At 47.7% G+C, this 72089-nt stretch overlaps 1 protein-coding gene and 1 pseudogene across 1 annotated transcript; one reads left to right on the top strand and one right to left on the bottom strand.

Moving 5' to 3' along the window:
* Nucleotides 1–34539: 34539 nt before the first annotated feature.
* Nucleotides 34540–39173, bottom strand: LOC147850649 (Ankyrin repeat family protein). The gene is made up of 5 exons (XM_087336785.1): nucleotides 38880–39173; nucleotides 38200–38335; nucleotides 35312–35436; nucleotides 35073–35219; nucleotides 34540–34985 (listed from the first exon to the last, which is right to left on the bottom strand). Exons 1-5 carry the CDS (start codon nucleotides 39099–39101, stop codon nucleotides 34851–34853), a joined length of 765 nt encoding a protein of 254 aa, XP_087192911.1. The 5' UTR covers nucleotides 39102–39173; the 3' UTR covers nucleotides 34540–34850.
* Nucleotides 39174–40876: 1703 nt separating this feature from the next.
* On the top strand, nucleotides 40877–41379 carry LOC147850648 (large ribosomal subunit protein eL21x/eL21w pseudogene; annotated as a pseudogene).
* The last annotated feature ends 30710 nt before the right edge of the window (nucleotides 41380–72089 follow it).

Genomic DNA, 72089 nt, shown 5'->3' with positions numbered 1-72089 from the left:
TCGGCCTAATCGATATCTGTATAGCTGATTAATTGTTTAACTACATCGGTCTGATACAACATCTCGCGATCCTTTGTGCCGCTAACGTAGTGCAATATCCGATGCGCACACAAGAGGTAATTAGATGTTGGCTGCGACATAAATTGACAAATCAGTTCAACCGGATAACTAAGATCTGGTTGGGTGATAGTCAAATATATGAGGTTTCTGACAATCTATCGGAACCGTGTCGCGTCGCAAGCCGGCCCTTCATATGTTGGACAAAATCTAAGTCCATACAGGCTCTCCTAATTAAGACTAAGTTTTCAAAAAATCCACCCAAATCCCCCACTTAAAACTAAGTTTTCAAACAATCCACCCATATCCCCCACTACAAACTAAATTTTCAATCAATCCACCCAAATCCCCCACTTAAGACTAAGCTTCAAAAAATCCACCCACATCCCCCACTTAATATTATACCGCCATCCAAAAACCCCTTTTTCATGACATTAAGAACTCCCCCCTCATCATCATCATTACACTCATTCTCCCTCTCTCACTCCCTATCACTTTCACACACACACACACACACACACACACACACACACACACACACACACATATATATCTCATCACCACATCCTATTCTATCTCATCTACTACACAAATCAAATCCTCCCCACTCCTTTTCTCTCACTCCCTCTTCCTCCCCACCCCTTTATTAATCACATTCTCTTGTTGTAATGGTCTTTGCACTGAAGAGCTCCATCATGGATCAAAACTAGTTTGTGTAAGACCACCACCCTCTTTTTAATAAAAACATATCTCTCTCTCTCTCTCACACACACACACACACATTAGTGTATGTTGCCTACTTTCTCTTGTTTAGCTTAACTACTCTCTAACCGTCGTGTGCCTATCCTTATGCACTCCTTGTTCTGACCATTTGGTCCTAGTAAGATATATCCGAAAACACCTTTTGTATTCTTCCTAAGTCTCATAGAGAGAGAGTTATAGAATAACGTGAACCTCCATTAAAGCCCTAACGTTTGTCGATTTACAATTTTCTTCTTGTGTTGCATATATGTGTAGTTTGTTGTTCATAAACAATCAGGTACTCACCCATTCTTCCGCGCATATCTGTTAACAACTGGTATCCGAGCGACCTATTGTTCAGTGGTGACGAATAGCAGAAAAGTCAAGAAGAGGAAACCCTACAGCTGAAAGAAAAGACCAAGTTAGTGAATAGAATTCAAAGAACATGACTACAACATCTGGAACGTGAGTTGAAATCTGAAAGTTCGTGTGGAAGGAGATGATGCAAGACATGTTGATCATTCGAAGACAAGTCGAAGCCATTCGACATAGTTCGACATAGTGAAAAACCTGCCTCAATGACAACCGAAGAGTGGAGATCAATATACGAAATTGCTCGCTCCACCATTCGAATGCACCTAGCTAAAAACATCTATTTCAGCATGACAAAAGAGGCGACAAACTTCTCACTAGCTACAAGCTATATACAAGAAGAAGTCCTTATCATCAAAACTGATATTGATCAAATAACTATTCAACATGAAGATGAGAGAGACTGATCCAGCAACCTCCCACATCAACACCTTCAGTCGCGTGTTGTTTGAACTCTCCTCACAAGGGATCAACTTCGAAGAAGAAGTGAAAGCCCATGCCCTCCTATTGAGCTTGCTGGTGAGTTAAGAGGTATTCTACACAACATTTGCCAATAGCTGACCAAATCTAAATCTAGAGGAAACGGTGGGCCAGTCCTGACAGAGGACATTCGGCGAAAATCGATGGAACTCACCATCGACGAGTCGGCAGAAGCCCACCACTCGACCAAGTCAATCAACTGATTCAATTGATCAAGAGAACAAGCCGACCGGTCGGAATACCAATCGGTCAAGAACGAGGGGGAACCAACAACAGTCGAAGTCTAAAACGAGTTGATCAGGCGAATTCTGCACCCATTGCAGAAAAGCCCATCATAATGTTTCTGACTGTTGGTCGATCAAGAGGAAAGAGAGTGGTCAGCGATCCGAGCGGAATCGAGGACGATCCGGCTCAAACCACTCTCCAGTCGGCAACCAAGTAAATGTTGCCGACACCCAATCCGGAGAAATTCTCTCCTTAGAGGATTCGATGATTGGAGAAGTCCTCTATAGTGCGCAAGATGCACTTACGTGGTTGCTAGATTCCGGTGCCACATTCCATGTGAACCCAAATATCAAATGGTTTTCAAACTATTCAGCCGAAGCCAATGGCGCAGTCCGACTAGGCAATGGGCAGGAGTGTAGAATTGCAGGATTTGGTGAAGTACTAATCTGATTGTCAAATGGCAACATGATCACCCTACACCAAGTTCGGCACATGCCCGCACTAAAAAGGACTCTAGTCTCCATCAGCATGTTAGCCGAAGACGAGTGCAAAACGACTCCCAATGAGTTGGCATGGATGATCAGCTAAGGAAATCTAAGAATCAGAAGCAAGCATAGTACAACAACTTGTACCCAATGATGGCGATCAATCCAGAAGGGGCCGTAAACGTAGCCGAAAAGACCGACCCAAACTTATGGTATGGCTAACTTGGCCATATGTCTCAAGCTGGACTCGATCAGCTGATGGCGGTTGGCTACATTCCGAAACTCCAAGCAAAGAAGGACTTCTGTGAGCATTGTCTCTACGGGAAACAGACCTAAAGTCCATACTCTTTCTACTATGAGATGGTACGACAACCCTTAGAGCTCGTGCACACAGATATATGCCGGCCTATGCCCGAAAGATCACTATGTGGCTCCCGGTACTTCATCACTTTTGTTGATGACTGTACACGAAAAGTCTGGGCCTACTCAATTAGGTCAAAAGACGAAGCGCTCAAGGTCTTCACTCGGTGGATAGCTCAAGTGGAGAACCGGTTGGGATATAGAGTGAAGACACTCTGATCCGACAACGGAGGTGAGTACAGCTCCCGAGCCTTCAAACAGTAACTATCCGACTAAGGGATCCGGCACCAAAAGACCGTTCCATAACACACCCTTGCAAAATGGAGTGGCTAAACGGATCAACTGAACGATCCAGGAAAGGGTGACGGCAATGCTCCAAAAAGCTGGAGTTTTGAGCCAAAGCATTGTAGACTACAATATATCTAATCAACCTGTCGTCGTCAAACGCAATTAGGCTTGAAGTGCCACATGCACTATGGTCAGGCAAAAAACCGACCTACGATAGGCTATGTATATTTGGATGCGAAGCCTACGCATTCATGCCCAGGGAGAAAAGGACCAAATTGGCATCCTATGAGATAAAATGCATATTTCTCGGTTATGGAACCGATGCGGACATTGGCTATCGACTATGGGACCTAGAGAACTGAAAGGAATACGGTTTCCTAAGCTATGCTCGGCTACAACCGAGACGTCGGATCAAGCACATAAAATAGGGATGTGGTGAGATGTATCTACACACGAAACAGTAAAGAAGAGAGTGCACTGGATGTTAACGTGGAAAACCCAAATCTGGGAAAAACCACGGCAACCCTCAGACTGCAAAATATCACTATATCAAGATTACAACAATGGGGCACAGAGGCGATGACCTCTTGCTCCCTCACTTCGCCACCAGGCGGTTACAACAGCGGCAACAACCTCTTCCTCTCTCTCTCTCTCTCTCTCTTCTCTGTACACAGTTACGCTCTGAATTATCGCCACAACGATAATAACATAACCAACTCTACATCATACACTATTAAGTTTGCCCTAGGTCATATTTATACTAATATGACTTTCGGGCTATTTACAAATATAGCCCCAGAGGGCTCTCTGGAACATATTTACATATATGTCCCTTCCATCCGATGAGAGGTTCTCATCGGGCCTGCAACATCCGATTCTCACCGGGTCTTCTTTTGCCGGGTCTCGTCATCCGGTTCTCACCGGGTCTTCCGTTGCCGGGTACTCGTCATCCGGTTCTCATCGGGTCTTCCATTGTTGGGTACTCGTCATCCGGATTCGGCCTTGGCCGAGTTGCTCATCAACACTGTTCTTCTCACTTCCCATCCGGAGGGACCTGTTTCCTAACAAGAACCGGAAATTGATACGGAGTAGTGATGTAGTCTTCAATGAAGACTCTATTCTCTCTAAGAGGAACCAATAGAAAATATTGGGCAAAAAGGTCTCTTTCGAAATCGATAGAGAAGTCGTAGAAAGACCAACCCACTCGGCCGAATCATAGATACGACAAAAAGTCGAACTCGACCGAGCCAACACCACCCTAGTCGACTCCTAATCGGCAAGAGGTCCACTAGTCGAAAATAGTTCGACGACGAGATTGACAAGAGCCAACAAAGACAATATGTCAAAGGCAAAAGTTGCCAAGTCAATCAATCCTGAAGAAGGGGGGGATGACGTGACATTGTCGAAATCCTACTACTAGGACGAGTCATCCAACAAGACTCTTGACTTAAGTGGTACTGTCACGGATAGATCATAAGCTCAAGAGATAAGAAGAAGATAGACAAATGGATGACTAGTATTAACGGAAAGATTCCATAACTGGTGTTGTTCACCTTGAATTCCTTCAAGGTGAATTCCTCTATTTATACTACATGGCATGCATACTTGTTGCACACATGTGAATCTACAATAGAGCATGTAGGTATGCATGCATGTGCCAAGTGTAAATACTACAAGGGAGCAACTATGCACATGATGCTAGCAAAACAATAAGGACCAATTACATACATAATTGTGTACTAGATATATTGGTTAACCCATGATACTATATTATAACATGGTCGTGTCAAGAGTTCGAATCTTGACAGGTTCAACACATGTCAATCGGCTAACAGAGCCAATCGAAGGATCCGAACAGACCAATATGGCAACCAGGAGATCTGGACGAGTTCGAAGGCCAACAGGGTTCTACCAATCATGCCTCAACTACATCAACTACATGAACGCAGGCAAATCAAGCACATATGAAAATGCTATAGCCGCACCAGAAGACGATACATGGCTACAAGTCCTGAGATTCGAGATGGACTCAATCCATCAAAACAATACAAGGGAGCTGATCGAACTACCAACCAGAAGGAAGTCGCTACCCTACAAATGGTCTTCAGATACAAATATGTATTTGACTGTGAGAAACCCAAATACAAAGCTCGGTTCGTCGTGAAGGGATTCAAACAGGAACATGGGGTCGACTACGATGAGATATTCTCACCAGTAGTTAAGATTATCACCCTTTGGCTCCTACTAGGGGTCGTGGTGATAGAAGACCGAGAGCTCGAGTAGATGGACATATGGATGACATTCCTACATAGAGATCTGGAAGAAGACATTTACATGTCTCAACTGGCAGGCTTCACGGTGACGGGGGAGGAAGCTCACCTCGTATGTCGATTGAAAAAAAACCTTTATGGCTTAAAACAAGTGTCGAGGATGTGGTACCAAAAGTTTGACTCCTACATCAGACAACTTGGATACTTCGACTTCGATCCATGTATGTATACTCGATGTTGAGAAACAAGCTCAAAATTTGGAGCGTAAACGGGTGCGTAACCCAGTGCGTAGACTGGGTGCGTAAAACCGTACACAAAAAATGGTCATAACGGTATGTAAACTGAGAGGCCGTTAGAATTCTATTCCTCGTAAGGAATAATTTTGGGGGTAAGTGTAGGATGCTCATTTATGAGCAGTCAGGTATTGTAAGTACTTGTGTTAGCCCGATAGTTAGGGCTTGTATAAAAGGTGCTCACTGAGCACCAAGTATGTACAGAGAACATACAAAGAATTATTTTGAATATAGTTACGTTTTCTGCTCTCTCTCTCTCCCTCTCCTTCTCTGTGATTTGTGTGTTTTATCAAACTGTCGTAATTCTGAACCGTGTACTCAGTGTCTTACGCATACGCTTCCGCACACGTATTCTTTTACATGGTATCAGAGCACGAGGGTTGAGACTCCTCTGCAACTGATAGATAAGCTTGCGATAAAGACAGAGTTAAGTTATTGTTTTTCGGAAAGGATAAGACAACAATATGGATAGAGGAATGGGAAGCTCGCTATCGACTGAGAAGCTTGACAGGAGCAACTACGCATCTTGGTCATACAAGATACACCAGTATTTGCTTGGTCATGGTTACTGGAGTTATGTTGAAGGAGCTAATGATGTAGCACCCGAATCGACACACAGAGATTTTTCGGCTTGGGAACATGCGGCAAGCAGAGTTCTTTACTGCTTTGCGTCCTGTGTGAGCAACCAACTTTTGAGCTACATTCGGGATGCTAAGACGCAAAAGGTTGCATGGGCGAATCCCAAGAGTATTTGCATGGTGAACGTTGAGGAGGACAAAATGGTGCAGGTTTGTCTTGGTGGGTTAGCATCAAAGTTTGGAGCGTTCTAGACAGTGGTCTGCACAAGGGAGATTACGCCTTTGTTCTTCGAGCTTCAATCGATGTTTCTCGTGGAGGAAAATCACGCGGGTGCGTCAACGAGTACACATACCGACAACAAGATGTTGTACACGAAGGAAGATAGGCCCCGTAGTCGTGGCAGACAACGCGGATCGGCACGCAATGGAGGCGGCTAAAAAGAGTAGAACGTGTGGCATAATTGAAATGCCGGAAGCAATTCTGAACCCTCCGGAAGCAGGGGGAGTCACAACGGCACCAAAAGCTGGCAAGAGAAGGCCGCAACGGAATGCTGGTACTGTGGCAAGAAAGGCCACAGGGAGAGTGAGTGTTGGAAGAAGAGAGTCGATTTGGACAAACCCGAATAGAGAAGAAGAGACGCAGGAAGGTGTCAGAAATCACACTACGTCGAAGGCTCTGAACAAGTCGTAAATGGATCAGGCCCAGCCTTCGTAATGAAGCACTAGGCCAATTCGATGGCCGTGAACACCTCGAAATCGAGCGAGATGTGGTATGTTGATTCCAAAGCGTCAAATCATATGATGAGTCATGAGGAATGGTTCTTGTATTTGGAGAAACCGGAAAAGCAAGGAGTGGTCGAAACGGGAGACGATACTCCGCATACCATCGAACATGTCGGAGAAGTTCCTCTCAGCCACGTCGAGTAGAAAGGGAAACTTATGAACATGTTGCTCATCCCAACAATAACCAAGAATTTGGTGTTAGTCAGTCAGATCGTCAACCAGGGGATGCAAGTTCGATTCACGCACCTCGGGTGCTACATCGAAGAGGAAGACCAAGTTATCGCACAAGGGTGTCATGAAGGGAGGATGTTTATCCTCGACACCAATCAAGCCGAAACCACGCTGTTCGCGAAAGGACAAAAGGTCGAGTCAGACATCGAACTGTGGCACAAATAGTTCGGCCACATTAACTTCCCATGGCTTCGTGAAATGCAAACGAAGAACATTGGTTTTGGCTTGCCGAAATTTTGGGGCCGTAATGGCCAAGTTTGCGAAGCCTGCCAACTCGGGAAGCATCACCGACTTCCATTCCCCAATGAGCGTAATCGTAGTCGAAATTTGTTGGATTTGATCCATTCGGATGTGTGGGGACCGACACAAAATGTGAGTCTCTATGGAAGTCGTTACTTCGTAACCTTCATCGATGACTTCATTCGGCATACTTGGGCGTGCTTGATTGCTAAAAAGAGCGAAGTCTTCGTGTGGTTCCTGAAGGTGAAAAACCTTGCGAAAAGGGAAATAGGGTGTAAGATCAAGAGCCTACGGTCTGATGGCGGGAAGGAGTACTTCTCCGACCAGTTCACGACTTATATACAGAAGGAGGGAATTCGACGTGAATTCTTGTGTAGATATACGCCGGAGCAGAACGGCGTAGCCGAGCGGAAAAATCGGACGATTGAAGAAACCGCCAGGGCAATGCTTGAAGAGAAGCATATGCAGAAGTTTTACTGGGCTGAAGCCGTAAGGACGATTGTTTATTTGCAGAATCGGACTTCTGCTAATGGAGGAGTGTCGCCACACGAGTTGTATTTCGGAATGAAGCCGAACTTGGCACACTTGAGGATTTTTGGCAGCATTGTGTATGTGCATGTGCCGAAGGAGAATAGGAGGAAGCTGGATGCCAAAGCCGAGAAGTGTATCTTGGTCAGCTATTCAGACGTGCAGAAGGGGTATAAGTTTGATAACCCTTGAACAAAGGAAGTTTGCATAAGCCGAGATGTCGTATTCGACGAGTCTGCTTCGTGGTACTTGCCTTCACCTCCAATACCTCATGATTCCATTTCAAATTCTGAAGAAGAGGTTAGTGAGGCTAAGATGCCTTTGCGTGATGCGGATATCGGAGCTCTGACAGAAAGTCCAATCTCATTTCGGCTAAGTGGGCCAAATGAGGGGTTGGGCCGAGATGGCCAACCAAATGAAGAGCCAATTAGTACTGGAGACTCGGCCGTTGTCGTGAAGAAAACCGGCCCTAAGAAGAATTGAAGAATTAAAGGCGTGAACCCGCCTTTGCACGAGTGTGCACGATTTGATACATTGTATATAACTAGGAATAGGACGGCTGATGTAACTTACTAGGTATTAGATATTAGGAAATCAATGCGTATCTCTGTCCAAAGGGATTGAGAATAAAGTTAACATATTTCGATGTAACGGCTCCTTGGGACCTATAAAGGAGAAGGGGGAAAGAAGAAGGGGATTACGTTTTTGGAGGGAAGGAGGAGGCGTTGTCAGACTGGGAACCGAGCTCTCTCTTCCTCTATCATCATCCTCTACAGGGTTGCAACCGTTGTAATTACCTCTGTTATTGTAATAGAATTTCTTGTTTCCGCCTATCTGTGTTGTCTGTGTTATCCATGTTATCTGTGTTCAGAGAGTCTCTTCTTTCATCTCTCCCGAGTATGCTCCTTGATTGAGTCGTTATACGCGTTGGTGGTTCAATCAGCCGGCAAGTGTCGCCGGTTGCTGATAGGTCTAGCAGACCTCACGCCGCCGCACTTCTGATGGAAAATTAATCGACACTTTCCAAACTTCACCTCTCGGCCACAACCGAGGAAACACACGAATCGTTGTTGCAGAGAAATGGGAAATGCAGAAGAAAATAAGTGGACACACGATTTAACGTGGAAAACCCTGTACGGGAAAAACCACGGGAGTACACGACTCCGAACCAAAACTATGCACAGAGAAGTATACAATGGCGAGCTGCAAGGCGACGACCTTGAGCTCGCTGTCCTCGCCACAGGCGGCGGAAATACACAGAGGCGTCGACCTCTTCTTCTCTCACGCTCTATCTCTCTCGCGGCTGCTCTCTCTTCACTCCTCTTGAGTGGAAAAACAGAAAAATGATCAGCAGCATTAAAACTGTTTGCCCTAAGTCATATTTATACACATATGACTTTGGGGCTATTTACAACTATAGCCTCAAGGGCCCTTGGCAAACATATTCACAGATATGTCCCCGCATCCGGATCTCTCTCCGGGTACATTCGTCATCCGGCTCCGAAGCCGGGGTCTTCATCATCCGGTTCCGAAACCGCAACCAGGCTTGTCGGCATTCATCTCCAACATCCGACCATCCCATCCGAAAGGGACCGTAATCCCAACAAACTCCCCCTTCACTTCGGCATGGGATGTCTCTCCAATCCGATCCTCTTCCGGCATGCTTCCAGCTTGTCGGGTGTGAGCACCTTGGTCAGCATATCCGACCCGTTCTCGTCCGTGTGGACCTTCGTCAGCACGAACTCCTTGTCTTCTATCCTTTCCCGGATCTAGTGATATCTTCGCTGGATGTGCTTCGTCCGGGAGTGATAGGCCGCGTTCTTCGCAAGGTGGATTGCACTCTGACTGTCGCAGTAGAGTCGGTACTCCTCCTGCCGGATACCGAGCTCTCTAATGAAGTCCTTCATCCATATTATTTCCTTGCCGGCTTCAACAGCCGCCATGTACTCCGCCTCCGTGGTTGACAACGCAACCGTCTTCTGCAGCCTCGACTGCCATGAAACCGCTCCCCTTGCATACGTCATCACATACCCTGATGTGGACCGGCTGGTATCTGCATCAGCCGACATATCCGAATCGGTGAAGCCGTCGAGTTCGGGCTTACCGGAGCCGAATCGGAGGCACACGTTTGCCGTGCCCTTCAGGTATCGGAGTATCCACTTGGCCGCGTTCCAATGCTCTTTGCCGGGATTGCTCATGTACCGGCTCACCACTCCGACTGCGTATCCGATGTCCGGTCTTGTACACACCATTGCGTACATCAAGCTTCCGACGGCAGAGGCATATGGCACTTTCATCATGTCCTCCTTCTCAGCCTTTGTCTTGGGGCTTTGCTTGCTGGACAGCTTGCAGTTTGCAGGGAGGGTCGATCCGACCGGTCTTGCTTCCGACATGTTGAACCGTTTAAGCACCTTTGTCACGTACTTCTCCTGTGACAGCCACAACTGCTTCTTGCTCCGGTCCCGGATGATGTGCATCCCTAGTATTTGTCTCGCCGGACCCAAGTCCTTCATTGAGAAGGTTCGGTGAAGAGCCTTCTTCAGCATCCGTATCTTGACCTGGTCCCGTTCGACGATCAACATGTCGTCCACGTACAGGAGGAGTATTAGAAAGTCTCCTCCTTCGAACTTCTTCACAAACACGCAGTGGTCGGACTGCGTTTTGAGGTACCCTTCGTCGGTCATGAAGGAGTCGAACTTCCGGTACCATTGCCGGGGAGCCTGCTTCAGTCCGTAAAGGCTCTTCTTCAACCGGCATACCAGGTGCTCCTTCCCTTTTTTCTCGAATCCTTCCGGTTGCTGCATGTAGATCTCTTCTTCGAGGTCACCGTGAAGGAATGCCGTCTTCACGTCCATCTGTTCTACCTCGAGGTCCATGCTTGCCGCTATGCTCAGCACCGTCCGGATGGAGGTCATCTTCACTACCGGGGCAAATATCTCGTCGAAGTCGACGCCCTTCTTCTGCTGAAACCCCTTCACCACGATCCTGGCTTTGTATCTCGGGGGGTTTCCGGCATCTCCCGGTTTCAGCTTGTACACCCACTTGTTTCGAAGTGCCCGCTTTCCTTTCGGCAACTCCACAAGTTCATATGTGTGGTTCTCATGCAGGGAATCCATCTCGTCCTGCATGGCACTCAACCACCTGCGGCTCTGGGTGTCATGCTTTGCTTCTTCAAAGCTCTCCGGCTCCCCCTCGTCGGTTAGCAGCACGTGCTCTGGTTCCGGAAATCTCCGGGGGGCCCTTCTCTCTCTTAGAGGATATCTCCGTTCCGGAGCTTCGGTAACCGGTTCTTCCGATTCTTCTTCATCCGAATCCATTTCGGGATCGGGACCGGTTCCGGTATCATTTTCATCTTCTTCGGCCGGTTCTGTTTCTTCACCGTCTTCGGCCGGATCCTCGAGTGCTAACCGGTCCCTTGCCGGTCGGGACTGCTCCTCGTAGAGTTGATCCTCACCGGTCGACTTGGAGCTCTTCATCTTCTTCTCCGACTCCCAGTCGGCGAGTGTCTTGTTCTCCATGAAGATGATATCACGACTCCGGAATATCTTCTTGTCGACCAGGTCCCATACTCGGTAGCCGAACTCGTCATCGCCGTAACCGAGGAATATGCATGGCCGGGTCTTTGGATCTAGCTTTCCTCTCCGGTCCTTTGCCACATGCACGTATGCGAGACACCCGAACACCTTCAGATGCCGGTAGGATACTTCCCTACCGGTCCACACTCTCTGCGGTGTGTCTCCGTCCAAAGGTACTGAGGGTGATCTGTTTATCACGTATGTCGCCGTCGACATCGCCTCAGCCCAAAACCCCTTGGGTAATTCCGCATGCGCCAGCATACTCCGGACCCTCTCCATTATGGTCCGGTTCATCCTCTCGGCCAGCCCGTTCAGTTCCGGCGTCTTCGGCACAGTAAACTCGAGCCGGATTCCCTTCGAGCGACAGTACTCCGCGAACTGCCCCCGGTATTCCCCTCCGTTATCCGCTCGTATCGCTTTCAGCTTCTTGCCGGATTCCCTTTCCACTCTCGCGTGGAGTTCTTTGAAGACGCACAACACTTGGTCCTTTGTCTTCAACGGTGCCGTCCACAGCTTCCGGCTGTGATCATCAATGAATGTTACGAAGTACTGGGCTCCGCCATGTGACTTCGTTTCTACCTGACACACATCAGTGTGTACCAACTCCAATGGTACACTACGTCTCGTCGGTGGCCTTGAGTGGAAGGAGGCTCGGTTCTGCTTACCGGCCAGGCAATCGGTGCACTTCTCCAGGTGCACGTGCTTCACTGGAATAAGGTTGTCTTCTGCAAGCCTCTTCATCCCCTTCTCACTCATGTGGCACAGTCTTTTGTGCCACAGCTCACCGGCAGTGTCGGCTGCCACATTCAGCTCTTCCGGACATAACCGGGCATTCATCAGGTACAGTGTGTTGTCTTTCCGGGCCCGAGCCACTATCAGGCTCCCCTTGCTGAACTTCATTACGCCGTTCCGGATGCTACCTGTGTAGCCTTCATCGTCTAGCCTCCCGGCCGAAATCAGGTTCAATCGAACCTCCGGAACGTGTCGGACATCCTTCAGCAGCATTTTGCATCCGGTCGGGGTTGTCAACCACACGTCTCCTATGCCGGCAATCCGGCACGTACCTTCATTTCCCATCCGAACACAGCCATGTTCACCGGCTGTGTAGGATGAGAAGTATCTTCTCTCCGGGGTCAGGTGGAACGATGCTCCGGAATCGACCACCCAGGTCGTCTCATCGCCGGCAATGTTTAGTTCACCTTCTTCGGTGATGAGCATGATTTCTTCCTCACTTGCCGCGAGTGCCGTCGTTCCTTTCCAGTCCTGCCCTCGCCGATCCGGACCTCTCCGGTCCGTGGCTCCCCGATATGCACCGTTTCTCTCCGGTGACTTCTTCGAATCGGTGTCGTCGGCTCCGTTGTCCTTTCGGTAATGCCGACAATTCTTCCGGAAGTGCCCCGGCTTCCCACAGTGAAAGCATGTGGGTCTTCCTCTTGACTGCGACCGGGTCCCCGACTTCTCCCGTCTTTGCGGACTCCGGTTCCATTGTCTTCCCCGTTCCGATTCGGTAAGCAGCGCCTTCGAGTCGGAGGCCGGTTCTTTATCTCTCCGACGCGCTTCTTCGTTCAAAATACTTGTCTTTACCGTTTGTAGGGACAAGTTATCTTCCGTGCAGGAGGTGCTGAGAGTCACCACCAAGTTCTCCCAGCTTTCCGGTAATGTACACATCAGGATGATGGCTTGCATTGCATCCTCCAACGGGAACTTGATCGCCGCAAGCTGGTTCACGAATCCCATGAACGTGCTTACGTGTTCCACCATACTCTCGCCGTCCCGGTACTTGAGGTTCACTATCTTCCTCATCAGGGAGGTCCGGTTCAACGCATTCTTCCTCTCGTAGAGGCCCGACAGCTTCCGCCACATCTCATATGCGTTGGTGTCGTTCGCCACATGTTGTAGAACGCTCACGTCGACGTATTGCCGAATGGTTGCAACGGCTTTCCGGTTCAGAAGCCTCCATTCCGACTCAAGTACCCCCTTCGGTATTTCCGACCTGTCAATCGGTTCGTACAGGTCCCGAACAATCAGAAGATCCTCCATCTTGATCTTCCAGTCGGCGTAATTCTGCGCATTCAGCACCATCATCCCCGGCTGCCCGCTGCCGCCGCCTTCCATTTTCTGCAGCAGCCTGCTCTGATACCAAATTGATGGAAAATTAATCGACACTTTCCAAACTTCACCTCTCGGCCACAACCGAGGAAACACACGAATCGTTGTTGCAGAGAAATGGGAAATGCAGAAGAAAATAAGTGGACACACGATTTAACGTGGAAAACCCTGTACGGGAAAAACCACGGGAGTACATGACTCCGAACCAAAACTATGCACAGAGAAGTATACAATGGCGAGCTGCAAGGCGACGACCTTGAGCTCGTTGTCCTCGCCACAGGCGGCGGAAATACACAGAGGCGTCGACCTCTTCTTCTCTCACGCTCTATCTCTCTCGCGGCTGCTCTCTCTTCACTCCTCTTGAGTGGAAAAACAGAAAAATGATCAGCAGCATTAAAACTGTTTGCCCTAAGTCATATTTATACACATATGACTTTGGGGCTATTTACAACTATAGCCTCAAGGGCCCTTGGCAAACATATTCACAGATATGTCCCTGCATCCGGATCTCTCTCCGGGTACATTCGTCATCCGGCTCCGAAGCCGGGGTCTTCATCATCCGGTTCCGAAACCGCAACCGGGCTTGTCGGCATTCATCTCCAACATCCGACCATCCCATCCGAAAGGGACTGTAATCCCAACAACTTCTCACTTCCTCTTGTCTCTCTTGCTCCTCGGTTCAGGGCCCCCGTGGTCCCGCCTTATTTCACAATGTGACACCGTGTTGTCCCCGCGTAAAGAACCGAGGAGACAGTTTACACGTAAAGAAAAAGGGAAGATTAAAAAATTGTCGGAATACGATTTCGGTAGTGCCGGGTTAGATCAGAGGGAATCTAACTTCGGGCCAATTGAAAAGGAATCTCCATAGAAGAAGTCGAAATCGACTGAAAAGGCCGTGAAATCGGGTAATCACGAATTACGCCGATCTACCTGCCTGAAGAACACTGTAAAGAGGTACGGGTATAATGAGTACATGGCACATCATTATGCATACATCATGCGAGTGGCGGAAGTGCGTGACCCGGAGAGCTACGTAGAAGCGACAGAAGACACAAATTGGCGTGCCGCGATGGAGGAAGAGATGTGCGAATTATCGGACAATGAGACTTGGGACCTGGTTGATGCACCTAAAGGTGTTAAGCCGATCAGATGCAGATGGGTGTTTAACGTGAAATACAACACCGAAGGCTCGGTCAATCGATGTAAGGCCTGTTTGGTTGCGAAAGGCTACACGCAGAAGCACGACATCGATTACGACGAGACCTTCGCGCCGGTCGCGAAGATGACTACCGTGCGAGTTCTGCTAGCCATAGTTGCAGTGAAGGGGTGGCAACTACATCAAATGGATGTAAAGAATGCGTTCCGGCAAGATGATCTTGAGGAACAAATGTACATGGTACAACCCCCCATATTTCTATCCAAATAGAACACTTCGGCAGTTTGCCGATTGAAGAAGGCGTTATACGGCCTTAAGCAAACCCCGCGAAGATTACGCAACGGTTGCGTAGAATGGGGTTTACAACGTCCAAATCGGACTCCTCGTTGTTCGTTTGGCAAGGTCGACGTGGACTGGTTTGTCTTTTACTTTATGTTGATGATTTAGTCATTGTTGGTGCTGACCTGGAAGAAATCAGTCGTGTAAAGTCTCAGCTTGCGGCATCGTTCGAAATGAAGGATCTTGACGATCTTCACTTCCTCGGGATCGAAGTGATTCGTTCCCTCGAAGGCATATTGATCAATCAACGTCAATACGCACTGAATATGCTCTTCAAGTTCGGGATGGCAGATTGTAAGCCCATCTCGACCACTCTAGATAGAAATGTTGTCGTAGTGTAATTTACACACTACGTGGAAATTGCATTTTGCCCATCTGTATAGAGAATGAAATACTCGGTGAAAACCGGACGAAGAGGAACCGGCAAGGAGGAATCGGCAAGGAAGAGCCGGATGAAGAAGGCGGGTGAGAGTCTCTTACGGGATGAAGAGACACAATTGTAAATAAAAGAAACATTAAAATTTTTGTTACATGCATAAGGCAAGATTCAAACCCTACACCTCCACACAGACAAACTCCAACCTTACCATTGTACTAACTTATTCTAAGTGTTTATAATATAGATTTAATACGTATAAAACCTTTATTTTTGCCTACCTTTATTAAAAGGTAAGTGATGCATTTTTAGAATGCGTGAAACTTTATTGATATGCACACTAATAAAATTGCGCATGCACATCTAGCGGGCATGAATGCTAAATTTAGGAAATCGTAGTGGGAAAAGTAAAGCATGCAAATTTAGAGAGCATGAACACTTTAGAAAAGCAAGAAGCTATGCTTAGCCTCTTCCGTCCTTATATAAGGAGGAGAGAAAGATGTATAAGGGTTGGTTATTTTTGGATTAAGTATTGATCAATATAAAAATTATTCGTGGGATTCACGATTTATGCATCTACTTCTTTCTTAACAACCTAAGTACCAATTAATATAGTATACTCGTGTGATTCACGAGTTTCTTATCTTTCTCTTTGATATCTACTCATAATTAATCTCTTTCTCACGATCTCCTTTCTCCTAGTCCAAAACCCCAACGGTTCCCACCCAACTCACGTAATGATCCGGCGTCGAGAGGCACGACACAAGTGGTGAACCCGACGTGAATACGGGTGGCAAGGAGATGGAGAATCAACAAGCTAACAATATGATGGCGATGTTCGAGCGGATGCTACAAGAACAACGCGTGATGTCGGAGATTTCAGCAGCAGTAGAGCGGCTCGTGCAACGCAACGGGCAATTCAACGGTAAGGATGTGTCGCGATATTTGCAGGACTATAAGGCAGAGATGCTCCGGTGCCGGATTTCGGAAGGACTACAAGTGACATCCTTCAACCGGGTGGTGACTGATGGGCTTCAAGGGAGTATCCACGGGTTACAACAGCAAAATCCAACATGGGAAGCATTTGAAGAAACGTTAAAGACCACGTTCGCTATCGAGGACTCCTCCAAGGCAACGTGGAGGGGATTCGAAGATTGGGTGGAAACGCCAGGTAAGGGGTTGAAGGTCCTCGAAGTGTTTTTGTCATTCGAAAGTCGGTTCGGGGGGTTGTCCGCGAGAGATCAAACTATTCTTGCACCGGACAAAGTCATCATGTTTTTGCGAGCTGTGGACGTCCGGGACCGGAAAGATCTCGGAGTGCTTCTGGAGGACACGAACACCGAAAGAGGCCTCACCGAAACGTGGGAAAGCGTGCAGGATATCGTCGCGCGATACGCGAAGAGGGGGCAATGGCTTGCTAATGAAGAGAAGAGGGTTTCGGAACCGATTCAGAAACCGAGATCCGGATTGGAGGACCATCAACTGCAGACTCGAGAGACTACGATCGAGAAGGGGATTGACGCAACCACGGTGGAGCAGTTGCTGAAAGATATGGAGAATCTGAAAATCGCGATGGTGAAGAAGTCGGGAGACCGTCCCACAAACTCCAAGTATATGGACCGTCGATGTATATGGTGTGATAGCACCTAACACGATTGGAGGGATTGCGACGAGCACAAGGAGGCGTTACGACGGGATCTTATCTACTACGAGGGAAATCGGATTCATTCGATGGACTCTCGGAAGCCACTCCGACCGAACTTCCGGAAAGGCGGCATGAAGAAGGTTCTAGAGGAGGAAATAGCGGAAAAAGGTAATTATGCGACAATCGTGGGAATAAGTGTGGGTGAGTCGTTAGGGAGCAAAGGCGTCTTTTTGGCCGGATATGCTAGAAAACCCCGAGAAAACCGACTCCAATGAGATCCGAAGCACCGCGGAAAGCATCCGTGAAGCTACAGGATGGGAATGCCCCGTGGATAAGAATAGTGTGTTTGCTTTATGCCAATTGCATGAAGTGTATTTAGATGAGAAGCGACGGCGCACGGATGAGGTGGCCGGCCCATCGAAGACACCGGAAAGTTGGAACTCCGGAGGTAAGGGAAAAGAAAAGATGATTCCGGCATTCAAGCTCGCCTCGGACATCGAACAACAAACATACTTGAAAAAGGTGTTCGAGGAGAGAATCCTCGATAGCCGAGTAGATTTTTCGCTTCGAGAATTACTCAGAATAGCAAAGAAGGAGTTCCACGATCTTCTTGTGGATCTCGTGAAGAGAAAAAGGCAAAGTACGGAGGAGAACACTCCAAGGGTGAATGCAAATACCGTTCTAATGAATGACATCGAATTGGAGGATGAAATACCGAATTCTCACTACACAAAGCCACACTGGGCACGCGCAACTACGGAGACTCCGGTCCGAATCGGTAACATCAAAGAGCCTGTGCTAGCATTGATTGATCATGGATCGGAGATCAACTTGATGTCCAAGGAGTTCTACCAGAAGGGTAAGTGGCCTATTAACACGAATCATGGGTGGAAGATCCGGGCAACCACTAAAGCAACGGAAGAGCTATTTGCGGCTTGTCCGGATGTGATGGTGAAGATCGGGGATGTGGAGATAGACCAAAATTTCTTCGTGCAAGATGAGGTCTCACACTTCGTGATCCTCGGGCAACCCTTTATCATGGCTTCACGGATGGAGACAAAGGTGCTCGATAGCGGTGCAGCTTTTGCACGAATTCGGAGCCAAAACGGAGCGAAATCCGTCCAATTCCTAACGGTGCCGGAAAATCATGAAAGGAACAAGAGAGAGCTCTTGTCCCAAACAAGAATGGATTTTTAGAGCAGACTGTTGCGGAGTGGGGAAGTGATAGTCTGAGAAGCCTTGATACCCCACACAGGAAGAAATCTCTCAGTGCAAAACAAGTATGAATCGGTCCGAATGGGGCATCCATGTACACGGCCGTAATCGGAGGAATGAAGAAAGAATACCGAAAAGTGGAGGATAAGTTACGGTCGGCATCAATAATAAAAGAAGGCGAAGAAATCGTGGGAATAGTCGAAGAAGTGTTCTATGGGAGCACACTACAACGGCTTGAAGAGCTCGCAGAAGATACAAGCTAGGGAAACCGGGTAATTCTAGTGGAGTCGGTCGAGATGTACGAGATCATTGTGAAAATGGGGCCGGATGCACTCCGCAAAGAAGAAGCAATGGTAAGTACGAAATACAAGACCGTGGAGAAGAAAGTGAAACCGGCCGCGGGACCGTTACCCGCAGATAGCGAACAAAAGAGGAAAGAAGTCTCGGGGGATCCGACACTTCAGAAGTCTGTGGATATCGGACATACCTTCTCGGATGAGACCCAGAAGAAACTTCGGATTGGTGGAGGTGGTTTCCTCTCACAAAAAGAAGAAGAACGATTTCGTGAGATGCTGGAACAACATGGAAAAGCATTTGCATTCACATCGAAGGAGATAGGGTGCGTTGATCCGAAGATAGTGGAGCCGATGGTGATCTTCATGATTGACCATGTGCCGTGGAGCCTGAAGCCGATTCCGGTGCCGTGGGCGCATATTCCGAAAGTCATCGACTTGCTCAAGGAGAAGGTGGCGATGGGGATTCTAGAGCCATCAAACGCTCCGTGCTCAAATTGATGGTTTACGGTTCCGAAGAAGAATGGATCACTCCAATTTATCCAAGACTTGCAACCGGTGAACAAGGTCACGATCCGGAATTCCGGAGTTGGTCCGATAGTGGACGAATTTGCGGAAGCATTTGCCGTTCGCGCGATATACTCCATCGGAGACCTATACTCTGGATATGACCAATTCCAACTAACCGTGGAGAGCCGAGACATCACTACCATGCAGACACCGATAGGATTAGTCCGGATGTGTACGCTACCACAAGGCGCGACAAACTCAGTCGCACATATGATGAATGCGATGAACAAGGTGCTAGGGGATTGCATACCGGAGATAACGATGCCGTTCCTAGATGACATTCCGATAAAAGGGTGTGCGGTGGAAGAAAAAGATGAAGCTATGGATGAACGGGGATGCCGGAGGTTCGTAGTCAACCATATCTGTGATTGTGGGAAAGTGTTACGGAAGTTAGAAGATGTGCATCTAACACTTTCTGGAGAGAAATCGGCATTCGGACAAGAAGAAATATTGGTAGTCGGACATCTATGTGGGCCCTACGGCCGAAGACCGTCACCAACCAAGATCAATGCGATTCAAGCTATGAAAGAAGTATGCAAGTCACAATCCGAAGTCCGAAGGTTTCTTGGAGCATGTGCATTCTATCACATATGGATTCCGCACTACGCACATATTGCGGACCCGCTCTATCACTTGTTGCGGAAGGGGAAGAAGTTCGAATGTAAACCGGAACACACCGAAGCCATGAGGAAGCTCAAGAAAACATTGCGGAGGGCTGAAGCTCTAAAGAAGCCGAACTATAACCGACCGGTTATAGTAATGGTTGATACAAGTCCAACCGGAATCGGATGGGTCATCAATCAACTCGACTCGGATGGTTCGCGATATCCGATCCGATTTGGAGCAAAGGTTCTCAACGAAAGGCAACACGGGTATGCGCAAGTCAAAAGAGAATTATGGGGAGTCGTGTCGGCAATCAAATCGGATCGAGATTATTTGATCGGAGCCGAAGTAGTGATCGAAACGGATTGTCTTCCGATACTCGGGATGATGCGGTGTTGTACTATACCGGATGTGGCTATGCTAAGGTGGATTGCATATGTTAAGTCACTTAATCCGGAGGTAAGACACATCTCCGGAAAAGACAACGCTATAGCAGATATGCTATCAAGGGCGCGGTTCGGAGATGACATAACCGAATCCGATAATGAAGAAGTTTCTGAAGACTACTTTGCTTCGGAGCACATATGCCGGGTGGACGTAATCCAAGAATTCCGGGAAGAAGAATACGAGGGAGAAAGCTTGTTGATCGGGAAAATGCTACGAGAAATCGAGGAATCATCAGACAATAAAGAGAAGAGAGCCGAGTTCCGAAGTAAGAAACGGCAAGTCCGAAAGTTCTTCTTGAAAAATGGATTTTTATGGAAGGAGCCGAAAACACCGGGTGGCATACCACTTCGAGTAGTCGAGACAAAAGAGCAACGAAACCAGGTAATGTTCGAATTTCACGAATCTGATTGGGCTGGACATCGGGGAACATGGGCAACATTTGGGAAGATCAAGCAAAGAGGGTGGAAGAATATGTACAAAGATGTCGCGGAGTTCACGGAAAGCTGCGAGAAGTGTCAAATCTACTCCGGAGTTCGACACCAAGATGAGTTACATCCGACATTCTCACCGACAATCAACTTCAAATGGATGGTCGACATTGTAGCCATGCCAACCGGGATCGGACAAAAGAAGTACTTGGTGTTAGCTCGGGAAGATCTCACAAATCAAGTAGAAGGTCAGGCGCTACGAAGAAAAACGTGTTCTGCGGTATGTCAATTTCTTTTGGAAGAAGTGTTTTGCAGGTACGGGTGCGTAGGACAAGTGATTGTGGATCAGGGAGAACTTGACTCTGATAAAGCTAAGGGATTCTTCGCCAAACATGGAGTTCGGTTAACACTAACAACGACATACAATCCGGAAGCCAACGGGAAGGTCAAGTGAGGACATAGTCCGATCGTCAAAGCACTTGCCAAAGCATGCGACGGAAGGGTGATGGATTGGCCGCAGATGCTCCCGTATGCACTATGGGTGGATCGGACGACGCATAGCTCTGTAACCGGTTATATGCCAGCAGAACTTATGACCGGACAAGCACCGGTAATGCCGATAGAAACCGCAATCGTGACATGGACAATGCTACCGTGGAAGGAAGAGATGAGCCGGGAAGAACTACTAGCGGTCTGGATATGACAACTGGAGGGAAGACTGGAAGATGTAGCGGAAGCGTCACGCCGACAACAAGAAGTGCGACTCCGGAACAAAAGCTGGTTCGACACCAAGCACCGACTACGACCACGGAAGATTGAAGAAGGAGATTGGGTGATTGTCTATGACAGTAGTTTGGATCATCAACATACAACTGTACGGAAGTTCGCAAAAAGGTGGTTCGGCCCATATGAGGTTCGGAAAGTTTTCGACAACGAAACTTACCGAGTAAGTGAGTTGGATGGAACGATACTATGAGTGCCTATAGCAGGAAAACGGGTGAAGATCTTCAAGAAGCGGACTAACAACGAATTTTATGTAGCCATAGACGAGACCGATGTCGTGCCTTTCGGCTCCGGATCGTTTGCGTGAGTCGGGTGGGAACCACTGGGGTTTTGGACTAGGAAGAAGAGAGTTTTAAGGCTAATAAGAATATAAATATGTTGTAAGAAAGAGTTATAGCAAACTCGTGAATCCCACGAGTGTATTGTATTAGATTAATCAATATGAATATAAGAATATAAACTTCGGTTGAAAGAGAATGATATAGAATTCTCGTGAATCCCACGAGTATAGTTTATTAATTGGTGTTTTTTATAAACATATCCAGTTTCCAAGTATTTCACACCCAATTACATTGTGCTTCCCATCCTTATGTAGTGATGAGGAAGTCTTAATAATCCATGCTTTTTCTCTAACTATAGACCCCATGCTTTTCCTATAGATAGACTATATGCTTTATCTAAAGTGATCATGCTTTTTTCTAACTTGTGCGTTTTTTATCATGCACGCTAGATGTGTATGTGTAGCTTTTTCTTTTGTTATGCGTTTTTCTAATGTTTATCCTAGCGTGAATTTACCTTTCTATGTGGGACATCTATGCTTTAACACTAATGAAATGCTAGTGTAATGGTAAGACATTACATTATTAACATGGAGGTGCAAGGTTCGAATCTTGCCCTATGCATGTTCCATTTATTTTGCTATTTTCTTCTATTTCTTCATTTTTTATTGAATCTAATACTATATACGTTTTTCACGTAGTGTACAAAATACACTACGACACTCGCCCCCTCCAAACCCGCACATCCTCCGGTATGTGCCGAAGTTGTTGGTGTTTGTTAGTCTCCTTCGTCCGGTCTCTACCCGATTGGTTTCGTTGCCGGCTCGTAGTACCCTCGACTTCTCTTGTTATGTTGACTTTGTCTCTCCATTTGGAGCACATCCATTCTTTCCACCCGAACCATTGTCGACATCCGATCCACCATAGTCTTCGTTCGCTTTTTGCATGGCCCGCTTGGTCCTTGTCATCCGCGGTAGTATCTTTTCTTGCCCTCTTTCTTTTCTTCATCAATCTCGACTTCTTTTCGGATTTTCGGTTTAGTCGGATTAGCTTACTTCCGATTCGGTCTCGTCGGATCGTCTTTCGTTTAGTTCGGCTTCCTTTCCGATTTGTATTCAGTCGATCCGGACTCGGTTGATCGGTTTTTACCGATTCAGTGCTCTTTCGGGTCGGTTTCTTTTCTTTTCTTTTCATCCGGATTTGCTTTCTTTTCTTCGTTTTCACCTGCCTTGTCCGGTTCGACTTTCGGCACTTCTTTCCGTTGTTCGCCACGTAGGTCCTCCGATATGTGCTCGTTGTTCGGTCCTCGTGTGGTTGTAATGCATGCTTCTTTTCTCGCCGTAGCGCGTGCTTCTTTATTCGCCATAACACGCGTTTCTTTATTCGCCGTAGAGCGTGCTCTGTATTACGCGCTTCTCCCGTCGTAGACCCGACCTCCGCATTGTCGCACTTTCTTTTAGATTGGAATTTCGGATGGATCATTTTCCATCCGAACCGACTTCCGACTTTACCTTCCTCGCCGCCATCTCCCGTCTCTCCGGTCTCACGTTGGTTCTCGGACACAACCGCCGAAGTCTCTAGATATTGTTGGCATGAATCCTCGGTATTACCTTCTTTCGTAGTTTCACCCTTAGCATTCTTCTCGGCTATCTCTTCATCGTATTCGTCGGCTTCGACATTCGTTTTCTCTCCGCCACCTTCCGTCTCTTCGGTCTCACGTTGCCTTTCGATCGCAACCGCCGGAGTCTCTGGAATCAGTGGTGGGGAAGTCTCGATATGGCAATCCGCCATTGATTCGTCCATAGCCACCTCCGATTCGATTTCGTCTTTTGTGGCTACCTCCTTAATCACATCCGCTTCACACTCTTTATCTGCATCAATTATGCAAACATCTATTATGCTTACCCCTTTTTGACCCGATGTCTCGGGCACTTGTATCCCGAAATTTCCTTCTACACTTGAATTATCGGCCTTATCCTTCGCCATCGTTCTTTCACAAGACGAGTGGGTGTCTTGTTCCACTCTTTCTCCCGTGGTACCATCATGTTGTATTTCGGCCTTCATATTGGCTTCATCGTTTTTCCTCAATCGACCATCCTTCATGGGCCATGTCGTTGTTGACGAGATTCTCAGCTTCCTTTCATTATGTCTTCGGCATACCCTTTCGACTTTAGCCCAATCCTCGGTAAGGCCGTTCGCACCGTCATCATCTTTGAGTTCGATCCCAATGTCCATCCTTTCTTTCCGATCGATCGATCTTACGAACATTAAGACTTTATCTCCTCCCACCAATCTTCGTTCCCGCTCCGAGAGTCGAGCAAAACGATGCTCGAACTCTAGGAACGCTTGCGTTGCACTTCGGTGAGTCTTCTCCGACGCCACCCATTCGTCGAATTCTCGTCGATCTCGTCCCGTCCATCTCTCATAGTCATATGCCTCCCGTAAAGCTTCTTCAAAGGACTCCCATGTCGAGTTTTGTTGTTGTATCTTGTGGATTCTCTCTTGTAGTTCGTCCGAGGCCACCCGACTAAAGGATATCACTTGCAATCCTTCCGGTATCCGATATTGCATCATCTCCGCCTTATATTCACGTAGGTAGCGTGACACACCCTTACCGTTGAATTCCCCGTTTCGTCGCACGAGCCGCTTTACTGCCCCCGTGATCTCCGACATCGCACGTTGTTCTTGTTGCATCCGCTCAAACATTATCATCATCATGTTCATCGCCTCTTGTTGATTCTCCATCTCCTTGCCACCCGCCTTCACGTCGGGTTCACCAACTGTGTCGTGCCTTTCGGCTCCGGATCGTTTGCGTGAGTCGGGTGGGAACCACTGGGGTTTTGGACTAGGAAGAAGAGAGTTTTAAGGCTAATAAGAATATAAATATGTTGTAAGAAAGAGTTATAGCAAACTCGTGAATCCCACGAGTGTATTGTATTAGATTAATCAATATGAATATAAGAATATAAACTTCGGTTGAAAGAGAATGATATAGAATTCTCGTGAATCCCACGAGTATAGTTTATTAATTGGTGTTTTTTATAAACATATCCAGTTTCCAAGTATTTCACACCCAATTACATTGTGCTTCCCATCCTTATGTAGTGATGAGGAAGTCTTAATAATCCATGCTTTTTCTCTAACTATAGACCCCATGCTTTTCCTATAGATAGACTATATGCTTTATCTAAAGTGATCATGCTTTTTTCTAACTTGTGCGTTTTTTATCATGCACGCTAGATGTGTATGTGTAGCTTTTTCTTTTGTTATGCGTTTTTCTAATGTTTATCCTAGCGTGAATTTACCTTTCTATGTGGGACATCTATGCTTTAACACTAATGAAATGCTAGTGTAATGGTAAGACATTACATTATTAACATGGAGGTGCAAGGTTCGAATCTTGCCCTATGCATGTTCCATTTATTTTGCTATTTTCTTCTATTTCTTCATTTTTTATTGAATCTAATACTATATACGTTTTTCACGTAGTGTACAAAATACACTACGACACCGACAATGAGGAACAACCAGACAAAGATCGCAGTGATGTGGATAGCGAAGAAAGTGGACTTCAACTCGTAGTCGACATAAGGGAAGATTCAGAGAGCGATACGGATGGAGGCGAATATAGAACATCGGGAACTTCGGCACATACCAGAGGATGTGCGGGTTTAGAGGGGGTGAGTGTCATAGTGTAATTTACACACTACGTGGAAATTGCATTTTGCCCATCCGGATAGAGAATGAAATACCCGATGAAAACCGGACGAAGAGGAACCGGCAAGGAGGAATCGGCAAGGAAGAGCCAGATGAAGAAGGCTGGTGAGAGTCTCTTACGGGATGAAGAGACACAATTGTAAATAAAAGAAACATTAAAATTTCTGTTACATGCATAGGGTAGGATTCAAACCCTACACCTCCGCACAGACAAACTCCAACCTTACCATTGTACTAACTTATTCTAAGTGTTTTGAATATAGATTTAATACGTATAAAACCTTTATTTTTGCCTACCTTTATTAAAAGGTAAGTCATGCATTTTTAGAATGCGTGAAACTTTATTTATATGCACACTAATAAAATTACGCGTGCACATCTAGCGGGCATGAATGCTAAATTTAGGAAATTGTAGTGGGAAAAGTAAAGCATGCAAATTTAGAGAGCATGAACACTTTAGAAAAGCAAGAAGCTATGCTTAACCTCTTCTATCCTTATATAAGGAGGAGAGAAAGATGTATAAGGGTTGGTTATTTTTGGATTAAGTATTGATCAATATAAAAATTATTCGTGGGATTCACGATTTATGCATCTACTTCTTTCTTAACAACCTAAGTACCAATTAATATAGTATACTTGTGTGATTCACGAGTTTCTTATCTTTCTCTTTGCTATCTACTCATAATTAATCTCTATCTCACGATCTCCTTTCTCCTAGTCCAAAACCCCAGCGGTTCCCACCCGACTCACATAACGATCCGGCGCCAAGAGGCATGACAACGTAAACCTTCATCCAGATTCGGGAAAGGCGTGCGACCCGGCACAGTTTTGACAGATTGTCGGAAGCCTCATCTACTTGATGATCATTCTGCCGGAACTCAGCTATCCGGTCGGAATGATCAGTCAATTTATGTCGCAGCCCACAACCAAACACCTTCAGTGCGCGCAAAGGATATTACGATATGTCAGCGGCACGAAAGACATGGCGTTGTTGTATTGTGTAGATGTAGCTGAGCAGTTAGTCAGCTAGACGGATGCCGATTGGGCCGGAAATGCCCACGATCGTAGATCCACATCCGGATACGCATTCTCATTGGGATGTGCGGTGATCGCATGGAGCAGTAAGAAGCAGCTGACAGTAGCACTGTTGAGCACAGAGGTCGAATATCAAGGGGTGACAGTCGCTACGTGAGAAGTCATTTGGCTGAAATGGCTATTACGGGATCTGCACGTAGAGGTGTCTGATCCAACGACAATCTACTGCGACAACCTCAACAACATCCACCTTGTGAAAAACCCTGTATTCCACACTCGGACCAAGCACATTGAGGTGCACTACCATTTTGTCTGCGAGCGTGTCCTTTCTGGTGAAGTCGAACTGGCGTATGTTCCGACGGGTCGGCAGATTGCCGACATCTTCACCAAGCCCCTTGGTCTCGACAAGTTACGGCATTTCTCGGTTCAGCTGGGTTTGCGACACCTTGACACACCGAACTTGAGGGGGAGACAAGAACGGGAATAGGAGCGTGAAAGGAACGGTAGTAACCGCGATGCCGAATCGGATGAAGAATTGGATTTCGGGCCAGGTGAAGAAGCCGAAGAAGAAAACAGGGGCCGTTATTGCAAGGAAGAGCCGAAGACAGCCGAACAAAGGGGAAGCAAAGCCAAGAAAGGCGTAAAGGCCAGGACTAAGACATGGTCGGATGTAGTTAAAGCGAGAATGAATCAGAAATGTTCGAGTCAAACACGCCAAATCAACTGAGGGCTAAGCGGAGAAAAGGGTAGCGAAAGAGGTGCCAACACCTCGATAGCAAGGGAGTTGAGAAAGGCTGCATGAGCAGACAAGCCGACCGGAAGGGTCGAAGCGCACAAAATCGAACGGGTCTTTGAAGTCGATTTTTGCTCATAGGAAAAGACCGTGAAAAATACATTGGATGCGAAGGTATAGAAGAATAAAGCACAATATGAAAGGTCCAAGAGTTAAAAGATAAATGAAATTGAAGAGATATAAAGTTAGAGGCATTTTTCAAAAGTAGAAAAAGCAGGAAAAAAGAAAAAGAAGAAAAACGCAGGAAATTAAGCAGAAAAAGCAAGGTAGAGAGAAAAGATCATAACTTCTTCATCTCTTATCCAAATTTCAAAAGAAAATATTCGTAAGAAAGAGACAAAGAGAGCTTTCTTGTATGACAAATTTGGATGACAAACCAAAAATAATGATATGAAAAACGCACCACACAAACTCGAGGATATGTAAAAGAAAAGAAGCAAGAATAATGCAACTAAAACCCTATAAATATGTGGTATTCTTAGTAGTACGAAGGGGGAATAGAATAGTTACAAAGGAGAGGGAAGAGTAGAATATCTAAGGAAGGAGGAAGAGTATAATATCTACAAGGAGAGATAGAAGATCTACAAGAAGAAGTGAGGAAGAAGAAGAAGATTAGAAGAAGTGAGAAGAAGATTAGTTGAAGAAAGAGAGAAGAAGGAAAGACTATTTTGGCTAATAGTATATTGAAGTAGTTATTTGGAGTTGTTACTCTTGGAGTATAAGAAGATTGTATTCTTTTCTTAATAATATATTCAAGTATTCTTTTCTCTTCCTCTTCTCTTCTCTATCATTTTTCTCTCCCTCCTCATCAGGGTCGAGGAGCGCGAGTGAGGCGTGAATCTAGGAGAGGCCAGAGAGAAGATCTGGAAAAGCATATGGAACCTCAAGTTGAGCTTGAGGGGGAGTGTTGAGAGACAAGCTCAACATTGGGAGTGTAAATAGGTGCATAACCCAATGCGTAAAACCGTACGCAAAATATGGTCGTAGCGGTATGTAAACCAAGAGGCCGTTAGAATGTTATTCCTCGTAAGGAATAATTTTGGGGGTAAGTGTAGGATGCTCATTTATGAGCAGTTAGGTACTGTAAGTACTTGTGTTAGCCCGATAGTCAGGGCTTGTATAAAAGGTGCTCATTGAGCACCAAGTATGTACAGAGAACATACAGAGAATTATTTTGAATATAGTTACGCTTTTTGCTCTCTCTCTCTCTCTCTCTCTCTCTCTCTCTCTCTCTCTCTCTCTCTCTCTCTCCGAACCGTGTACTCAATGTCTTACGCATACGCTTCCGCACACGTATTCTTTTACACTCGGCAACTAGCCGACGTGTCCCGGATCTATCTAATCCTATATGTCGATGACATGTTGATTGTAGGGAATCAATCAAGCCAAAATTGGAAAGCTAAAGCGAAGTCTTCACGAAAAGTTTGCAATGAAGGAATTCGGACAAGCCCGACACATACTGGGCATGAAGATAGAGCGAAATTGGACAACAAAAACTGACCGACTCTCCTAGTCTAACTATATTTGCAAGGTGCTGAAGCGCTCCAACATGGAGAACCGAAGCCAACACCAACACCACTTCTGATGTCAATCCGACTATCAGACAAAGACTCTCCTTTGATGGATAAGGAGAGAGAGCTAAATGGAAAGATACTCTATGCATCGGCCGTAGGAAGTATCATGTACGCGATGGTGGCGACCCGACCTGATCTTGCCTATGCGATAGGAATGGTCATCCAGTACATGTCGAATCCAGGACGGAAGCATTGGGAGGCCATCAAGCACATCTTCAAGTACCTAAGAGGGACTGAAGATGCACAACTAACCTTTGGATCGGCAAAACCGACCAAAGTTGAAGGCTACACCGACTCAGACTATGTAGTGAACTCGGACAATAAGTCGACATTAGGCTACATCTTCACCTATGGTGATGGTGCTATATCATGGAGGTCGAAGCTTCAAGAGTGCATGACTCTGTCTACCATAGAAGCCGAGTATATAGCAGCATCGGAGGCAACAAAGGAATCGATCTGACTACATCGACTGACTGTCAACTTCTCGTCTACAAGTCGAATCGATCAACCAACGCCAACCATCTACTTCGACTCATAGAGTGCAATGCACCTCATCAATAATCTTGTCTATCATGTGAAGGCAAAGCATATTGAGGTGCAGTATCATCATATCCGGGAGCTAGTAACCGAGAAGAAGCTCGAAATCTGAAAGATCGACAACGAGGTGAACATCGTCGATTACTTGACAAAGTCACTCCCAGATCAACGCTTCAGAGCACTCAGGAAAAAGATGGGACTATGACAAGAGACCAAGCAGATGAAAGCTGAATGCAGAGCAGGAGGTTAGGTAGAATATTGACTTTATCCCTACCGATTCGGCTACATGCGAACTAATTTGTAACTATAATTTTAGATTAAATTGTAATCTAGGTTTATGGGGGAGATGGCCCCTTACCATTGTATGTAAACATGAGTAGTCCTTTTATGGGGGAGTTTGTTGGCATCAAAGGCCGATTCCTTCCACTTTGTATCTTAGTGTGTGAACACGTCCAAATAGTTAGGGTTTAGTATATAAGCCCTAACCTAACATTGTAACAAACACCTCTTGTATTCTTCTTGAGTCTCGTAGAGAGAGTTACAAAATAACGTGAACCTCCATTAAAGCTCTAACGTTTATCGATCTACTATTTTCTTCTTGTGTTGCATATCTGTGTTGTTTGTTGTTCATAAGCAGTCAGGTACTCACCCATTCCTCCGCACATATCTGTTAACAACTATGACCAACAACACACGGACAATCGTCATCTTCGCGACCGACACAAATGTCTCATCATAGTCAATGTCGAGTGTCTACGCATAGCCCTTGGCCACCAATCAGGCTTTATACTTGTTGACGGACTCGTCAACGTTGTACTTTACCTTGTACACCCATTTGCAGCCGATCGGCTTGACTCCTTTTGGGGGTTCAACCAAGTCCCAAGTCTCATTTTTGGCACATGCATATCTTCCTCCATGGTCATTTTCCAATTGGCGTCTTGTGCCGCCTACGCGTAGCTCTTTGGTTCGTGTATCTCTACCACTTTCGTCATGTATCTCATTATACACGTACCAGATTATGGGGTTATTGTGGCGAGTTGACCGGTGCAACCTTTCGTTGGCCGCCTTCCAGGCCCTTCTAGATGAATCTGTCCTCAGCTCCAGAGGACCTCCATCACTCATGGCCCTATCAGATTCACTCTGATCTGACGTGCCTACTTCAGTGCCGTATTTCAGCATCTTCTTCTTCCCCTTTTCCTTGCATGTTATCCGTCTCTTCGGGTTTGTATGCGGGAATTGCACGTCCGAGTCTTCCTCACTCACCGGGTCAAACAATCGGCCGTTTCGGCTCAGCTCTTCCATCAGCCCACTTAGTCGAAATGAGATCAAACACTCCTCTAGAGTGCTAAGCTCTTCCTCATTCATTGGATCGGCCTCATTGCCTCATCTTCAGAATTCGGCATGGAGTCCATAGGGGTTGGATTCGTCAGAGGTTGGTACCATGAAGTCGTTTCATCGAACACGACATCACGACTGATTTGCACTTCTTTGGTTCGGGGGTTATAGCACGTATAAACCTTTTCTTTCAACTCATTAAGAATAATATATACGGAAACCCCACGGATAGGACAAATATCACCCTTGTCTTAAATTTAGTCTTCCTTGTACTTACCTTGTGCGGAAGAGTTAGACAATAGCATATATTCTACCCTTGTTTCTTGCCATGAACTAGACAAATGGTATTCCAATAAAATCATATAAGCAATATCAATGATAGTCAACTTCATCACTAGTTGTTGGCCTACATAATTTTTAACATATATCAACTTCAACTATCACACCAATGTCTTTAACCATTGACAAAAAGTGAATTTCTATTATTCAATTATAACCCAAGATTCAACCAAAGGAGGTGTACTTACTATGTAGGAGTTGATAGAAGGTGTGCTCGAGCCTCCCAACTTAGGAGTTCAAGAGTCAATAGTTGGCATGCTCTCAAGATGTAGTTAAAAGGGGGGAAGGAGGGGATAGGGAAAAATATAAAAAATTCTTAAATGGCCTAACTGTCTTAACCAGTTTGAGTGTCTTAACGGTGCTCACACTAAACAAAATCAAGCTTAAATTGGTTTACAAACCAACATAAAGCCTAAATTAAGCTACCAAACCAGTTAAAATTTAAGCGGCTTGGTTCAAGCTTGATTAGAGTTGTTGTCGACTCCAACCTATAAAGGTGAACATGCTAACATGGAGAGGTTTGTAGAAGAAGACTATGTGGATAGCTACTATATGAGGCCTCATTGGATAACAACAACAACACCCCTAGTGAAAATCAAGGATATCAAGGAGCCGGTTGTAGTGTTCATGAACCATGGATTAGCATAGGAGTCGGCAATAGCTCGGGTCAACCCTGAACCAAACCTTTAAATCAATATGGGGGTTTGATGGCTTGACTTAGCTCGGTTTTAGCTTGAGCCTCCTTAAGTGGTTTGAGTTTAGTTTGGTTTAGCTTGAGGCCTACCAACCCAGCTCAAGCCGGTTATGTCATTTTAATTTTTTATTTAGAAACGTCACCCTCATCATATCCACCTCCCACGAGTTCCACACCCTATCGAGGTCCCCCCGATCTATTAGAGTCTAGCTAATTATTAAATCAAAACATAAGAAAGCCAAGAGGGGTGCCAGACCACCCCAAACACCCCCTACCAACGGTGTTAGATGAACCCAAACCTCCTCGATGTCCCATACATTATCTGATTCGTACCTTGAGTTCCACAAGGTTCTCATGTGCTTCGTTAACAAGAGCCATAACCATAGTTACATAGGCTCAACATAAGCTAAGACTCCTTCACTAAGAAGGTAGCTAGCCTTCTTATATAGGCAAAAACCCTAGGTCATGGTGTGTGACCATACCATGACCTACGGTGTGAAGTGGTCAAGTAATAATACACTTAATAGTTATCTCACACCATAGAATTGTAAATCAATCAATAACCTCGTAATCCTTCCAGAACTAACCCACATGTAGTCGTTCCTCATAAGATTAGAAAAAACTACAAAGAATATATTTCATGATCCGTTTTGGTTATACAACATACTCTCCCACTTTAAATGATTGCACACTCGCAATGACTATTTGAGAGAAGTGTGCTTTGATGTGTTCTCTCAAATAGAAGATTGATCAATTAGGCAAATGAACCATTACATTTAATGACAAGGTCCACAAATTTGTGGGCTATTTTAATGCATTTATCCATGGACAAAGTTGAGCTTAGAAATACACAGAATTACCTTCTATCTAAAAATCGTGCTCTATCTCAAGCTGTCATAAATTGCCTCGTGCTATGTGTAACATAGGTTTGTATATTCTTTAGATAGTTTATGTTGTGTATAACTCATCTTGGTTAATGTTAACATCAATTGAGACTCATGGCTAAAATAATACATCAATATCAAAGAACTATATCCATCAATGTATGTTTGGAGAAAATTACATAATCGGAAGTTATTGTTCTCATAAGCAAACGTATCCTCACTTATCTAAACGCTTGTTCGATTGGTCTATTAGATTGAGGCTAGTCTTTGTAGACCATACTAAATGAAATTTTAACCAAAAATTCACTTGTGAGTGAAAATCTATGCTATTCATTATGTTCCTTGCTAGCCTCACAATGGCAGGCAATTTCATCACATAATCATTAATATCAAGATGCATTTAGACAACGGAAATGATTACTAGTTATTACGTGTGTGCGACATATTCCAAGTCATCTTAGCAAGCGTAGATCATACAATTTGAGATACAAACCTTTCCCATGCCATTGAGCAAACTATTAGCAATGTGGAAAGTTCTCTTCAACGATACGGTGTTTAATAGCATCAGTACTATATTCAACACTTGCCCATAAATTTTTAAAGAAAAATATCATCAACTTACTTTCCTTGAAGGTGATCAAAATGATAGGATTGTTAATGAACCACAAGTTGGCTTACAACGATGACAAATTTGTCCCATTAGCAAGATGGTTCTCAAGTATTTCAAGGAAAGGGATTCACACAATAAAATTGAGCAGCTCCAACAAGTCCTTTGGGCTTATAAAACAATCTCTAATGTGAAGTGAATGAAATTTTTTAAATGGCCCTCAATAACCAAGCCGAGAAGTGGTTTTGCATCCTTCCTAAAGAATTCATAAACAAATTCATGATAGCAAATAAGGATTTCCATTGCCACGGACACCATGTGACTCATGAGAGTCCACAACTCCAAATATTTGTTAGTGTTAAAGCTTTTGACATCCATCACCCAAGTAATTGTTCAAAAACCCCAAATGAATGTAAAGATCTCCATAACACGCTTTAAGACAAATGCCCTATCTGAAAAAAGAATGAAATAGTTGGGACTGAAAATGAACACAAAAGTCCCGTTTTTTTATTTTTTTTGTTTATTTTGTTTATTTTTCGAGGAAGAGGGGGAGGGGGTGTCACCTAGATGAAACACAAGATTGAAGCCAATATATGTCAAGAAGATGAGGTACCTCTACCGAAGAACAAATGTATCACAAAGTTTCCACATTTGCCATTCCAATAAGACATGGTTGGATCTGGTTTGCAGCTTGCCCAACTTTTTAGAACTGTAGCCCACATGTTGTCTTATTGTGCACTGTTCCCCTTTGTTATCCTTTGATTCCACAAGTCATTACCGTAAATTAAGCCATGCCCTTTGACAAAAGTAGTTCAGATCTGGATGACCTTTGAACATCATCCTAGTTTATTTGTAGTTGCATCTTACTTCATGTGATTTCATGACCATACAACTATGACCTTGCATTCTTAAACCATCAACAGTAATACAGGTACAATAATAGCCATGATTTCAGCAAGTGAACTCAAAATCGGTGGTCTGATTTGTGAAATTAACTACAATAGATCACATTTTTTTTATAGATAATTTACTTTAATCAAAGTTTTGTAATGGAAGATATCTAGAGGGAGCCAATTAGGGTAGTTAAACTAGGCAATTAATACAACTCAAGTTACTATATAAATCCTTTTGGGTTACGATACTAAAAACATAATTCTGGTGCCAAGGAATAGAGCAAGGCCACTAGTAGAGGAGCTACATATTCAAAATTTAAAAAGAAACTACAATAAAATGAATTTGCACGGGAATTTCTACGCTTCTCATTTCTAAACACGGGTTATTAGTGCAAAGCGCTTGAAAGCCTACTGAAATTGTTCCAAAATATTTTAGGTAGAATATTTTGAATTCTCCACTGGCAATATAATGACAAGATGTTTTGGGTTCTAGCAGCAGGCACCAAACCTACATAGCTACAGCACATTGTTAGGAATCATATGAGCCCAACAATCAGATTGTCACTGTGGAAGAGAGATGGCATTGTTCTTTTCTTGAGGATTTACTACCTTAAAGGTAACCTTTCTGAAATGCCTGCGTTTCAAACCAAGACCATGTTGCCTCCAGAACTCTGATGGGAAATAAAATCACATGTCAACCTTCCAGCATTGCCTTGGCAGCATCAATGAGTAAAGGCCGAATCTCATCACATGCACGTCCAAGAACAGTATAACCTTCTTTATCTTCAATGTCCACATCAGCTCCATGCCTGATGAGCAGCAATGCAACCTGAACAGCACCAAAATCCAATCATTACAATGGTTCCAGTGTGATAAATTCCACTTGTGTGCATTTTAGAAAGAGAAACATAAGTACCTGCTTGTCATTACATATGGTGGCATACATAAGAGAAGTTTGCCCAGTATTGTCAACTGCATCTACATTTGCACCTTCCTCTATCAACAACTCACATACTTCTGCTTGACCCGCACTTGCAGCACGATGTAATGGAGTACAACCAAACTGAGGTGGAACATAACATAATGACATGGAAAAACTTTTAAAAAATGGTTTTTATGACTTCAGTAATCTGCCAGGCATATTTTGCAACCAACCTTATCTTTCTGATTAACTTTGGCACCATGTTCAATCAAAATTCCCACCACCTTTGTACGGCCTTTACTTGCCGCATAATGAAGGGCAGTGCGACCCTCATTAGTTACAGCAGACACATTAGCCCCTGCCAAAATATGGAAGCTTCAGCCAACTGGGCATATAGAATCCACGTTAATAATGGCTAATCTATCCACAAACTTCCAAGAAATGATAATTCTGGGAGACCTATGATTCTATGAAAAAGATAAGAAAAGCCAAAAGCTTTCAAAAGACTAAGGAGCAGAAAATCCTCAAGTTCTTTGTGACCTGTTTCAGACAGACCGAAGCTATAGTCTATGACTGACCAATAAAATGTAAGTTACAGCATGAGTTGGAGACTGGACTCTGTTCTGTGATGATCACCTTACTATTGTGTTGGGATGACACCAAGCTCTATCAAGGCACTTTAAAGTACATGTTAAACAAAAATTCAAGGCCTTGTTTACAATGTGGAGTGGAGGTCAGGAGTCAAGTGGCGTAATGGGCATCAAGGGAGTGTTGGGGTTAAAGGCCCCAAGGACTCTTTTTTGTATATTTTGACCCTTCCATGCAGACATATTTTTACCATATTTTTTGGCCCCAATTTGGAAGTTATAGACATTTACATTATGTTTATAACTTTTGGTCATTGGCCATGTGAACATGCCCAACTGACCTAAAAGTCACTTATCAACGAGAATTGGTCCCAAGGGACTTTTAGAGGCTCAATCTTGCTCTCCATTTCTATAAACAATCTACTCTACTTTCTCTCCTCAGACAGCAGCCCACTCCTTTTGTGTTTTGGACCAACTGATCACACCATCACATCTCTTTCAGGGGGTACAGGTGTGACAGGCTGTCCACTGGGATGTAGATACCACCATGAAAGGGTCTAGTTGAAAGTTCAACAGGAGGTTCATCCCTGGAAGCACTACCCACGTCTGAAGACCAAGACTTCAGGATGCATTGTCATTGTAATCTTATAGTAAGTAGATATAATATATATGAGTCCAATATGGTGCACATTTTAGGCTTGTGAGCCAATGTCAGTGGTCTTGAGTGCCATTTGGTTTAAAAACCTCTCCTTACTGAAAGTCTGTTTGTAATGTTAATTTTTTCCGTTGCAATGTGTACTCTTGGAGACGGTATGATGAATCTCATGTTTCCCTCGAGCCTGTTTTGTAGTGTGTTTATTCGGTTGCAATAACTACTCTAGGTGATGGCATAGTTGAATCTTGGGTTGAATTATCAATGTCGGGCACAAGTGTAAGGGGCAATTTATTGTGTTCGGTTAATGGAGCTGAGAGATGAAAGTGTGATGGCACTACAAAGATAAGAGTCAATCAGCCAGAGAAACAAGGGGACAGGCAAGACAAATTGTCCAACTGTGGTGTTGATTCCACCACAAAGGAATAAGCTGGTCACTATAGAGTGCATAGGGTGTTCATCATCTGGCCAGTAGCTACAGAAGATGTTGAGGTGCAGTACCAGTATAAAGGATGAGAGTGTCTCAGGAACAAGAATGCAATGCCAGAGGATCACTGCAAACTCATTGTCATATGTAGACAGTCTGATATAAGCCCATCTTCAGGCACATTGTAGGTTGTGGGTCGCTGTCAGACGCCAGAGTGTAATTTGTATCACAGCTCTTCTAAATATAAATGTATTCACCCTCATTTCTGCTGCACATGCAACATGCACTCTTGCCAATGTCAGATTGTTCTCCATCTTTGTGCTATTGTTAACAATTACAAATTAACTCTCAGCCGCCTATAAGAATTTATGATATTGTTCTCAGCTGTGCAGAGGTCAAATAAATCCACAAAATTTCAAGGTGATCTCCACAAAAATCGAAGCAAGTGGTACTCCTGATTCCTCAACAATGAAAGCATGTATGTGTAAGTATGATTCAACCATACATGGAAAGCATGTGAGTGAGTTTTGAAGGCTTCAATGGCAGTCGGTGGAGTGGCTCATCCTGAACAAAGTTGATGTTCATTACTAGTTTGGATATAATCTACAGCAGAGTGCATAAATACGTGGCATGGTGTTATTGTTTGGCACTGAATCTGAGTCCAAGACCCACAAACACATGAGATGCCAAAAGAATGATAATTGCATTCCTGCTTGCGTTGCATGGAGGAATACCTAAAATAAACATCGTGATAGAAAATTGTAAATGTGTACACAGCAAGACAAGTAGCTGTGGAAGGAAACAAAGTGGATTAAATCAATTAACAATTTTTGCGAGAGTAATATTTTCTGATCCTAACCTTGCTAAATAAGCCAATCAGAGAAGACGATGCTGTAGAAAAGACACACAGTAAACCAGGTATGAAAGCATTGATGACATGAGCTCTTGCTAATAAGCATCCTCAAAGTAACAAATGCAGAAACTTGACAATTATAGCTGCCCAACACATGCATATGCTTGAATTTTATTGAATATGGAAGCATGGATTATTGCAATACTTGGGCGTAATAAAGATCAATGGAATACCAAGTTTTGCAATGTACTAAGCTACTTTTGAAGATTGAATCAGTACCTCACAAAAGCATTCATAAGGGAAATGATTTTTATAATTGTTGGACGATCATATCAATGAGAATTTCAGACAGAATTCCAATCAGGCATTAAATTAGCCACACTGCCTTCCAATGCATTTTCAAAACAACTTAAATCATATAGATCTCAGGACCAAACCTATGAACTAGTCATTATTGCGGAAACAAGCACAATGAATCACTTTAATATTTATAGAAAGACTATAGATGATGCTACACATCTTTGTTTTTAAGTCAAATTTTCACAAAGAAGTTGTCGTACCAAATGTTTCAGATGTGAGAAATATAATGATGAATTTTTTACCTACTTCTAGCAAAACTTCTACAGCTGAAATGTGGCCACTGCTTACAGCTGAGTGGAGTGGTGTCCATCCTTCTTCATCACCAGCATTCACAACAACCCGTGCAAGTTCAGGATCTCCACAAAGAATCCTCACAATCTGCAGAATCAGAAAAGCAGTTCACATTCATGTCATGTAGTTTCTTTTCAGTTCTAAAATAAATACTACCAAATGGGCTATGGATCACAGCTTTTGTGAAACCAATGTCATGGAAGCTTCTTAGATGGCTCAGTTCTGCTATCAAAACCCTTCCACTCTTACATTCTTTGAAATTTGATATAACATCTCTCATGGGCCAAATTTGGTCTTAAGAAGACGTTAATATATCTTTCTTTCTTTCTTTCTCCATTTTTGTATAAAAACCGAGCTAAGACAAGAATCTCACTATATGCATTACATTTCTAGATGCCACTGGGGAATGCAGGGGGGGGGGGGGGGGGGGTAAGGCAAATTTGTTTCGCTAACCCATGCAGTTGGATTCAAATCTCAGTATGTGCACTACTTGACTATATTCCAGTGCGGAATGTAGGAATTGAATGCACGATCTTCTTTCTGGTCTCTGCCATAGGGTTAAAGCTTACCAAATGAGTGACAACCATATGAGCTTGGCTTTTTTGTTTGGACAAGGACAAGAAGGAAGTACCTGAGCATGGCCAGAAGCAGCGGCAACATGGAGGGCGGAGCGTGAGTCTTGGTTTCGGAGGGAGCATGCTTGGCGGAGGAGGTGTGGCGTGGAGGAGAGCGCAAGGAAGAGCTGCTCGTCTGCAGAGGACCCTGTCTCCGCAGCCTTGAACATGGCCTCCTCGTCGTAGGTAGAAGGAGGAGGTAGGGCGGCAACTGCATCACGCATGTCTGCATCCGCCATGGCCCCTCCGAATCAAAGAAGCTGAATCCAAGACGGAGAGAGGAATGAAACAGAAAACACAGACAGAAACTGAAACAGAAACAGGGTAGAAAAGAAACCACTCTCCTCCTGCTTGCTTTGCTCTGTTTTCTTCTCTTCTCTTCTCTTCTCTTCTCTTCTCTTTTCTTTTCTTTTCTTTTGTGTTTCTGTTTCTGCTTCTGCTTCTGCTTCTTATTCTGTTTGTTTTGTTCATGTTCGTGTCCTTGTCCTTGTCCTTGTCCTTGTCCGTGCCTGTGCTCATGTCCGTGTCCACGTCTATGTGTCCATGTTCGTGTTGATGGATGGAGTGTCACCGGCCGCAACAACACCACTAGGAAATGAAATGAAGCGAAAGTTCATTACATGAGTACCCTCGCATTGCACACTACTTACTCGTTGTTAAGACTAGCCAGTCTATGACCAACCATGCGAATCGTATTGCGGTCTTCAGTGCTTCTCCTACTAGGGTCTCCCGTTCCGTTGGTATGTCCATTTATCCCTCGTCAAATCTCACTATATAGTCAAATATTACGAAAATAAGAGTGGAGAGCTACCTTATCATAATTTAGCCTCCAGGATCCTTTAGTGTGCCGTCACTTCTCATCTATGTACACCTCATGTAGTTGACATAAGGCGTATACACTATTTTTATCTACAGGGCACTCCCATCCCGTAACTTCCCGGATGTCATCCACAATGCTCCGGATTTCATCAAAGCCGGTTTTCTTTGAGATTTCTAGCACTTTCTAGCTAATAAATAATGAGACTGTAGAGCTTGAGTACTATTCGATATCAGAAAATGTTGCAGACATCGTCACAAAAGGCACTTGGAGCTGAACAACTACAACAACACCTTCAACCAGTGTTGCCTTTTGATGGCTAACATTGCTTGTCATGAGAACGGTAGTCCAAAAATTTTGCCCGTCAAATGACGGTTTGTAAAAAAAAAATGCCCTTCAAAAAGTAAATACATTGAATATTTGTACGAAACAATATATTATACCCTTCTATCCTTTGCATCTTTCCAATTTTCATGTACACGATCCCATTGTATTTCTTCAATGTGTGACCCATTCAATGAGACTCGCATTAAATCATCTAAAGGCTCTATATTCAATCGATTTCTTTTCATCTCTTTGGAACTCAACAACTAAAACCAACGAAAGCCCAGAGAAGGCGTGACAAGAGAGCAAACCAAGAAGCTAAAAGAGAACAAAGAATTCAAGAAAAGCAAAACAATGTGGTAAGTGATCGGATGGTGGAAAACGAATTGCTTGAAGGAAAATGAATTGCTTGAAGGTGTATCATCCCACACCATCAAGGAACCATAGGTGCAATCAAAAGAAGAAAACATGGCACAAGTACGAGCAACATTGGTAGTTAACAGAAGCAACAATGATATTAGGCAAGCCATTGTAAATTTCTGTAGAGGGAAATATAAGAATGATTTAGCCATTAATAGAGTCGGAAAATGCTCTAGCCATCAACATTGGATATGTAGTAATTTCCTAACCATAGGAAATAACTATTGATATGATGAGAAGGATCATTGTTAAAAGTTGAGGATTTGTATTGAGACAATAATATACAAAAGCATGAAATGTCAGTCTCTATTAATCTAAAGTTCATACCAAAGAGAGAGAGAGAGAGAGAGAGAGAGACGACACAGGTAGAAGAAGAAGAGTCTCTATTATCTAAAGTTCATACCAAAGAGAGAGAGAGAGAGAGAGAGAGAGAGAGACGACGCATGTAGAAGAAGAAGAAGAAGATCGCTAGAGATGCCTGCAGGACATGGACAGAGATCTCGTACATGTGATCTCTTCGCTCGCCGTTCAGGTGGAAAGGTTATATCCATCTCTCCACCTACCTTCGCACCTATAGAATCGATGACTATGTCGACATCAAGGTGAATGGTGCCATCCACAAGGGTATGCCTCACAAATTCTACCATGGACGCACAGGTGTTGTCTAGAATGTCACAAAACGAGGGATTGGTGTCCAGATGAACAAACAGGTGAACACTAGAATTGTGAGGAAGAGAATACATGTTCGTATTGAGCACGTGCAGCCCTCACGTTGCAAGGAGGATTTGATTGAAAGAATCAAGAAGAATGATCTGGTCAAGGCTGAAGCCAAAGCTAAAGGTGAGAAGATTTCTACTAAGAGGCAGCCGGAAGGACCAAAACCTGGTTTTATCGCTATCTTGGAGATTGTTACACCTATTCCATATGATGTTAATGATCTTAAGGGGGCACATTGATTAAAGTTTCTTGTATTTTGTATTAGGTTTGAGCCTTTGTCAATTTTGTATCCTGAACTATGATTTTGATTCTTAATTGCTACTTCTACCATGATGTATCACCTATGTGCTTTTTAAGTGGTGTCCATGGCAATGGAATTTTATGAAATCTTCAATGAGGATGGTTTAGTCTATTTTAATCTTAAAGAGAGAGAGAGAGAGAGAGAGAGAGAGCTACCTTAGATGGGTGAGCAGGATTGTTGCAGGAGATGTTGTTGAATCTATGAGTAGCAGGCAACGAGCAACAAGCTTCGAGTAGGGATAGTGAGCACTGAGCTGCGAGCTTCCAGCAAGGTGTAGGGTTGAGGGAGCAATGAACAAACAACAGGAGAAAAGGGGGGAAATGGGGTAAAAAGGGGGAAAAGGGAAAGGAAGGTCTTAGATGGGGAAACGGGGAATTGGGAAGAAAAGATTCATAATTTAGACTCTATTAGTTTTTTTACCTTTTTGTTACACACATCTATGAGCCTTTCAAATTCCTACACTCCCAATGCAACCAAAATGTTAACATTGTTCCTACTACCTAGGACTATAATACTATTGTATTGGTCTTAGTAAAATTTGATGGTATTAGGAAATTTTAAGCCTTCATTTTTACGTTTTCATAAAACATATGCCCGTCAAGATTGATGGTTTCATTTTTAAATTAACCTTCATATACGGTTAAATTTGCCAAAAACGTTCAAAACGGCCGTCAAAAGGCAACACTGCCTTCAACGACTAGGAATTGGCCCAATTCAAAGTCAACTTAATGGCTTGACCATTGAGGGGGCATGTTAGATATAATCGATGATTAACAATGTGACAACGAGCGTTTCCCAGTTGTCTGGAAGGGATCCCAGCAACAATAGTGCTAATACCTCGTCGGCAAGAGGTACTTCTAGAGAGGTGGTTTGATTCATCAGTCCTTGGAAGGCATTAATATGCTCGGCCATGCTGGAGCCATCTTGATACTGGAGTCTCATGATTTTTCTGAAAACTGAGACTCTATTCACATCGTTCTTGTTTTCGAACATCATGCCAATCTTCTTCCAAAGGATGTCGACACTCATCTCTTCATCAAAGTTGTTGTATAGTCTCATGTCTATAAAACACCTTATATATGCAACCAACTTCAAATGCATGACTTCCCAAGTCGATGCATCGATCTTGTATGGCTTCGTCTTGTCATATCGCACCGGCAGTGACAAGTCTTTGCACACGTCGAGCATATCTCGCATCTTCGACTTCCACACTAAGTAGTTGGAGCTGATTAACTTGAACATTCCACTAAAATGTTCCTCCATCGCTCAGATACCACTTGTAAGGATTGGAACTGGCCACAACCAGTTTCTCTTATACATGTTTAGGTGCACAGACAGGATACAACAGAATACGAAGAACTCAGAAACGAGACATAGATATTTTACATGGAAAACCCGAAAGGAAAAAAACCACGGGGGTCCACAAACCTCGAGAAATAGAATCATTATAATCGAGAGGAAATACAACAGTGAGAATCTCCAGGCAATGACCTATGAGTTCTCCTTTGTTAGATCGACGACTATAGAGTTACTCACGCACGCGCGCGCACACACACACACACACACACACACACACACACACACACACACACACACACACCGTTTCAGTTATAGAGGCAACTACCGTCAATAACTATACAATATTTGATCAACTACATAACATAATGATTGCCCTAGATGTATATATACTAATACACACACACACACACACACACACACACACACTCTCTCTCTCTCTCTCTGTTTCAATTATAGAGGCAACTACCTTCAAGAACTATACAATATTTGATCAACTACATAACATAATGATTGCCCTAGATGTATATATACTAATACAACATTTAGGGCTATTTACAAATATGGCCCACTAAGGGCACATTCTGACTATTTACAAATATAGTCTCCCGAATCGGCTATAATCGATTTTCGATTTCAATTTTCCCATTGGTTCCATCCGATTCCACTAGTACTTTTACCATCCAGTGGGACCTGTTTTCCCAACACTTTGAAGTTGGTGATTTGGTTTGGCTTGTACGCTGAAATATTGCCACCACTTGCTCTTGCACAAAGTTGGACTACAAGAAGTTGGGACATTTCCTTGAATCATCGAGAAAATCAATTTGATTGTTTTTTGCTTAGAACTCCTGTTACATTTAATTATTCATAATGTCTTTTATGTATCCCTTCTTAAATCTCAACATCTATCTCAACTTTTGGAAGTTATCCTTCTCCTCCCCCACTAGTCAAATTTTCGAAAAGGGAGAAGAATGAGGTCGACAAGATACTCCTCTTTCATCGACAACTTTAATACCGTACTTGTTAAGATTCTATTACTAATCAATAGACCAAACTAAAGTAAAAGAAGGAAAATAGATTGGATTGAATAACCCGTTCCACCTGACCACCCTCGAGCTATGATCTAGACATAACCAACCTACCACCGACGTCCCATATCGTTGGATATTAGGATGACTAATACCTTGGAAGAGATAAACACGATCGTCGAGACGAAAGCCTAGCATGCACCACCGGTGTCTAAGACAACAACCTTCCGACGTAATGTGCTTATGAGGGTAGCTAAGCCTCATATTTATACCTTTTCCTAAGCCCCTTGAATAGATGTGTCTTTCTAAAAGACTCTCCATTCATTGGTTGTCCAAATCATGATAGTGCATCCACCTATCATTCCTTCCATCCAATCACATTAGTACCCTTTTTAACATTAGTGAACATACCCTTCACTTATGTAAATATTAGTGACCTACCCCCACCTACGTTATGTGTACATAACATACTCCCGTACTTCAGAAGATTGCACTCTTGTAATATAAAGTGAGGAAATTGTGCCTTAAGAGTATGCTCGCGTTCCCATGTGGCATCATCAATAGGTTTATCCATCCATTTGATCTTGAATAGCCGAATCTCTTTGGAACGTAAACGTTTAGTACAAGAATCAAGAATTCGTTCAAGAACAAGAGGTTTGTAAGAAAAATCCTCTAATGTTACAAGATCCTGGATTGTGATGGTGTTATCACCAGAGCCTAAAAATGGTTTTAGACAATTGACGTGAAAAATAGGATGAATACCAACATTACGGGGTAAGGCAAGGTGATAAGCAGATGACCCAACTCACTTAAGGATTTCAAATGGGCCACAATATCGTGCGGCTAACTTAGCGCACTTGCCCGTAGACAATGACGTAGAGTTAGTAGGGACACACAAAAAAACTTTTTCACCAATAGTAAATGTATGAGAACATCTATCCTGATCATCATAAAATCGATCACGATCTTGAGTTGTCTTGACATTTTCTTTGGCAATATGCAACATTTGGTTCATGTCTTGCAAAAAATTGCGTGTAATGTCTAATGTATCCCGATGAATCGTGACATCGACTGGGGCACATGGCTGAAAACCATACATCGACATAAAAGGACTATATCCAGTGGATGTATGTTTAGAGCTATTATAGGCAAATTCTAAGATAGGAAGGTATTGCTCCCACTTAGAAGGGGTTTTTGCTACATAAGCTTGAAGCATGTCCTCAATAATTTGATTAACTTGTTCAATTTGTGCATCAGACTGAGGATGATCTACGGAACTCATGCTCAACGTAGTTTCTAGCTTCTTAAAGACTTGAGTCCAAAAGTCAGTAGTAAACTTGGAATCTCAATCACTAACAATATTCATAGGTGTTAAGTAATTAGGTAATTAACTAGGGTTAATTAGAGATTAATTATATGGTTATGTTAAGCAGCAGAAGATTAGTATGATATGCGCGTGAGAGTGTGTGAGAGGAAGAGAGAGAGAGAGGAAGTTACACTTATGAGCACGAAGATAAATGGGGGATGATTGACTATATTGAAAATGTCATCAATGTACAAAAATACCCACAATGAGGTATATATACAACCCATGTGCAAAGGTGCACATGTGTGGGTAGAACATAAGTACTTATGTGTTAAGTCCTACATTAAATGTACTAAGGAATGGAGGATCTAGAATATCCCACTTAAGTACAAGGTCCTATTTAAAGGCTTAAGGTCAACACATTAACTAGATTCGATCTAGGTAACTACTAAGTTACATGTGTTGACTAACTAGATTAAACTAGTTGAGCTTGATATCTTAACATGCCCCCTCAAGCTCAAGTGTGAGGCGTCCAATGTCTGGTTTAGCTTCCTTCGGCTTCGTTGGCATCGGTGCGGCTTGCGGCTTTCTTCGTAGCGTTGCGCGGCTTTCTTCGCATCTTCGCGGCTTCGTTGCGCAGCTCTCCGCGTCTTCGCGGCCTCGTTGCACTGCTCTCCGCATCATCGTGGCCTCGTTGCATGGCTCTCCGCGGCTTTGTTGCGCGGCTTATTCTCCCCCTCAAGCCTGTGACGAAGGCTTGGATCCTCGGGCTCTTGTTCGGCCACTACCTTCATCGCGAGGGCATAGTGATGGGCCATATACTCGTTGTAGGTGTAACGAGTGACTTGGGTCTTCGCTCGTGATGAGCGGCGGAGTTTCTCGTTTGTCGATGTGAGCGCCTTCTTTACTCTGGGTGTCCTCATGATGGGTACACCGAACTCACTGTCTAGTGAGCGAGCCAAATCATCTGAATCACGGTTGTCGGGGTGGACCTCGACTTCGTATTCGGGCATCTTACCTTTGGCTTTTTCCGATGTCGGACTTGGCCACGACGTGTTTTCATCGCGGGGAGGCTCTTGTGGGCCAATTAGCTCGGTAGAGCTTGGATTGTCCTTCGGTGGAGGACTTGGCCGAGTTTCGTCGTTTGAGTTGGCGTTCAACTCTTCCTCGATCGGGTTGGATGGAGTCGCATCAGGCTTATACCAAGATGCCGATTCATCGAAAACGACGTCGCGACTTATCCGCACCGCACTTGTACGCCTTTTTCGCGGACAAGTATCCTATGAGGATACATTCTTTCGACTTCGCGTCGGGCTTCTCTCGACTTTTGTTCGGGATGTGTACATTCGCAATGCTTCCGAACACCTTGAGGTGCGAGAGGATGGGCTTCCTTCCAACGAAGATCTCGTATGGAGTAAGCTCTTGGACTCCATTGGTGGTGCACCGGTTCATGAGATTGACGGCCGTGGATGCCGCTTCCGCCCAATAGAAGTTCGGCATGTGCTTCTCATGCATCATGGTGCGTGCTACCTCGAGTATTTGCCGATTCTTTCTCTCGGCTACTCAGTTTTGTTGGGGAGTGTGTCGGCATGAGAATTCTCTACGAATGCCTTCACCTTGGAGGTAGGAGGTGAACTCGTCGGAGAAGTACTCCTTTCCTCCGTCCGATCGTAGGCATCGAATGTGCCGACCGATTTCTTTCTCCACTTGGCTTTTGAGCCTTTGAAAGTGGGAGAGCACTTCGCACTTCTTCTTCATCGGGTATATCCACACGTAGCGCGAGTGGTCATCGATGAAGGTGACGTAGTAGCGACATCCACCGAGCGTCGGCGTTTGAGCCGGTCCCCATAAATCCGAGTGGATTATGTCAAGGAGGCCTTTGCTTGCAGAGCTCTCCTTCGGGAATGGGAGTCAATGTTGTTTGCCGAGTTGGCATGCTTCGCACACTCGGTCAACTCGTTTCGATTCGAAGGCCAGAAGTCCAATTATGACTCCCTTTGATTGCATTCCGCGAAGCCGTTGGAGGTTTACGTGGCCGATTCACTTGTGCCACAACTCGATGTTTGTCTCGGCCTTGAGACCTTTGGCGTACATGGCCGATTTTACCTCGTTCGAGTCAAGGATGAACAAGCGACTGTCTCTCCGTCCCTTGGCTATGAGTCAGCCGTCTTTCTCGATGAAGCAACCTTCATTGTTGAAGCAGACTTGCATGCCTTGCTCCACGATTTGACCGACCGAGACCAAATTCTTTGTTATTGTGGGCATGTGCAAGACATTCTTGATGCAGGTTTGCTCGCCTTCTTTCCCGAATGGGAAATCGCCGATGTGCCGAATGGGATGCAAAGTGTCGCCTCCGGTCTCTATGTAGCCGGGTCGATCCGGCGTTTGCAAGTCGCGAAACCACTCTTGGTGCGACGTCATGTGGTGTGAGGCGCCGGAGTCTACGAACCGCACGTGTTTGGAGTTAGAGGTGCTTGCGGAGTTTGCAGGATCGGAGGCCATCATAGAGTTCGCTCTATGCCTCATCACGAAGAGTCCGCCGTAGTCCGCGTTGTTGCGTTGTTACGCGCGTGCGTGTAGAAGGGGCTGGACCACGGGGGTCTTGAGCCCAGGAGCGAGAGAGAGAGAGAGAGAGAGAGAGAGAGAGAGAGAGACTTGTAGATACGCGAAGCGAGAAGGAGAGATATAGAACGTAACACTCGATTTCAATAATAAGAGTTTACAACGACAAGAGAATACAACTCTGACGGTTACAACCAACAAGGCGACGATGGACCTGACACGGGGATCCTACTCACACACACAGACAGCACTCGCTCGACTCCCAGAAACAAAACAAAAAGGGGGGAAGAGCCTCTGCTGGAAGCGCACGGGCTGTCCACGAAGCAGAGGCAGTGATCTTCCGACCCACAGAGACCGACGACCGGAGGAGAAGAGAGAGCTTGGCACCCAGATCTGCAGCAGCACTTCGTCCTCCCTAGCGCGCTATATCCCCCGTTCCTTCCTCCTCTCTCTCCTTAAAATAGTTCCCCAAAAGGGGGTTACCCCTTTTCCTTAGACAAACTGCTTTATTCCTTGCCCCTGTCAACAAAGATACGCGCAAAATCCCCTAATAAATGTGCACCACTAGTATTTACACCAGTCGCCTTAATTACGAATTATGTACAATATATCAATCCTCGCGTCCACCCGTGTAAGAGCCGGTTCATGAGCCTTTTTCTTCGATTCCGCCTATGGCTGGTTTTCTTCACGACATCCACCCCCACCAAACCACGCATCCACCGGCATGCGCCAGAGACGGGTAGACACCGAAGAAAATCGGCTTCACTCGTCGTTCTCCGATTCTCCACCGGACCCGAACTGATCGTCGTCGTTACTCTCGCTCGCCGGCTCCGGCTCGTCTTTGAACCGCTTCTTGAACTCTTTGATCTGCTTCCCGGCCACCGGCACCGCTAACCGTGTACCGTCGAGTTACGCGAGGTGCTACGTGCCATTGTCGTTCGCGCTCATCACCGTGTAGGGCCCAAACCATCTCCTAGCGAACTTTTGCACCGCCTTGTGATGATTGTCGAGGCTGATGTCGTATACCAAGACCCAATCGCCTTCCTTGATCTTCTTTGGTCGCAACCGGTGCGTCCGGTTGAACCAGGTCTTGTTCCGCTCCCTTGCCGCTCACAGCTTTTGCTTTGCCTGTATCACATCCTCCGGCCTCCGCTCAAGTTGCCGAATCCGCGCCGCCAGCAACTCCTCCCAGCTCATTTCGTCCTTCCAATCTACCGCCGCCCATGAAGAAACCGTCCGTTCCACCGGCATGATCGGCTTCTGTCCGTACATTAGCTCTGCCGGCATAAACCCTATCACCGAACTGTGCGTAGTTTGGTCCGCCCACAGTGCGTAAGGAAGGAGTCGCGGCCAATTCCCGACCTACCCTCCGCATGCACGCACCAACACCTTTACGATCGGCTCGTGCCCATGTTCCACCTTTCCGTTCGCCTCCGGATTGTACGCCGTAGTGAGGGAGAGTTTGACGCCTAGCCGGTCGAACAGATCCTCAGCCTCCCACGCATCCAACTCTCCCCGGTCCGCCACGATCCTCCCGATGCACCCGTACCGACACACTACTTCTTCGATCAGGAACCGGCATACCGTCGTCGTTGTCTTGCTTTGCAGTGCACGACCTTCCACCTAGTTCGTTAAGTCTTCCCGTGCAAGCACCAGGTATCGCATCTGTCCTACCCCCATCGGCATCGTCACCAAGTCTACCATCCACTTGAAATGGATTGTAGGCGGGTAGGTCGGGTGTAGCTCGTCCCGGTGTCGGACTACGGAGTGCATCTGACAGCTTTCGCAAGTCATTATGAACCGATGCACGTCCTGGTACAACCCCGACCACCAGTACTTCTCCTTCAGCTTCTTGAACGTGGCCCACGTTCTGCGGTGTCCGGCCCAGGGGCTCTCGTGAAATGCCGCCAGTAATTTCCCCTGTTCTTCTTTCTTTGCCACTACTCGGAGTGGGATGCCGCTCCTCTTCTTTGGGTGCCTCCATATGCACCCGTCCCGCAGGAAGAATCGATACGCCTTCTTTCGTACCCGGTTCGCCTCCTCTCTCGCCCATGCTGCATCCGGCGTCATCGTCCGTAGGAACCTCCCGATTTGGAGCCACTCCCCGTCGTACTTGCTTTCGTCAAATTCGTTAAGCGCCGGAGTGTCGCTTTTCCTCGTCGTTACGTTAGCCGACCCGAAGAAGTCCTCGCCGACTTCTTCGTCATCCGAAACCATGCCGTCTTTGTCGTTGAAACTTGCTCTCGAAAGCATGTCGGCCATGGTGTTGTCCTTTCCGGAGATGTGCCGTATCTCCGGGTTCATGGACTTAATGTACGCTATCCACCGGAGCATTGCTAGGTACGGCGTCGCGCATCCAGAAACCATGCCGAGTATGGACAGGCAGTCCGTCTCGATGATCACCTCCGTCCCGATCAGATAATCCTTGTCGGCCTTGACTGCCGAAACGACACCCCAAAGCTCGCGCTTAACTTGGGCGTATCCTCGCTACCGCTTGCTTAATACCTTCGCCCCGAACCGGATCGAGAATCGTACGCCGTCCTTTTCCTCCTGACTGAATACCCACCCGATCCCGGTCGGGCTGGTGTCCACCGTCACGCAGATGGGAACATCCTTGCCGTAAACCGCTTTACGGAGAGCCGGTGCTACCGTAAGCGCCTCCTTTAGTCTTTGTGTGCTCCGTTCTCCACTCAAAGCTACGCCCCTTTTTCAATAGTCCGTAGAGGGGTTCCGCGACATGTGCGTAGTGCGGGATCCAGATGTGGTAGAACGCTGTCGTGAAGAAAACCGTCCACAAGCGGAATCGGTGCACCGGAGCATAGGAACCGGCTCTTCATGCACGTACGCCTTACGTTGTACATAAGAGAGAATTAGGGACATGGAAGATCCGAGGTAGGTAGATTCGGTAGGTAGGAAGTTAATAGGAAACGGCTCTCTTCTTGCCTATAAAAGGAGGGAGACGAGGAAGAGGAAGGGATCGCGGAGAGTCGAGGACGAAGTGCTGTCGGTTTGTGGGCGAAGGCTTCTCTCTCTCTCTGGCTCGCAAACTCCATAGCTTCTTTCTGTGCAGGTTTCATTAGGCTCGCGCTGCTCTGAGGAATGCCCGAGTGCTTCCGGCAACACCTCTAAACCTCTCCTTCCTTTCTGCGCGTTTGCGAACAGGCATCGGCATCTGTTCGCCGGCCTGTTCGGTTGTAACTGACTTTGTGTTTTGATTGATTGTCTTTGTTAATACATACATACATTCGTGTCTCTCTGTGTCGCTGTCCCACTCGCGTCTTTGTGTCGAAGGGCCGTGTCCCTGTGAATCTACGCTCGCACGCAGTGGGTCTCTTCTCCTTTCTCTCTTGCTCTTCGGTACAGGACCCCCGAGGTCCCGCCTCATTCCACGCATCCGCGAGGAATACCTCGACATCTTGGTGAACCCGACGTGAAGGAGGCGACAGAAGAGCAGAAGATGAAAGGGTCGGATCTTGCGGAGGCAATGGCTTTGGCCGTGGATCGGATATTGAGCGCACGCGAGGGCTCCGGCGCCCTCGACAGAGCCATTGAGGCGGTCGTCGGTACGATCGGCCGGTTCAACGGAAGGGATGCCACGAAGTATTTGGCATCCTACAGGGCAGAAATGCTGATGCGGGACATTCCAGAAGAGAGGCGTCTTGCCGGGTTCCCTCGAGTGGCGATGCCGAGCATCCATGCGGAGGTGCTCGAGGTGCGGGCAGAGAGCCGTACCTGGGAGGAGTTCGAAGGTCGACTCCTAGAAAAATACGGCTGGACGATGCGCTCCGGCTTTCGAAACGGGAATTCATGGAGTGGGTGGAGTCCCCCGGCAAGGGGAGAAACGCGTCGGCACTCCTCCGGGAGTTCGAGGAATGCTTTGCGCGCCTTTCGGCGCTTGACCGAACCGTTCTGGATACGAGCCGGGTCCTACTATTCGTCAAGTCGGTGGACGAGCGGGACCGGGATCAAGTCGGCTCCTTGCTGGAAACCGAAGACGGGCTGACGACCGACTGGGCTGCGGTTAAGAGAGTCTGTGGCCGTTTCGACAAACGGCGAGAATGGGCTGATAACGGCGCGGCCGGTGCGGGCTTTGTCACAACAAGGAGGCTTGAACCGGCACCGCAAGGGCGAAGGGAAGAAACCCGGGAATGGCTCGGAACCGGTCCGGCTTCGACCGACATGGTCAGTGGCTCGTCCGGAGGAGCAGCGCTGGAGGAGTTGATGCGGGCGATAAAGGATCTCCAGATCGCCCAGACTCGAAGGGAAGGCGGCGAACCGGCTCGTGACCGACGGCCGGCAGCAGGGAACAGGTGCATGTGGTGCGACGAGGTCGGCCACATCCGGAAGGACTGCGGCGATTTCGCAGAAGCGTTGAGGAACCGGGTGGTGTACCTATGGGAAGGCCGGGTGCACGCCGGCGACACCAGAAGGGCCCTAAACCGAAATGACTGACGAGGAGGAATGAAGAGACTGATGGAAGAGGCAGCAGCACTCCGGCACTTCACGACTTCGACGAGAGCAAGTATGACAACGAGTGGCTCCGGATCGGTGGATTTTTGAGGACAATGACGCCGGATGCGTCATGGATGAAGGACAAGGCCAACCGGATCCGGAAGAAAGCTTACCGATTCTTTCCCTGGGACGGATACTTATGGAAGCACCCGAAGAAGAGGAACGGCGTCCCGCTCCGGGTGCTGGCGATGAAGGAAGAACAGGAGGAGCTGTTGACGGCCTACCACGACAGCCCTTGGGCTGGACACCGTGGAACGTGGGCCACGTTCGAGAAGATAAAGGGGAAGTACTGGTGGCCGGGACTGTACCGGGACGTGCATCGGTTCGTGACAACTTGCGAGAGCTGTAAGATGCACTCCATGGTCCGGCATCGGGACGAGCTTCACCCTACGTACCCTCCGACCATCCACTTCAAATGGATGGTAGATCTGGTGACGATGCCGATGGGCGTAGGACAGATGCGGTATCTGTTTCTGGCTCGGGAAGATCTGACGAATCAGGTGGAAGGCCGAGCCCTTAAGAACAAAACGACCGCGGTCGTATGTCGGTTCCTGATCGAGGACGTGATATGTCAGTACGGGTGCGTCGGGAAGATCGTGGCTGATCGCGGGGAGTTGGACGCCGAAGAGGCCGAGGAGTTGTTCGACCGGCTAGGAGTCAAGCTCTCGCTCACCACTGCATACAATCCGGAGGCGAATGGGAAGGTGGAGCGTGGACACAGACCGATCGTCAAGGCGTTAGTTCGGGCATGCGGAGGTCAAGTCGGGAACTGGCCGCGGCTGTTGCCTTACGCGTTGTGGGCGGACCGAACTACGCACAGTTCGGTAACCGGATTCATGCCGGCAGAGCTCATGTTTGGGCAAAAGCTGATCATGCCGATGGAACGTACGATCTCCTCATGGGCAACCGTGGACTGGAGAGACGAGATGAGCCGGGAGGAACTGTTGACGGCGCGCATACGGCAGCTCGAGCGAAGACCGGAGGACGTGGAGCAGGCTGCGGAAAAGCTTCGGGTGGCAAGGACAAGGAACAAAGCCCGGTTCGACCGGACGCACCGGCTCCGACCGAAGAAGATCGAGGAAGGCGACTAGGTGCTAGTCTACGACAGCAGCCTCGACAACCAGCACCGAGCGACACGGAAGTTCGCAAGAAGGTGGTTCGGGCCTTACGTGGTACAAAGCGCCAACGACAACGGGACGTACCATTTGGCGGAACTCGATGGCACGAGAATGGCGATACCGGTAGCTGGGAAACGGATCAAAGCGTTCAAGAAGCGTCACGACGACGAGCCGGATCCGGTTAACCTAGATCAGGACGACGAACGATCCGAAACCGAGGAAGAACCGACGGGCGGGGAATGAAGGCTGGACCGGTTTTCTCCGTCCCAACTCAATTTGGCGCATGCCGGTGGATGCGCGGTTAGGTGGGGGTGGATGTAGTGAAGAAAACCGTCCACAAGCGGAATCGGTGCGCCGGAGCATAGGAACCGGCTCTTCATGCACGTACGCCTTACGTTGTACATAAGAGAGAATTAGGGACATGGAAGATCCGAGGTAGGTAGATTCGGTAGGTAGGAAGTTAATAGGAAACGACTCTCTTCTTGCCTATAAAAGGAGGGAGACGAGGAAGAGGAAGGGATCGCGGAGAGTCGAGGACGAAGTGCTGTCGGTTTGTGGGCAAAGGCTTCTCTCTCTCTCTGGCTCGCAAACTCCATAGCTTCTTTCTGTGCAGGTTTCGTGAGGCTCGCGCTGCTCTGAGGAATGCCCGAGTGCTTCCGGCAGCACCTCTAAACCTCTCCTTCCTTTCTGCGCGTTTGCGAACAGGCATCGGCATCTGTTCGCCGGCCTGTTCGGTTGTAACTGACTTCGTGTTTTGATTGTTTGTCTTTGTTAATACATACATACATTCGTGTCTCTCTGTGTCGCTGTCCCACTCGCGTCTTTGTGTCGAAGGGCCGTGTCCCTGTGAATCTACGCTCGCACGCAGTGGGTCTCTTCTCCTTTCTCTCTTGCTCTTCGGTACAGGACCCCCGAGGTCCCGCCTCATTCCACGCATCCGCGAGGAATACCTCGACAACGCGCATGCTCCCAAGAATCTGCGGACCTCCGTGACCGACTTGCAGTCATGCTTCATCGCAGAGATGGCTTCCACCTTGGCCGGAGACGGTTTCCGACCGTATGGTCCGCATAGGTGCCCGACGACCATGATCTCTGATTGCCTGAAGGACGACTTTTCCCTGGAGAAGGTGAGCCTCGCGCCTTCTAGTCTCTGCAGCACCTTCTCGCAGTCATCGATGTGGGACGCCACGAAATTTCGACATCCGTCCGGCCCGATTGCCTCGTCCTTTTTCTCCACCGGGCATCCCCTGATCGGGATGTCGTCTAAGAATGGCATGGTGATGTCCGCGATACAATCCCTGAGCACTTTGTTCATCGCGGTCACCATGTGAGCCACTGAGTTCCTCCCTCCTTGTGGCAGGGTACACATCCGCACTAGGACGAGAGGAGTCCACATCGTTGTAATGTCTCTGCTCTCCACGGCTAGTTGGATCTGATCGTACCCCAAGTACAGATCACTGATAGAATAGATCGACCTTCCAGCGAAGGCCTCCGCGAACTCATCTATGGTCAGTCTGATTCCTGCATTACAGATGGTCACCTTGTTGACCGGTTGCAGGTCTTGAATGAAGCGCAGTGTGCCGTTCTTCTTCGGCACCGTAAACCACCGATTCGAATACAGGGCACTCGACGGTTCGAGGATGCCCATCTCCACCTTTTGCTTCAGGAGCTCCATCAACTTCGGGATGTGAGCTCTCGGCACCGGAATCAGCTTGAGATTCCACGGTACATGCGGTACCATGAAGATCACCATCGGTTCGACAACTGTCGGGTCTACGCACCTGATCTCCTCCAGTGAGAATGCGAAAGCCTTCCCATGCCTCCCGAGCATTCTCCGAAACCGGTCCTCCTCCGCCGGCAGTAGAAAGGCGCCCCCACCGACCTTGAGCTCCCGTAGCATTATGTCGGTGAACCGATGCCCTGTGCCAGCCGGATTCCGTAAACTTGGGTCCGACGCAACCCCTTTTATCCGCTCCTCGCTGCCCTCCGGCAAGGGTGCCGCGATTGGCCTCACCTTCCGGTCCACAATCTTGTACTTTGTATCCACGCGGGCCATCCGATCCGACCCGATCCTTTCCCCGAAGTCCGCGATGACTTCGTACATTCCCATTGACCCTACCGGAACGGTCCGGTCTTCTCTAAGATCTTCACCGATCACCTTTCACAATTCGCCCAAGGTGTCATCAAAAGAGACCACCTCCACGGCGCCGCTGATGTCTTCGTCGGGGAAGAGGACTCCGCATCCCCTGAGCCGCTCCTTCGCTCGCTTCCTCTCCCGACCGCTGACGCCGGTTATAGTACAACCTCCGTTGTCAGAGAACCAAAATTTCCTACCTATGGTACAAGTCTTCTTCCGTACTGTACATTTGTCCGGACTATCTCGGCCCCATGCCTTGATAGCCCTCTCTAAAAATCCCCTCGGGTTTCGCCGTCGAGGGCCTCGCGGTTACGCTCGTGGTTTGGTCGCACCGTTAGCAACTGGACCGAGTGACGCCCGTCCTGGCTCTTGACTCTTGCATAGGTTGAACCGTTGTCCAACACCTTGGTCTCCATCTGTGCCGCTGTGATATATGGCTCTCCTAGTATAACCGGATGCGAGGACGTCTCCTACATGAAGAAGTGCTGGTCAATCTCGACATCGCCGATTTTCACCCGTACGTTCGGACAAGTCCCATGTAGTTCTTCCGTGGCGCGCGTCGTTGCCTGTATCTTCCAGCCGTGCTTGGTGTTGATCGGCCATTTACCCTTCTTGTAGAAATCCATGGACATCAGGTTGATTTCGGATCCATGGTCAACCAATGCCACCACCGGTTCCAGAACGTTGCCGATCCCTACAGGGATTTCCATAGTTGCCCTGGCCCAATGCGGCTTCGTGTAGTGGTTTCCCACCAGCTCGTCTTCCAGGGCTTCATCTTCCAGGTGCGTGGTCCGCAACTCCACCGGCTTCTCCGGTTCCGGCTCCGTCGAGAGCCTCTTCCGCTTCACCAAGTCTACGATAGAGTCGTGGAACTCCCTCTTGGTGATTCCCAGCACCTCCCGCAATGATAGCTCCACTTTGCTGTCGAGGATACCGGATCGTCCCAACCGGTGACCTCCTGGACCCACTGTTCCGCGCGGTCCACCTCTTCCTTCTTCAGCCGAACTCCGGAGAGGCCTTCTAGCACTAGCAGCCAGAATCCGGAGTTCTTCGCCTTCCGGGTCTCATCACCCCCGACCCGAATTCCCGCCGACACCGAGTAGTTGACGGCTTCGACGTGCCGTGCCGCGGCCTCTTCCATCAACCTCTTCATTCCGTTGCTCCCCTTATTCAGTTCTAGGGCTCTCCAGATCTCGCTCGCGTGCACCCGCCCATTCCAGAGGTACACCATGTTGGTCCTGAGCGCGTCGGCGAAATCTACGCAATCCTTCTGAATGTGACCAATCGCGTCACACCACATGCACCGCTGCCCAGCCAGCGGCCTCCAGTCGCGAGGTTGTTCGCCGCTGTCTCTCCGAGCCTTTGCGATTTGCAGGTCGCGCACCATCTGTGTCAGCTCCTCTAGAGCCGCTCCTCCGGATGGGCCTCTGACCACGTCGTTCGATGCCGACCCCGACTCTGGCCAGATTCGGGTCTCTTCCTTCCTATCGGCCAGCACCGATACCGGCTCCTCGAGCCTCCTCCCCGGGACCGGCCCCGACCCCGACAAGCTTCCGTCACTCTAATCGCGCTGTTTGTCGAAACGGCTGTAGACCCGTTTTATGACGGCCCAGTCTGCCGTGAGCCCACCTTTTCCCTGTCGAGCGCGTCCACCGACTTGACAAACAGTAGTACTTGACTTGTTTTGAGCACCGTCTGGTCCAGCGTTGACAGCTGCGTGAACCGTTTTTCGAACTCCTGGAGGAGTACCGACGTGTTCCTTCCCTTTCCGGGGCTTTCCACCCACGCCATGAAGTTCCGCCTCGAAAGCCGAAGCGAGTCGTCAAACCCGTACTTCTCGAGGAGCTGTAGCTCGAACTCCTCCCAAGTTTGGCATCCGGCCAGCACCTCGAGCACCTCCGCGTGAATGCCCGACGTCACCACCCGAGGGAATCCGGACAGCCGCCTGTCCACCGGGATATCCCTCATGATCATTTCGGCCCGGTAAGCCTCCAAATAACTTGTGGCGTCTTTCCCTCCGAAACGGCCTATAGAGCCGACGATCGATTCAATGGCTCTGTCGAGGGTACCCGTCCCCTCACAAGCGCTCACCAGCCGGTCGACGGCCACCGCCATTGCCACTGCTAGCTCCGACCCTCTCATCTTTCGACTCCTTTGCCGCCCTGTTCAGATCGGGTTCACCAAAGATGTCGCGTTGTTACGCGCGTGCGTGTAGAAGGGGTGGGACCACGGGGGCCTTGAACGGAGGAGCGAGAGAGAGAGAGAGGGAGAGAGAGAGAGAGAGAGAGAGAGAGAGAGACTTGTAGATACGCAAAGCGAGAAGGAGAGATATAGAACGTAACACTCGATTTCAATAACAAGAGTTTACAACGACAAGAGAATACAATAATAAGAGAATACAACTCTGACGGTTACAACTGGCAAGGCGGCGATGGACCCGACACGGCGATCCTACTCACACACACAGACAACACTCACTCGACTCCCAGAAACAAAACAAAAAGGGGGGAAGAGCCTCTGCTGGAAAGGAGTCTCACTTTTGTAAGCGGTCTTCCCTCCTTGTGCTATAAAAGCGACCCGCGGAGAAACTTCCCGAGTGTCCGGACAGTCGTGGGGACTTTCCCGAGTGTCGGAGAAGCAAAATCCCCTACCTATCGTATAGTCGTGGGGACTTTCCCGAGTGTCCGGACTGTCTCGGCCCCACGCCTTGGCAGCCCTCTCTAAAAATCCTCCCGGTTCTCGCCACCGAGGGATTCGCGGTTTCGCTCGTGGTTCGGTCGCACCGTCAGAAATTGGACCGAATGACGCCCGTCCTGGCTTTTGACCATCGCGTAGGCCGAACCGTTGTCCAGCACCTTGGTCTCCATTCGCGCCGCCGTGATGTATGGTTCCCCTAATATGACCGGGTGCGAGGACGTCTCCTATACGAAGAAGGGTCAACCTCGACGTCGCCGATCTTGACTCGCACGTTCGGGCAGGCCCCATGCAGTTCCTCGGTGGCGCACGTCGCCGCCCGTATCTTCCACCCGTGCTTGGTGTTGATCGGCCACTTCCCCTTCTTATAGAAGTCCATGGACATTAGGTTTATTTCCGAACCGTGGTCCACCAATGCCACCACCAATTCCTGAACATCTGCGATCTTTACCGGGGTCTCCGTGGTCGCTCGGGCCCAGTGTGGCCTCGAATAGTGGCTCTCCACCCACTCGTCTTCCATCGCCATGTCGTCGATGTGCGTTGTCCGCACCTCCACCGGTCTTTCCGGTTCCGTCTCCGTCGACAGCCTCTTCCGTTTCACCAGGTCCACAATGGAGTCGTGGAACTCCTTCTTGGCGATCCCTAGCACCTCCCGTAATGACAGCTCCACTTTGCTGTCGAGGATCCGTTCTTCCAGGACCTTTCGTAGGTCCGTAGTCCTTTCTATTTCTGTCCCCAGTCGGTATCCGCCCTTACTGGGGTTATCTTGCGAGCTGGACCCACCGGCATCGTTCCGTCGTTGCCCGAATGGGGTCTCGTATCGTTGTGAGGGCCCGACCGCTCCGACTTTCCCCACTCGCTTGTCTTCTACCAGAGCCTCGTAGTTCCGGCAGGCGGCTTCTACGAAGCCCGTCTTCTCCTCGACCGGATCGCTCCACCCGGTTATTTCCCGGACCCGTCTCTCAACACGGTCCGTTTCATCTTTCCTTAGCCGTGCGCCGGCAAGACCTTCCAGCATTGCCGACTAGAATCCGTCTTTGCCCTCCTTTCGGGCCTCGCTGCCCCCGACCCGAATGCCGACCGATGCCGAGTAGTGGATGGCCTCCACGTGTCGGGCCGCTGCCTCTTCCATCAGTCTCTTCATTCCTCCTCGCCCGTCGTTTCGGTTCAGGGCCCTCCTGGTGTCGCCGGCGTGCACCCGGCATTCCCACAGGTACACCACCCGGTTCCTCAACGCCTCTACGAAATCGCCGCAGTCCTTCCGAATGTGGCCGACCTCGTCGCACCACATGCACCTGTTCCCTGCTGCCGGTCGTTGGTCACGAGCCGGTTCGCCGCCTTCCCTTCGAGTCTGGGCGATGTGGAGATCCTTTATCGCCCGCGTCAACTCCTCCAATGCTGCTCCTCCGGACGAGCCATTGACCATGCCGGTCGAAGCCTGACCGGTTTCGAGCCATTCCCGGGTTTCTTCCCTTCGCACTTGCGGCGCCGGTTCAAGCCTCCTTGCCGTGACAGAGTCCGCACCGGCCACCCCGTTGTCAGCCCATTCTCGCCGTTTATCGAAACGGCCACAGACTCTCTTAACCGCTGCCCAGTCGGTTGTCAGCCCGTCCTCGGTTTCCAGCAAGGAGCCGACTTGGTCCCGCTCGTCCACCGACTTGACGAATAGTAGGACCCGGCTCGTATCCAGAACGGTTCGGTCAAGCGTCGAAAGGCGCGCAAAGCGTTCTTCGAACTTCCGGAGGAGTGCCGTCGCGTTTCTTCCCTTGCTGGGGGCCTCCACCCATTCCATGAAGTCCCGTTTCGAAAGCCAGAGCGCGTCGTCCAGCCCGTATTTTTCTAGGAGTCGGCCTTCGAACTCCTCCCAGGTACGGCTCTCCGCCCGCACCTCGAGCACCTCCGCATGGATGCTCGGCATCGCCACTCGAGGAAACCCGGCAAGACGCCTCTCTTCCGGAATGTCCCGCATCAGCATTTCTTCCCCGTAGGACGCCAAATACTTCGTGGCATCCTTTCCGCTGAACCGGCCGATTGTACCGACGACCGCCTCAATGGCTCTGTCGAGGGCACCGGAGCCCTCGCGTGCCCTCAATATCCGATCCACGGCCGAAGCCATGGCCTCCGCAAGATCCGACCCTTTCATCTTCTGCTCTTCTGCCGCCTCCTTCATGTCGGGTTCACCAAAGATGTCGAGGTATTCCTCGCGGATGCGTGGAATGAGGCGGGACCTCAGGGGTCCTGTACCGAAGAGCAAGAGAGAAAGGAGAAGAGACCCACTACGTGCGAGAGTAGATTCACAGGGACACGGCCCTTCGACACAAAGAAGCGAGTGGGACAGCGACACAGAGAGACACGAATGTATGTATGTATTAACAAAGACAAACAACAAAACACAAAGTCGGTTACAACAAAACAGGCCGGCGAACAGATGCCGATACCTGTTCGTAAACGCACAGAGATGAAGGAGTAGGTTGGAGGTGCTGCCGGAAGCACTCGGGCATTCCTCAGAGCAGCGCGAGCCTCCCGAAACCTGCACAGAAGGAAGCTATGGAGTTTGCGAACCAGAGAGAGAGAAGCCTTCGCACCCAAACCGACAGCACTTCGTCCTCGACTCTCCGCGATCCCTTTCTCCTCCTCGTCTCCCTCCTTTTATAGGCAAGGAAGGAGCCGTTTCCCCTTTACTTCCTACCTACCGAATCTGCCCGCCTAGGATCTCCTATGTACAACATAAGGCGCACGTGCATGAAGAGCCGGTTCCTACGCTCTAGTGCACCGATTCCGCTTGTGGACGGTTTTCTTCACGACAGCGTTCTACCACGTATGGATCCCGCATTACGCCCACGTTGCGGAGCCGTTATACGGGTTGCTAAAAAAAGGGCGAAAATTCGAGTGGAGAGACGAGCATATGGAGTCTGTCCGAAAGATGAAGGAAGCACTTGCCGCAGCTCCGGCCACCCCAATTTACGTAACGGTAGACACGAGTCCAACCGGGATCGGATGGGTTGTCAACCAAGAGGACGAGGACGGCGTGCGCTTCCCGATCCGGTTTGGCGCGAAGGTCCTCAGCGAGCGACATCGAGGATACGCCCAGGTTAAACGCGAGCTCTGGGGTATCGTTTCGGCGGTAAAGGCCGATAGAGACTACCTGATCGGGACAAAGGTAATTATCGAGACGGACTGCCTGCCAATTCTTGGCATGGTTTCCGGATGCGCGACGCCGGACCTGGCAATGCTCAGGTGGATAGCGTACATCAAGTCCCTGAATCCGGAAGTACGACACATTTCCGAGAAAGACAATGCCATGGCCGACATGCTTTCAAGGGCAAGGTTCGAAAACGAGGGTGGCATGGTTTCGGAGGACGAGGAAGTCGGCGTGGACTTCTTCGAGGCGGCTTACGTAACAACCGACCGACAGGGAATGCACTCCAACGCTTAACGATTTCGACGAGAGCAAGTACAACGGGGAGTGGCTGCAAATCGGCGGGTTCCTGAAAACAATGACACCGGACGCGGCATGGACAAAGGATGAGGCCAACCGTATTCGGAAGAAAGCGTACCGATTCTTTCTCCGGGACGGGTACATATGGAAGCACCCGAAGAGGAGGAACGACATCCCGCTCCGAGTGGTGGCGAAGAAGGAGGAACATGAGGATTTGCTGGCGGCATACCACGATAGTCCTTGGGCTGGATACCGTGGAACGTGGGCCACGTTCGAAAAGCTAAAGGGGAAGTACTGGTGGCCGAGACTGTACCGGGACGTGCATCGGTTCGTGACGACTTGCGAAAGCTGTCAGGTGCACTCCATGATCCAACACCGGGACGAGCTTCACCCAACCTACCCTCCGACCGTCCACTTCAAGTGGATGGTGGATTTGGTGACGATGCCAATGGGGGTAGGACAGATGCGGTATCTGGTGTTGGCTCGGGAGGATCTAACGAACCAGGTTGAAGGCCGAGCCCTATAGAACAAGACGATTGTAGCCGTGTGCCGGTTTCTGATTGAGGACGTGGTATGTCGATATAGGTGCATAGGGAAGATCGTGGCTGACCGTGGTGAGTTGGACGCAGAAAAGGCCGAAGAGCTGTTCGATCGGCTAGGAGTCTAACTTTCGCTCACCATAGTGTACAATCCGGAGGCGAACGGGAAGGTAGAGCGCGGACACGGGCCGATTGTCAAAGCGCTAGTACGGGCGTGCGGAGGCCAAGTCAGGAACTGGCCACGGCTGCTACCTTATGCCTTGTGGGCGGACCGGACTACGCATAGTTCGGTAACCGGGTTCATGCCGGCAGAGCTTATGTTCGGACAGAAGCCGATCATGCCAACGGAGCGAACGATCTCCTCGTGGGCCACGATGGACTGGAGGAATGAGATGAGCTGGGAGGAACTGTTGACGACGCGTATTCGACAGCTCGAGCGGAGTCCGGAGGGTGTAGAGCGACCCGCGGAGAAACTTCGGGTAGCAAGGGTAAGGAACAAAGCCCGGTTCGACCGAACGCACCGGCTCCGGCCAAGGAAGATCGAGGAAGGCGACTGGGTCCTAGTCTATGACAGCAGCCTCGACAATCAGCACAAGGCCACGCGGAAGTTTGCGAGGAGGTGGTTTGGGCCTTACGTAGTAACAGTCGCCAACAACAATGGGACGTACCATCTCGCGGAGCTCGACGGTACGAGAATGGCGAGACCAGTAGCGGGGAAGAGGATCAAAGCGTTCAAGAAACGACACGACGGTGAGTCGGAGCTAGGGGGCATGGACAGCAACGACGAGCAGCCCGAGGCAGAGGACGAACCGGTAAACGAGGATTAAAAGCAAGGACCGGTTTTCTCCAGTAGGAACCCAATTTTGGCGCATACCAGTGGATGCGCGGTTAGGTGGGGGCGGATGTCGTGAAGAAAACCGTCCCCAGGCACAAACCGTGTATCGCGTGTGTGGACCGGGCCTTACACGTGGACACGCCCCTTGTTGTATACTAGATAGGTAGGCACAAAAGTCAAATCCTAGGTAGCAATATTCTGTAGGGGGAATCGAGGAGTATCTCTGTCCGAAAGGACAGAGAATTAATGTGATGTAAATGGGTGAAACGGCCTCCCTCCTTGAGCTATAAAAGAGAGGGAGACGGGGAGAGAGAGGGGGCGCGCACTAGAGGGGATGAAGTGTTGTCGGACTAGGACCGAGCTCTTCTTCTTTGTCGTTCTCCATAGCTGTCTTTTGCACAGGTTCTCGAGAGGCTGATCCTGCTCCGTGGAACGCCCGTGTGCTTCCGGCAGAATCTCCATCTTGCTCCCCTGTGTGCGTGGGTGATCAGGCGTCGGCATCCGTCTCGCAGACCTGATCGGTTGTAACCGTTCGAGTCGTCTGCATACATACATTTATATACGTACACTAGTGTTCTTATACTCTATTTCCTGCTCAACTCGTGTCTCCTATGTTGTTGGGCCGCGTCCCCGTGCGCTTCTTTGTCTATACGTGTGTGACCGTCGCTCTCTCTCCCTTTTCTCACCCATTCCTCGGTCCAAGACCCCAGTGGTCCCGCCTTGTTCTCCACGCATGCATTGTCGCGTTGTTACGCGCGTGCGTGGAGAAAGGCGGGACCACGGGGGTCTTGGACTAGGGAGCGACGGAGCGTAGGAAGTCGCACTTCACCGTTTCCGGGGCATCCCAGAAGCACACCGGAAGCAATCGAAGGGAGAGAGAGAAAGAGAGGGAGCGTGCGCTTGACACCGACTCACGCGCACGCACGCACACACACGCACACACACACAGCTCACACCCTCATGTACAGGAAACGCAGGAAAGGGGAAGCACCCGACACCAACAAAGACGCCAATATACACAGACAGACGCAAACGTATATATATTTATATAGAAGAAGAATACATTCCCGGCTTCGAGCCGGACTGAGGTAGGTTACAGTAGTCGTTTGCTGCCAAGCCGCCGTCGGGGAGCTCATGGGCTCGTCGCGCCGAGCGGGGTCTTGCGCAGGAGATGAGCTGCAGCAAACCCTAAGCGAACACGAAGGGGGAGAAGAAGAAGAAGCTAACTCTAAACCTAACGGTATACCCTCTAATGCAAAATGGGCAACCCCCACAATGGTGCCTTCTCTCTCCTTTTATAGCACAAGGAGGGAAGACCGCTTACAAAAGTGAGACCGCTTACAAAAAGACTGCGGGTGCATTGGTTAGGCCGAACGGCATAACAGTATACTCGAAATGCCCATACCGCGTGTGAAAGGCAGTCTTCCATTCATCTCCCGGTCAGATCCGCATGAGGTTATACGCTCCTCGTAGGTCGATTTTAGTAAAAAACTTGGCACCATTAACTCGCTCTAAAAGACTTGATATAAGAGGAAGTGCATACCTATTCTGGATGGTGACTTTATTCAATCCGCGGTAATCAACGACGAGACGAAGTGAGCCATCTTTCTTCTTGACAAAGAAGAGGGGTGCACCGGCCGGAGATTTCGAATGACGGATGAACCCGCTTGCCAAGTTCTCCTCTATGTAGGCTCGAAGGACTTCTAACTCGGTGGGTGACAAGTTGTAAATTGGTCCCCATGGTGGCTCGGTTCCTGGTTGTAAATCGATTGGACAGTCATAGGGACGATGATGAGGAAGGGTACCGGCTTTTACCTTGTCAAATACATCGGCATAAGGATGATATTTTGCCGGAAGTTGTACTGAGGAGTCCTTAATAGTGCTAGAAGGATGTACTGATATGGCAAATAGGAACATTGCCTCCTTGGGTCCTTCTTCGCGTAGTTGATGGAGTGAAATGGTCGAAACTCGGTGAGTTGATTCTTGGGGTGGTCGATATCGGACTTCTCTTGTTCTCCAATCTATGGCTGGATTATGTAATTCAAACCAAGGTAATCCTAGGACAATGGGATGCTCTGGACTACTAATTATATTAAATGATATTATACACACAAAACTACCTAGGACAACTTGAATGGGTTCTGATTCTTCTACAATATTCCCGGAAGCAATGGGACGACCATCAATGACTACTACAGATGCGGGACAATGAAGTTTTCTTAAGGATATCTGAGAAGCTTGGGCAAAATTTCGATCCATGAAATAGGAATTAGCTCAGGAATCTAAAAGTGCTAGGACGGGTACTGGGGGAGTACTTTTAGTACTAACAATGACTTGGGCTAGGAACACATTGCTAACTTGCTTGGAAGGAATGGAACCACTAATGGGCTGTACAGATCTAGGGCTGTTGTCCAACCAAACGACTCCTATTTTGGCTGGACTCAATCGTTTAACTCTTCATCTAATTGACTAAGGATTTCAAATTTATTTGAGATACTTGGGCTATTAGTACTATGAATACTATCTAACACTCTATTAGTACTATTAATACTATCAGACACTCTGAAGGGAAGAATTGACTCGGGGACAATTGATGGCGATATGTCCTGGTCCACCGCAATAAAGACATAATCGATTGGCACGTCGTCGTTGCTTTTCTTCTTCCGATAACGGGCCGCGTCGACGCATGGTATCGATCTCCATCGGTGTCGAAGTATTTGCTTGAGGTATGTCTCGTGCAAACGGTTTAGCCGCGACTGCGGCGTAAGTGGTCTCCGGCCTAGAGCGTGGTATCTGTAATTGACGTTCTGAACGCCGTTTGAAAAGGCGGTTGTCACATCGGACCGCTCGACTAATTGCCTCCGTAAGAGACTTTGGTTCTTCGGGGAAAGTTAGAAGTAGATCTTTGACATCGTTTCGCAAGCCATAGCGAAACTGCTCCATTAGTGCTTGATCATCCCAGGGTATATCTGAAGCAAGTAGGCGGAAATCCACCGCGTAGGCAGAGGCTGGACGATCGCCTTGATGCAATCACCGGATCTTGTTGATCGCCATCCTGATGCTGTCGGTGTCTCCAAAGCAGGCTTTAAACTCACTAATAAAATCTTCAAAGTTATTAAGCAAAGGCGATTGTTTTTCTAGAAGCGGAGCGAACCATGCTAAGGCTGAGCCGCTAAGCAATGTGCCTATTAAGCCGACTCGGGATGCATCATTGGGATAACGGGAAGGGTGCATTTGGAGGACTAATCGTACCTGATTAAGGAATCCCCTGAATTGCGATTGCGTTCCATCAAATTTCACAGGAAGTCCAATCTTCGGCTCTTTATGAAATCCTTGGGGACTTGATCCTTGTTGTTGCAATGCCGCTTCGAGTTGTTGCACCCGTAACGCTAACTCCCCACGATGTTGCTGCGTTTGTTGTTTTTCTAGAGCGATTTGTTGCAAATCCCCTATCAGCCGTTGGTTTTCTTGTTCCAAGGCAACAAATTTTTCTTTTAAGCACTGTAGCTCGGAGAAAATGGATTGATATTCTTGGGCGCTAACAGTAGCCATAGTATAGGGAAAAGGGTAGGAGGATGAGGGAGAACGACAAGTAGGTTGGAGAAAGAAATTGGTTCAAACTGTCAGGAATAGTACTAAGCAGAGATGGAATTAGTACTAAAGAAGAGAAGTACTATTAGTACTAAGAGGACGGTACTGCGTAAGACTCCCGAGAGAGAGAGAGAGAAAGAGAGAAGCGAAAGGAGAGATAGCGAGGATGAGAGAGAGAGAGAGAGAGATGATGATGACAGCCAATATATTATGTGAAGGATAAGTACAAAATGGCTAAAAGGCTTAAGACTGGCGTTGAACCAATTTGGTTCAACATAATGCCTAGTGCCCTCTTTTATAGTGTTCTCAGGAATAATCCCGAAGCTTCTAGAATGTTCCAAAGAGATCTGGAATATACATCAATTTTCTATGATAAAGCATAAATGAAAATAATATCCTACGTATTACAATTCATAGTCTAATGGTAAGAGCTCGACCCATGTAGCATAAGGTCATGGGTTCGAGTCTTGCCATATCATGATAGTCGGTGATCTGTACTTGGGGTACGATCAGTTCCAACTAGCCGTGGGGAGAAGAGACATTACGACGATGCGGACTCCTCTCGGCCTAGTGCGGATGAATACCCTGCCACAAGGAGGGATGAACTCAGTGGCTCACATGGTGAACGCAATGAACAAAGTGCTCAGGGACTGCATTCCGGACATCACCATGCTGTTCTTGGACGACATCCCGATCAAGGGATGCCCGGTGGAGGAAAAGGACGATACGATCGGGCCGGATGGGTGCCGGAAATTCGTGGCGACGCACATCGATGACTGCGAGAAGGTGCTGTAGAGGTTAGAGGGCGCGAGGCTCACCTTCTCCGGGGAGAAATCGGCCTTCGCGCAATTAGAGATCATGGTCGTCGGACACCTATGCAGGTCGTACGGCCGGAAACCATCTCCGGCTAAGGTAGAAGCCATCTCCGCGATGAAGCACGACTATAGCTCGGTGATAAAGCACAACTGTAGCTCGGTCACGGAGGTTCGGAGGTTCTTGGGAGCATGCGCGTTGTCGAGGTATTCCTCGCGGATGCGTGGAATGACGCGGGACCTCGGGGGTCCTGTACCGAAGAGCAAGAGAGAAAGGAGAAGAGACCCACTACGTGCGAGAGTAGATTCACAGGGACACGGCCCTTCGACACAAAGAAGCGAGTGGGATAGCGACACAGAGAGACACGAATGTATGTATGTATTAACAAAGACAAACAACAAAACACGAAGTCGGTTGCAACCGAACAGGCCGGCGAACGCACAGAGATGAAGGAGTAGGTTGGAGGTGCTGCCGGAAGCACTCAGGCATTCCTCAGAGCAGCGCGAGCCTCCCGAAACCTGCACAGAAGGAAGCTATGGAGTTTGCGAACCAGAGAGAGAGAAGCCTTCGCACCCAAACCGACAGCACTTCGTCCTCGACTCTCCGCGATCCCTTTCTCCTCCTCGTCTCCCTCCTTTTATAGGCAAGGAAGGAGCCGTTTCCCCTTTACTTCCTACCTATCGAATCTGCCCGCCTAGGATCTCCTATGTACAACATAAGGCGCACGTGCATGAAGAGCCGGTTCCTACGCTCTGGTGCACCGATTCCGCTTGTGGACGGTTTTCTTCACGACATCCACCCCCACCTAACCGCGCATCCACCGGCATGCGCCAAATCGAGTTGGGATGGAGAAAACCGGTCCAACCTTTATTTCCCACTCGTCGGTTCTTCTTCGGTTTTGGATCGTCCGTCGTCCTGGTCCAGGTTATCCGGATCCGGCTCGTCGTCGTGACGCTTCTTGAACGTTTTGATCCGCTTCCCAGCTACCGGTACCGCCATTCTCGAGCCGTCGAGTTCCGCCAGATGGTACGTCCCGTTGTCGTTGGCGCTTTGTACCACGTAAGGCCCGAACCACCTTCTTGCGAACTTCCGTGTCACTCGGTGTTGGTTGTCGAGGCTGCTGTTGTAGACTAGCACCCAGTCGCCTTCCTCGATCTTCTTCGGTCGGAGCCGGTGCGTCTGGTCAAACCGGGCTTTGTTCCTCATCCTGGCCACCCGAAGCTTTTCCGCAGCCTGCTCCACGTCCTCCGGTCTCCGCTCGAGCTGTCGTATGCGCGCCGTCAACAGTTCCTCCCGGCTCATCTCGTCTCTCCAGTCCACGGTTGCCCATGAGGAGACCGTACGTTCGATCGGCATGATCGGCTTCTGCCCAAACATGAGCTCTGTTGGCATGAATCCGGTTACCGAACTATGCGTAGTCCGGTCAGCCCACAACGCGTAAGGCAGTAGCCGCGGCCAGTTCCCGACTTGACCTCCGCATGCCCGAACTAACGCCTTGACAATCGGTCCGTGTCCGCGCTCCACCTTTCCATTCGCCTCCGGATTGTACGCAGTGGTAAGCGAGAGCTTGACTCCTAGCTGGTCGAACAGCTCTTCGGCTTCTTCGGCGTCCAACTCCCTGCGATCAGCCACGATCTTCCCGATGCACCCGTACCGGCATATCACGTCCTCGATCAGGAACCGACATACGGCTGTGGTCGTTTTGTTCTGAAGGGCTCGGCCTTCTACCTGGTTCGTCAGGTCTTCCCAGGCCAAGACTAGATACCACATCTGTCCTACTCCCATCGGCATCGTCACCAGATCTACCATCCATTTGAAGTGGATGGTCGGAGGGTACGTAGGGTGAAGCTCGTCCCGATGTCGAACTATGGAGTGCATCTAACAGCTCTCGCAAGTTGTCACGAACTGATGCACGTCCCGGTACAGTCCCGGCTGTCGTGACTCTTGAGTAGGAAGCAGAGAGAAAGCGATGGCGATAGAGATAACGATAACGATAGAGATGGCGAGAGCGGTAGAGATAGCGATAGTGATAGCAAAAGAGAGTGAAAGAGGGAGAGAGTGCGAGAGAGAGAAAAGTATAAGTGAGAGATAAGAAATGGGAATGCGATTATATTATGAGAAAGAAGATTACAAGGAGTAGGCTAAGGGCTAAAGACTGGTGTTGAACCGAATGAGTTGTGATGAGTGTATGGACTCTTATTTATAGGCCCTTATGGAGTATTCTAGAATGTTCTAGAATATTTTAGATATTTATGAATAATAATAATAATAAATATAATCATGAAATATTCAAGAACATTCTAGAATAATCTAGAATGTTCTAAATATCTCGTAATAACTAAACATATAATTATTATGATTACATCTCACATATGTTATTACAATGGTTAAAGTACAATATGTAAACCAAGAGGTTATGGGTTCGATTCCTGGTTCGCCAAGATGAATGTCATGATAAGCCAAGATGTATGTCTTCATGACATTATCCCCCCTTTTCGATGACGAGTTGCACGAGTCGGAAGAAAAGAGTTCAGACTTGGTTTATGAGGATATTGGTTGTGAAATGCAACAACCATGTCGGAGGCATTGGCAAGATGTTCGGCAGGCTCCCATGTTCGATCATTAGGTGTATAGCCTAACCAATCAACCAAGTAGTATAGTTTGTTGCGAATGATCTTGGAGTCGAGGATAGCGGCAACCTCATATTCAGAGCCATTGGAAACGTCAATTGGAGGTGGGGGAGGTGTAACACGACCCGGAATAGAGCTCGTTGTGTAGGGCTCCAAAAGTGAAACATGGAAGACCGGGTGAAGACGCATATGAGGAGGAAGATCAAGACGAAATGTCACATCATTGATCTTACCACTTATGACATATGGGCCAAAACGTTGATAATCCAATTTGTAGCAAGGTCGGGTCGTTTTAATGCTACCTTGTAAGAGCCATACACGATCGCCTACTTGAAATGTAGTCGATGAATCACGCCGATGACGGTCAGCAATCTTCTTTTGAGTGTTTTGGGCTTCACATAAATGATGCAAAAGCATATCCTGAACTTCTTGGAGTCGAGTGAGCCGATCTTCAACAGCTGGGTTTTTTGGGAGTTCAGGATGTTCAAGCATCGTCCAACGAGGATGGTACCCAATGTTTGCAAAAAATGGGGAATATCCAGTAGAAGAATGCTCGGAGTTGTTATAAGCAAATTCTGCCAAAGGTAGTAAATCCACCCAATCATCTTGTTGATAGTTGACAAAACAACGTAGATATTGCTCGACTGTTTGGTTGGTGCGCTCACTCTGCCCATTAGTCTCTAGATGGTAGCCGGAAGAGAGTTTACAAGAAGTATGTAAGAGTTTGAACATGTGCCGCCAAAATTTCGAGATGAATTGGGGACCCCGATCACTGATAATATCATCCGGAAGACCATGATGGCGAAACACCTCCCGCATGAGTAAATCAGCTGTCTCTTGACTAGTAATGGTCTTTGTGCATGGAAGGAAATGTGCCATCTTCGTAAAACGATCGACAACCGTGAGAATCGAATCAAATCCCTTGGAAGGTGGAAGATCCGTAATAAAGTCCAAGGAAATAGATTTCCATGGGCTCTCCGGAATAGGCATTGGCTGTAATAAGCCATATGGATGATGTCGAGGCTTTTTTGATCGGCAACATGTATCACAGCTACGAACATAATCCGTAACAAAATGGCGAAGCCGTGGCCACCAATATCGGCGAGAAATCAACTCAAAAGTCTTGTGGATGCCGAAGTGTCCCGCCATTGGTGTGTCATGACATTGTTGCATGACTTTGAGTCGAGAAGGACCGTCAGGCACATACTGTCATGATAAGCCAAGATGTATGTCTGGCTCCCATGTTCGATCATTAGGTGTATAGCCTAACCAATCAACCAAGTAGTATAGTTTGTTGCGAATGATCTTGGAGTCGAGGATAGCGGCAACCTCATATTCAGAGCCATTGGAAACGTCAATTGGAGGTGGGGGAGGTGTAACACGACCCGGAATAGAGCTCGTTGTGTAAGGCTCCAAAAGTGAAACATGGAAGACCGGGTGAAGACGCATATGAGGAGGAAGATCAAGACGAAATGTCACATCATTGATCTTACCACTTATGACATATGGGCCAAAACGTTGATAATCCAATTTGTAGCAAGGTCGGGTCGTTTTAATGCTACCTTGTAAGAGCCATACACGATCGCCTACTTGAAATGTAGTCGATGAATCACGCCGATGACGGTCAGCAATCTTCTTTTGAGTGTTTTGGGCTTCACATAAATGATGCAAAAGCATATCCTGAACTTCTTGGAGTCGAGTGAGCCGATCTTCAGCAGCTGGGTTTTTTGGGAGTTCAGGATGTTCAAGCATCGTCCAACGAGGATGGTACCCAATGTTTGCAAAAAATGGGGAATATCCAGTAGAAGAATGCTCGGAGTTGTTATAAGCAAATTCTGCCAAAGGTAGTAAATCCACCCAATCATCTTGTTGATAGTTGACAAAACAACGTAGATATTGCTCGACTGTTTGGTTGGTGCGCTCACTCTGCCCATTAGTCTCTGGATGGTAGCCGGAAGAGAGTTTACAAGAAGTATGTAAGAGTCTGAACATGTGCCGCCAAAATTTCGAGATGAATTGGGGACCCCGATCACTGATAATATCATCCGGAAGACCATGATGGCGAAACACCTCCCGCATGAGTAAATCAGCTGTCTCTTGACTAGCAATGGTCTTTGTGCATGGAAGGAAATGTGCCATCTTCGTAAA

Source organism: Azolla caroliniana, unplaced genomic scaffold, assembly GCF_043228905.1.
Source record: "Azolla caroliniana isolate FFs.n. ecotype wild unplaced genomic scaffold, voAzoCaro1.0.p SCAF_21, whole genome shotgun sequence".
In the NCBI taxonomy this organism is placed as follows: domain Eukaryota; kingdom Viridiplantae; phylum Streptophyta; class Polypodiopsida; order Salviniales; family Salviniaceae; genus Azolla; species Azolla caroliniana.
The sequence above is the reverse complement of the archived record's forward strand: the minus strand, read 5'-3'. Positions and strand labels throughout refer to the sequence as shown.

Bases quoted from the DNA above. Each gene is read 5' to 3' on its own strand.
- LOC147850649 (XM_087336785.1), bottom strand. From the start codon at position 39,101: ATGGCGGATGCAGACATGCGTGATGCAGTTGCCGCCCTACCTCCTCCT. The intron at 35,437-38,199 runs GTAAAAAATTCA...ATATTTTGGCAG, and splicing joins AGAAGTTTTGCTAGAAGTAG to GGGCTAATGTGTCTGCTGTA. The intron at 35,220-35,311 runs GTTGGTTGCAAA...GTTCCACCTCAG, and splicing joins AAGTTAATCAGAAAGATAAG to TTTGGTTGTACTCCATTACA.